The sequence below is a fragment of the Ornithodoros turicata genome, chromosome 1 (genome assembly GCF_037126465.1).
Source record: "Ornithodoros turicata isolate Travis chromosome 1, ASM3712646v1, whole genome shotgun sequence".
Taxonomy (NCBI): Eukaryota; Metazoa; Arthropoda; class Arachnida; order Ixodida; family Argasidae; genus Ornithodoros; species Ornithodoros turicata.
The window spans coordinates 162,183,840-162,244,787 of NC_088201.1; the positions used below are offsets into that span (position 1 = coordinate 162,183,840).

At 43.9% G+C, this 60,948-nt stretch overlaps 3 protein-coding genes across 3 annotated transcripts; 1 reads left to right on the forward strand and 2 right to left on the reverse strand.

Annotated features, from left to right (window-relative positions):
• The first annotated feature begins 13,069 nt into the window (after positions 1-13,069).
• LOC135388556 (TNF receptor-associated factor 4-like) lies at positions 13,070-13,891 on the forward strand. Its single transcript, XM_064618177.1, has one exon. The coding sequence runs from the start codon at positions 13,070-13,072 to the stop codon at positions 13,889-13,891; it is 822 nt and encodes a 273-aa protein (XP_064474247.1).
• Positions 13,892-24,066: 10,175 nt separating this feature from the next.
• On the reverse strand, positions 24,067-24,888 carry LOC135388564 (TNF receptor-associated factor 4-like). The gene has a single exon (XM_064618187.1). It carries the CDS (start codon positions 24,886-24,888, stop codon positions 24,067-24,069), a length of 822 nt encoding a protein of 273 aa, XP_064474257.1.
• Positions 24,889-28,813: 3,925 nt separating this feature from the next.
• On the reverse strand, positions 28,814-44,497 carry LOC135388574 (uncharacterized). Its single transcript, XM_064618197.1, has 12 exons — positions 44,387-44,497; positions 41,781-41,978; positions 41,541-41,711; positions 41,359-41,481; positions 38,205-38,285; positions 37,315-37,416; positions 36,589-36,693; positions 35,400-35,468; positions 35,087-35,179; positions 34,165-34,376; positions 32,558-32,717; positions 28,814-28,932 (listed from the first exon to the last, which is right to left on the reverse strand). Exons 1-12 carry the CDS (start codon positions 44,397-44,399, stop codon positions 28,814-28,816), a joined length of 1,446 nt encoding a protein of 481 aa, XP_064474267.1. The 5' UTR covers positions 44,400-44,497.
• Positions 44,498-60,948: the final 16,451 nt, after the last annotated feature.

Sequence of the window (60,948 nt, forward strand, 5' to 3'; positions counted from 1 at the left end):
TGAGGGTTTATGAAATACAATCAGGAAAAAAATGGCATGATGATTACCCTGCTATGTCCATCAGGAAAAAATTTGAATAGGGGCGATCATTCCCTTCTGCTGCTTTGCATTCACATTTGCATCCTACCGCTTTGCATTCTGCTGTCTGTTTGCATTCCTAATCATTGCTTGTGATAGAGACGCTTTGAGCTGGGCTACATGTATTTGTTGTGAACTGCACTTCCCTGGAAGGATGTCCTGCTGCTTTTTTCCAAAACTGTGTGACCAGTCTTGCCTCATGTGATAATACATGATGTCCCATTTAAAGTCTTTGTGGAGCAGTGGAGTTACCCTTCAGAGCATGCTGACACCGTGGCCAACGGTTCCTTGTTATTCTTTGCATTGCCTTTACGTTTCTCTGCACTTTCAACCACAGGAGTCCTGGGTTGCCTCTCTTAAAACAAAATTTAAGAACGAGCGTCGCAAGTTGCCGAGTGACCAAAGGCTTGTAGAAAACAGGGCCAAATATGGAGGACAGAAGCGAAAGAGGTCTGAAGAGTGTGCGGAAGAGACGCTGACAAGGCGTAAACAACACAGGCTAAGCACAGCTGTATGTACATTGTGCCGCTACCTTACTATGTTTCAACCAGTCCTGGGCAGTAACTAAGCAGAGTTGTTACTTAAGGGTTAAGTTACTTTTCAAAAGTAACTAAGTTACATCTACAGATAGCCTCAAAAGTAATTAAGTGACGCAGTTACTCTCCCCAAAAATACTCTGTTATAGTTACAGATGCGTCTGAAAAGTATCTGAGTATGGCTACAGTTATTTTTTGAAATTCTCCCCATAAACCATACTTCTCTCCTTGTTTCATCACAATTGTCTCTCCTCAAATGTGTTTTACAAATTAAGGGAGGTTGTGCAGCCTAAAGCCTGAACTGATTCGGATTGGGTGCCTATGGTGTGGTCGTCAGCGAGTCATTCGCACCATCTTGTCTGTGGTGTTGTCGGCACAGCCATTACTTCGTCATTTACAAAAAACTAAAAAGAACAGTAACAAGTTGCTTACAAAAGCAATTAAGTTATAGCTATAAGTATGTGTTGGAAATTTTATCTAATTTTCACTCAAGGTACACAAAAGTATCTAAGTACAAGTGTTCAGTTACTTTTACTCAGTAACTTAACAACCCCGTGACTAAGTTACCTTTAAGCTGTAACTGTAACTTGGAAGTCGGTCAGTTATTGGCGGCGCTAGACTACTTGAAAAAGGTATGGGGGTTCCCATAGGCGCGCGAGGGATGATGCATCGCCTTAAGAGACGAGATGACTCATGTCTGAGTAAATAGTGTCGCTGCCCTGAATGGGGTCCTGTCTTCTGTGGTTAGGGACAAGAAAGGATCACGTTGACAGAGATTTTCTAGTCTGTTTCATTATATGAAAGTGTGTTGTGGTGATGCGTGACGTGGAAATAACTGTAATGTTTTTACAATTTTATCACCCTTTCGTTGTCAGAGCTTCTTTCACAACAAGTAACAAAGATAACTAAGTTACTTTTGCTTGGTGACTAATGCTAATAGTTACTGTTTTTGAAACAGTAGCTGTAACTAGCTAGTGACTATTTTTGGCAGATCAGCTGCAAATGTAACTCAGTTACTTTTTGGAAGTAACTTACGCAAGACTGATTTCGATTCCTTCCGTGTATGTAGCAGAGCGTGTTTTGGTTACTTGCAGTATACTGCAGCTGTGATTGATGGTGAAGACAGTTGTAGCACTCGAGAGCACGAGAACTGGCTTATGAAGGAATGCAAGAGCGATGCCCCAGATGAAGACCTAATTGATCTAAGGATGAGCCTGACCATGGAACAACGAACTGCTGACATTATAAGGCTCCCTGTGTCAGTCACAAAGCGCACATATCCATACCTGATGGATTCAGCTAGGGTATGCTAGTTCTTGTTTAGATGCTGTAGGTGCTATATTGGTCAAATTCCTTGTCATTCAGTTCTTCAAGGAGTTCGAGAGACGCCATGGTCAACATCCCCTGCAAGGGACTGCTGTTGTTTTGCAACAAGTTCGGGCTCTTGTATTGAGACAGAAGATAAAGTGCAATGAAAAGGTTCGAGAGCTTCTACTTGCTGCCACAGAAAGAGGAGATGTTGGCTGCAGACGTCAAAAACGTAGGTTATTTTATGTCTCATACAGCCACATTTCTTCTACGTGCATACAGTGCGTCCCAAGATAAGTTGACCAGAACACTTCACAAGGAGAGCAATAAACGAGGTGCCTTCTTTTCGCTTGCAGCTCCTGCGCTAGATCCTAACTGGGTTATTTGGGTGCTACACTTTCTTGTTGTAAAGAAAGGCATTACTTATAAAATTCCTTTCAGCAGGAAAGTGCAGCACCTGATAACCCGTCTCACGTGGAGTCCAAGGTAGTGCAAGCGTAAAGAATGCACCTACAGAAACCTGAGGCTATATTTGTGGTACTTGAGTTACAAAGACAGCCTCCGATTTCCGCTTATCTTCGGACGCCTGTAGATAGCATTGCATGTATAATATGCTAACTCACATATTCTACATTTTGTTTTGGGCCGAGGAGGCTAGCAATTCGGTGGCGGGTACGCATTGCTTACGCACGCTGTCCCCGGAGGGTACGTTAAGCCGTGTGCCCTGTGTGTGAGATTTCACACGCATTAAGGAACCCTCTAGTGGTTAAATTTAATCCACAGACCGACCACAGTGGCGTCCCTCATGATTGTACTTGTCTCGCGACGTAAACCTTGAATTATAAAACATTGCAATTTGTTCTGGTGATTGTTTGAGGGTTTCCATTCTGATGTTCCTACACTCCTTTTGCATATCACAATTACATGTAATATAAAAGCTGTTGGACAGATCCCCAAGTAATGCTGCTGTATTTTCAGATCGGATGGACACTCAAACTCTGCAAATTCTAAGTGAATGTGTCAAGGAGGCAGACTCACCAGGGCACATGTTTGTCAGAGATGTAAGTACATGTGATTCCACTTCAAACAATGGGGCACTTCATAGGGGATTTATCAAGAGATTGTCGGGCGTTTTCATGGGAAATCAGGCGGAATGAACCAATCACCCTGTTCGCTTTTTTCTAAGTCCTGATGCACGTGAAAGCTTGGATCTTGGGATGTGCTGTGCTTTGGTGGCGGGATACGTGCACATTCTTAATGAAAAATGTTATTAAAACAACTAATTTCTGTGCAGCTGTTCCTTGCAACCTTTCGATATCGTAGCTTGGCAACCATGAAATGCAAGCAGTTGATATTTCTTGCACAATGTGAGCTGCAATAACTGGTTGTTTGAACTTATATTTGGGTACGGCATGTCACAAATGGGGTCAAATTGTGATGGAAAAAATGAATAGTTTATTTTTAAAAATCGTGAGCTTCTCATGACTCACCATGCTTCCATTACACTGACAGGAATTATTTCATGTGGTTCTCTCTCTACATGAGCGACAAGTGGTCTTGGAAGCACAAAAAAAAAAAAGGTTGGATTTACGTGACTGCTCTGAATTAATTTCATTTAAGTTGCTGATTTGAGCTTTACCTCTTAGACTGATTTGCAATCTGGTACGACGACTAAGAATGTAGTTCAGCTTCAGCAGCCTAAGGCCACTAGAATAACCGGAATACTTATTTTCATTCAGTATTCGACTTGTTCTTTGGCAATTTATTTTTCACTTTTTCTTTGTTGTTTGATTGTTTGCCATATTCAATTCGCTGCTCGACATGGCCAGAAACATTCAGCTCCACAGAGTGCTCTAATAAACATAACTTGTAATTTATTATCGATTTGGAACCTCCTGAACCCGGTGTTACTACTTGCATGTGGATATCCCGATTGCGCAAGTCCCTGAGTAGGTTTGAACCAATTGGTAACGGTTCAAACTGTTATTTTACCTGCGCTGAACCGATAATCATTAACTGAACACAAAAAAATCAACGGTTCTGGCCCCTGCTTTCCAGTACATAGATGTGGGGTTTACAGACAGTTCACAAAGTTGTTCCTCTTGCTCACGTTTGCAGATCTTTGTTGTTTTCACTGTGAAATGGTCTTTCTGGTACCAAATATGCTGAGGTTTTTTGTATGGTGTAGGCACCCACCAGATGTCTATAGAGGCATGATACGTCAAAAATGTGCAACCTTGGGGACTCATTTCTTATATTCGCACACTCACCATGCTGTTGGTATTGCTCACAGTCATTGCTTGTGATTGCAGTCAAAACTAGAGCACCGCAATGGGCTGGGCTAAAATTGGCAGATACGGGCAAGTCGGGTTCAATATTGCCGGGCCTGGACCTGGCTCGGGTTTCGCATCAAATGGTTGCCATCTCGGCATCATGATAAACGCACCTGATCATCCCAGAATTCAGGAGTGTTTGAGAGTGATTACCTTAGCCGACTGCCAGGAGTCCTTTAAAACAGTCACTGCGACAACATAAAATTGCCCAAATGCATTTTTCATTTTCTTTTTTTAAGCTCCTCACAAAGAGAGCGAGAAAAGGAAACCAGGGGCCATTGTTTTGACACTTCATGGCGAGCAGGTGCCACTCTTGACGTAGCTTCCGTATGTAACCCAAGTTGTAGAAGAGCAGCCCTGGGTTTACCTTTATCTTTCTGTTTCTGAAGTGCTGTGTTCCCAGCTTTCTTTGTGTGTGTGTATTACAATACGGATGTCGTTAGAGATGAGCACAGAAGCTTTTTGCATTCTGGTCGGGTAAGACCTGCAAAGCATACATTTTTATTGGAGGGCACAGTCTGAGTTCTCGCCTGAATACGTCCAATACTTAGAGGACAGAGAGGGTAGCATAAGCGGAGGCAAGCTGGTGGAGTTGTGTCATTGTGTGTGTTTGAAATAGCCCAGACTCATGCTTTTTCCACCGTGGTGCCTGATATTCCCCTCCCTAGCAAAATTTGAAAAATTTGATTTTAACACGATTTTTCGTGACAACTGACTTCATAAACTTCTTTCTGTGTCATAGCATATAACGGCAATGAATAAGAATTTGGAAAAAACTTGGGAAAAACTACGGAAGAGGAAAAAAATTTTCTGTGTGGTCAAGAGTACACGTGCTTTCCTGTGACCATTGGCATTCTGCATGGTGGCTTCACAGCAACACTCTGAAGCATAAGGTGAAGGCCATGTTAAGGCACGGGTATTGCCTGACTTGCGTTTACAGTTTTATCTGATTTCTTGATGATGCACACATGGCGGAGGCGCTAATCTGGCTCAAATGCCATAATGCTGTGGTGTAATACCACTGGGATTGTATTATTTCACTTTAACATGTTATTCTGAAGGAGGTCTTAATAAGCAACCACTGGCCATTTTCATAAAACTTTTGATTACATACTCTCTCATTCTCCAGGCAAAATGCACAGCGAAAGCTATTGAGAATGAGAAAGTACTCAGAGGTTTATGAATATGGCCCCAGGCTTACCATTTTTTTGCAAAGCTATTACAGTTCATGTGAAGTTACCTTGCACAGTAAAGCTAAGAAAGCTAGCGGCCTTAAGCATGATACCTCCATGTAGGGGAACAGTGAGGTGTTCAATAGCTGAAAAATAGTGCAAATGTAACTGCATCATGTTTTTTTTTTTTTTTTTTTAAATAAGCATCTGGGATCCATAGTACATCACAGTTCCTGGAGGCACTTGGGCATATCCTGGACATGGGGTGCAATTAATTTCAGCTGCTTGTATTTCATGGTTGCCAAGCTCTGACTTCGGAAAGTTTCGAGGAATTGCAGCATAGAAACTAGTTGTTTGTAAGAAGCATCTTTACGGGATGAGTAGGAAAAAATTTGACCATATTCAACTGCCAGTGCTTCCCAAGATCTGGGCTTTCACATATTCCAGAAAAAAAAATGAAGACATGCCTGATGTCACGTACAACACGATCCCCACCGCTATTAGTAATGTCCCTATCACACATAGTTTCTCCAGGACCAGCCTCTTCAAGTGTATCCCACGATCGTTTTCACCGGAAGTAGCATCGAGGATGCACAGCACATGTTTCTTCATGTGGACAAAATTCCACTTTTTCGAATCATTGACCTGGAAGAGGGACTAGCAGCACTGCTTTCAGCTTACTGGAACTTCCAGATCATGTACAACCCAAAGACATACAATGTATTGTGCACTCTTGAGAGGCTCTGCCTCAAACTTTCAGAGTCAAAAGCCAGATCCCCAGTGATCAGGTTTTTTAACTGCTACAATGTAGAGTTGGCCTCAACATGTGAAAGACATGTTGAAACGTTACTCCCTTAAGTGCCCTTTAACACGCGTTCCTGTGACCACTGTTTCCGTAGACATAAGCTCTGTCTACACACTGTATTGGGACTGTATGTTTCAGTAACGCTTGCTTTCCCACAAAACCTCTTTTAGTGTATTTGAGAACGGAAGACGTAGGAAGCATCCAAAATTTAGAGGTTTATTACGAGCTTTCAGCCATACACTGGCCTTCTTCAGGTGCATTGTGCATATGTTACAAAACAATGTATAGCACCAACATGGGTGAGGGCAGAAAGGAAGAGGGTGAGAGAGTACATAGTGATGAACTGCTTGACACATTTGATGGCACAAAAAATATTCGAAAAAGGGGGGAAGTAACAACCAGGAAAGAAAAGCGAGGAAGAAAAAAATGTGCGTGGCATTGAGACCTGTTGGAGAGATTAAAACCTATGTGAATGGGAGTGCAGATGTTTTTTCCCAGAAAACAGTCGCAGCAGTTGAACAAACATCCGCAGTCTCATTCACATAGGTTTTAGTCTCTTCAATGGGTCTCAATGCCACACGCATTTTTGTTTTCCTTCTTTTCTTTCCCGGTTGTTACTTCCCCCTTTTTTGAATATTTTTTGTACCATCAAATGTGTCAAGCAGTTCATCACTATGTACTCCCTCACCTTCTTCTTTTCTGCCCTCACCCATGTTGGTGCTATATATTGTTTTGTAACATGTGCGCAATGTACCTGAAGAAGTGCAGTCTCTGATTGAAAGCTCGTTATAAATCTCGAAATTTTGGATGCTTCCTACATCTTCCATTCTCAAGCATACCTTTATGACTTCGTCATTTTTCATTGATTTCTTCGTCTACATTAGTGTATTTGCTTAGAATGCTTTGGCCTTCTGTGAAAAGTGCTTAGTTTTTATAATTTTTAACACTTACAAGTCACGTGAGCTATGGTGTGCATGGGCAGCAGTCGAGCTGGCAAAAAAAGAGGGACACAGAATAGTTGTTTGTTAGCTCTGGAAACTACTGTTCCTCTACTAAATTAATTCCTTTGTGAACTCTTGGAAACTTCAGTTCCCCCTTTTTTGTTTTGTCATTAGTGATGTTTCTCTTTGCAAGCAAGTTGCCGCTGTGCTGCTCTCATCGCAGGTTTTTGTAACCGTTGCCTCCACATGTTTCTCTTTGCAAGCAAGTTGCCGCTGTGCTGCTCTCATAGCAGGTTTTTGTAACCGTTACCTCCACAGAAACAAAAAAGCTGGCTGTGTTTTTTGCTATTCTGTCTCAGAAATTTGATAACCTTTTTTTGGAGTGGGGTTGACATGCAGTTCCCTCAGGCCTTAACTTGACCTTTGCTTGACTTTTTGATGCAAGCCTCCTTTTGTATACAGCCTTTTGTACCTTTTTGTAGAAATAAACACCTGGAACTCCCATACTGTTTATTGCCTCTTGTTCACTACTATAGCCTTATGATGACGTGTGGAGTGACATTGTTCGGTTGAAAGTGCAGGGTGAGTATTATACCTTCATCTGTGGCATGGAGTATGAGTATATGTATGAGTATGGAGTGGCATGAGTATATACAGGGTGTCTTTGTTTAGCCACAACAGAGTGCTTCACAAAGAGTGATAAAAGAAAAATGAGTGCTGCTTTTCTGCTTTTTGAATAAGAAAAATAAGGTGCTACTGATTATGTAGCACCTGTTTCTTACTCAAGTCTCAGAAAAGTAGCGCTAATTTTTCCTTTATCGCTTTCTTTGTGAAGCGCTCTGTTGTGGCTAACCAAAGCCCCTTGTATATGCAGCCGCAGGGATGCGCTGCAGCATTCAATTACACCTTTTTGAAAGGTGTAAAACATGCAAAACACCCATTTCAAACAGTGTCAGAACGGAATTAAAAAGGGTGTTTTATGTTACAAACACCCTTTGTAAAGGTGTTTATTGCACAATACACCTTCTTGAAAGGGTGTTACAGTTGATGCGGTGTAAAAAAGGGTGCCAGCCATAGGACAAAAAGGTGTAAGCGGTTTATACCCAAAAAGGTGTTTTTGAATTTACTTTGTAGGAGGCTCCGTTGCAACGTTATGGGTCTTTTCAGCGCTGTGTGGAGCAGGGGAGGCGACTTGGGATCTTTTGATCACCTCACTGAAAGATGCCTTGGTGTGCAGGGCGCCCTTGCGTGGGCGAGCCTTCGCCGTGGTGGTAGTTTCATGACGTGGGGCAGGATCTTTCTGCTTTCTTTTGAAGCACGGAAGATTATACGGGCCTCACGTATAGGGACACGACTGTTGACGCCGTAGCGATGGGCCGCTGTTTCTAACTGCTTTACGGGGCAGGCATTGTCGAGCGTGGAATGTGCCTTACCACAGTTCTGACATTTCAGTGACGGCGCCACCTGTGGAAGCCACAGTGCAAGCCAGCAAGTACATATACAAAGGAAAAATACCTAATGCTCTATGGCTTCACGTTGAGCATATGTTAACAATTTGATCGTGCACTCCAAGCCGAGTACAGCTGTTTCGTCCTACTTGGGAGTCGTCAGCCCGGCATAGGGAAGTGACACGATCTTGGGTCGGCTCTGACAGTGCGTCTCGGCGAGACGTCAATGTTCCACGGTGACGGCGCCATCTGTGGAGGCCGCAGTGCAAGCCAGCAAGTAGGTACAGGGTGTCCCAGAAAACGTGCCATTGAATTATGATAAAAAACTACGCCACCTAGAACGATGCGGTCAACGGCATTTGTTCTTACTAGGTTTTTGCCACCTCCTGATGTGAATGTCGTGTAACGTAAGTTGAACTGTGTAAATTTTTGCCAACTGAAGTCGGAAATTTGCCACGTAAAGGTCACTTTTTACCCCACCAATGTGAAGAGCGTGTTTAATTTACTCAAATTAATGATAATTTACAGGGATATTCAGGACGCATTCTAACCGCCCTGTCCCCCCCCCTGCTTCCTGCTGTCCTCTCTCCATCTGTCCACATCTGTACGCCGCTCATAGTCACAGTTGCTTCGCGGCGCTAACACGCAATTAAAAATAATAAAACATAACTGCACCACAAGCACGCTGAAGGCCAACCATTGTACAGAATGTTACATATATCATTTATGCCTTTTTGTGACAATTATCGTAACTCCATAATTGTCACAAAAATTAAGTGGCGATTTACGGTAAATGCGAGAGAAATGCGTTAAGCGCCTTTTCCCGTTTAAGTCCGACTTCCGGGTGTTCGCTGACGGTCTATACTCCCGGTCCAACTCAACTTTTGGTAGTCCACTTCAGGTCTAACCTGACTTCCGGTTGTCCACTTCCCGTCTATACTTGACTTCCGGTATCCACTTCCGGTCCAACTCTACTTCCGGTTGTCAACTTTCGGTCTAACCTTACTTCCGACTGTTAGTCTAAACACGACTTCCGGTTGCCCACTCCCGGTCTAACTTGACTGCCGGTTGTCCACTTCCCGTCTATACTTAACTTCTGGTATACACTTCCGGTCTAACCTGACTTCTAGTAGTCCACTTCCCATCTATAGTTGACTTTCAGTATCCATTCCCGTGAAAACTCAACTTCCGGTTGTACACTTCCCGTCTATGCTTGACTTCCAGTGTTCAGTGGTGGCCTAAACCGACTTCCAGTTGTGCACTTCTGGTGTAACTTGACTTGCGGTTGTCCACTTCCCGTCTGTATACTAGACTTCCGATATGCACTTCTGGTCCAACTCAACTTCCGGTTCTCCGCTTCCGATCCAACCTGACTTCCTGCTGTCCACCTCCGGTCTATACTTGACTTGCTGTTCGACACTTTCAATTACCATGTGTAACTCCATTTAATGAACCTTTAATTAACCTCAATTACTTTCAATTACCCTGTAATTACCGAATGTAGGCGGAGTTTATCCGAGATAATTTTGAATTTCATTTAATTGCCTTGAATTACATTTGCTTGCGTCAATTACTCTCAATTCCCCTCTAATTGATGTTACTTACCTTTAATCACATTTAATTACCACCGGTAACCTGTAGTTCCCTTCGGTAACCTTTAATCTCATTTAATCTTTTTCTGAATTACATATATCTTACATTCATTGCCTTTAAACTCAACTTTCTTTTCTTTAATTGCCTTTAATTACTTCTAATTACCTTAAATTACTCCTACCTCTTTCTCTTAATTACCCTTGACTACCTCAATTTCAAATCATTTACCTCCATTTAGATTTACCCTCTTATATCCCCCTACGTGTCCACTTATACCTCTGCCTCGTTGAGGCTTCGCCATCTCACACACGGATCACACACACACACACTTTGGGTTTTCCGAAGACTTTCCAGACGAATGTCGGCACAGTTCCCCCTGAAGTCGGCCCAGGACGCATACTAACCCCCCTGTCCCCCACTCCTTCCTGCTGTCCTCTCTCCATCTGTCCACGTCTGTACGCCACTCATAGCCACACACACACACTTACATACAGCTTTTTCCAGCTTGACATTCCTAATGCTAACGTACTACAAAAGGCATACGCCTCCCATTTGCAAGAGATCAGGGATAGAACGATGCCATTCATGATAATGGTTTGCTAGCTGCGTGCTATGCGGCGAAGTCCAGTTTTAAGAATGGACGATGCTCCTTCGAAACGGTGCGTTTTCCGGAATAGGCAGGGTGCGGCTTCTATTAATGCTCACAAAATGTTTTTAGCCAAATGCCAGTCGGATCTGATCGCTTCCTATCCTCATCTTTTGGCGTCAGCGTCACCTCATGTAATCCTAATGCTGGGTCACAGTCGTGACACCGCCCGCATTTGTGAGGCCGACTACGCACGCACCACCACAAAATGCTTTCAGCACCATATCTTCTCAGTCACAAGAATGTGTTTTACGTAAGTGCAGATCATTGTCGTAGCCACGGGGGGGGGGGGGGGGGGTTCGAGCCCCCCCCTACCTGCCACGACCCGACCCACGCAAATCGTGCAAATCCGCGGCGTTCAGTTCATGGCGTCTATCTAAGCGGCACTCGTCAATGGTTTTCAAACTGAGCTTTTCAAAGTACTTACAATCTCGTGACACCACCTCATTGGACATGACAGCCTATATATGTAATCGTATTGTGAACATCCAAATAAATTACTTTAGTTCTTTTTTTTTCTTTTTTTCTCACCCACATTTTGCGGTGTGGACAAGTATACATCCGTTGTCGCACCCAGGATCAGTGGGGGGGGGCGAGTTTTCCCCTTTGGTAGCGCGTCCGCGCTCATCATAATTTGTTAATCTATCGTGGAATGATAGAGCAAAGTCTTTTCCTCGTCTGTAAAGATAAAAATGTGCCAGCGATGTGCTCGAACGACTGAAAGCATTTCAATTCGGGAAAGGTCATTTTCCAGTTATGTGTCCACCGCGAGGTTCCTCGTATTTACTCGGAAATTTGCCAAGTAAAGGTAACTTTTTTACTCCATTAATATGAAGAGCGTGCCGAGTTCACTCAAATTCATGATAATTCACAGTGATATTCACGAGCTATCCCATCGGAAAAAATAGTCGAATATCATGCTTTTCGGAGCACCGGACCATAGCGCGCGATGACTTTTTGAGCGCAATCGCTCGCAGTGCGACGAAAGGAGGTTCCGAAGCCAGCCCACACAGTGATAGTAGAAAAAGTAACAGTTCCTAAAATTGGGAGAGGGAAAGCATTATCCCAGCGAAAGTCAGACGTGATAAGCCGTGCCTGTTTTATCTCTTTCTGCGATGTCGGGGAGGGCTGGGTTTCTAACCTCCTTTCGTCGGACTGACAAAGATTGCGCTGAAAAATTCATCGTGCGCTATTCTGTGCGACCTCCGTAGAGCATGATGTTCGGCTATTTTTTCCGATGGGATAGCTCCTGAACATCCCTGTCAATTATCATTAATTTGACTAAATTAGACACGCTCTTCGCATTGGTGGGGTAAAAAAGTGACCTTTACTAGGCAAATTTCCGACTTAAGCTCGAAAAAATTTACATCATTAAACTTACGTTACACAACATTCACATGAGGAGGTGGCAAAAACCCAGTAAGAACAAATGCCATTGACCGCATGACTCTAGGTTGTGTAGTTTTTTTTATTATAATTCAATGACACGTTTTCTGGGACACCCCTGTATAAGCAAATGCAGTGCTCCGTATGCGCTGTTACGTTCGAAAAAAAAAACGACAAGGAAAGTCGCTACGTAACAATTGGCTGACGAAGATGGTGAGCAACTGTCCGGCCTCAGCGCTTCAACGGTGATTAATTTTCGGGGATCCGAAAAAAACTCTACCATGCAGTGTAGCCCAGCACCACGACGTCCAATTATATCATCAGAAAGCTTCCTGTCCTTTTTTTTTTTTGCGTTCTCCTTCTTCCAACAAGGCTCCTTGTACTTGTCATAGCAACAATCAAAGACTCCCAAGCAGCACAATGTACTGAAAGTCGAGTGCAATAGGGGTGGACGCTACGTGTTTTATCAATATTCTTTGGTTTCAGGAGTCTGTTTAAGGCCTTCCACCTAACTGTCCACCCCTATTGCACTCGACTTCAAGTACATTGTGCTGCTTGGGCTAGTACACTACACACATATCCCACAACTTAAGCGACCGTTGCTACTGATACGACGCCACTCCATTTCCTGGAAGCCCTTATCCCCATACCGCACTTAAGCTATGCGTCATCACAGATTAGAGCACGCTACGTAACTGCCGTCATAGTCGCCTCATAGGAAAGCCGATATCTTCATTACGTGCAGTAAAGTTCATCGTTCAAGCTGTTCTCGCCCCTGCAGCGTCTGCATCCCATCGCACTCGGAGGAACATCTCGTCCCAACATGCCTGCCGTCCGTTTTTATCCCCCGCCGTCGCTGGACTCGTTCGGAATGTGTGAGTATTGTGGGGCATCCTCCATGTACGTCTGGAAAGCAACCACCTGTGAGCATTACGTATGCAAGAAGTGCTTACTGAACAAGGAACCTTCGCAAGCGCCTCCATGTTCCCGCTGCAACGGAAGCAGCCTCTTGCTCTGTCCTGGTTCAATATTTGGCTGCAAGTATCAGACGGCCATCCCTCATAACTGTGTGGACCACCTTCGCACCTGCCCTCGACGCCCGACGCCGTGTCCCAACGAGTGTTCTTCCATTGTCTCCAAGACCGACCTGCCAAAACACTTGACCGATGAGTGTCCCAGGCGTACGCAGGAGTGCCGTTTCTGCCACGGAAACTATTTCGTCTCCGAGATTGGGAGTCACTTTAAGGACTGTCAGGATTATCCGGTCACATGTCAGTACTGCAACCAAGAGAACATTAGACGCGGCAGCTTAGAGGAACATGGCGCCGGTTGCCGCAAAACACCGAAACTTTGCAAGATGGCCGCTTTGGGGTGCACATTCAAGGCAGGTGATGACGAAATGGAACCTCACTTGACGCTCGAGAAACACGCGATGTGCATGCATGAGATGAAGGTGCAAATAAACAGCCTGGAAACGGAAATCCGCCAGGTGCGTGAGGAGTGCAGTCGTGAGAAACAAGAACGACAAAAGGAAGACGAGAAACACAAGAACGAACTCAAAATTCGAGACGAGGAGCTCCGGAAGCTTCGGAAGGACTTTGAAGCATTGCTGCGACATTTTGGCCCGAGCAGCGATAATGCGTGAGAGGAACTTTTCTTGACGGCATACTGATAAATTGCGCCGCTGAAGCTCCACATCGCTTTTTCTGATCCCCCCCCTTCTTTTTATATAACCAATCGAGTACGTAACCGTGCGACAGGTATAAAAATATACCTCCGTGGAATACTAGTGTATTATAACCAAGTGGTTAAATGCGGAATACTTTTCTAGTACTTCCGAAAATGATCCTCGCTTTCGGTTGGGATACCATCGTCAATTGCCTGCGCAGAATTTCTTGGAGTGTTTCCTGCAAGACCCTGCATAGTACAGGACCCGTGGATTGCGTTTGGGACAATATTTTCTATCGTGACTCCCAACGGGTATACTGTCCACGTTCGTAAAACTTTTTTTCCATTGTGTTGCTACCTCTGTGCTTTGAATTAGAATACGATGTGATGTACAATATATTATCGGATCATAATACTTCACATATGAACATCTATTACTTTATGATACGAAAAGTCCTGTAGGACAAGTACTGCAATAAAGTTACATGTTTGACAGCCAAGCTTATATCTCTCAAGAAAACATTTGCACCACAAAACGTGCAGGACCTCATGAATATTTCAGCTTCACTTTTTGAAACAATAGCTTACGATATTCTGAAAGCCCATACGAACTGCGTCTGTGACCACCCTTGATTTTCAGAAAGCGGTCTTCTAAATAATCGTAAATTAACCATTCCGAAACAGATATGTGGCCGCCGTTTTTATGACCGTATAGCACTTTTAGAATGAACTTCACCACATAGAACGCTCCTAGCCCACCATCACCCAGAATGATGTCGTTATCTGCTCTAATTTGTTGAAAACTGGAGGCGTCTGCCCTTTTTTGTGACACGGTGAAGTTCATCCCGAAGAGTTCGGTTCAGGCGGTCTACACCGTTGACGTAAGGGATATCGAAGTTCTTTCAAGACACCCCTCAGACGGTATATACCGCTGGATAATTCCAGTTTAAAACGACCAAGGTCCGCCTATTACATTTTTTTATTTCAGTAACAAAAAATAATGTTGTAAACGCCCTTGAGTGAAGACGAAAGCAGGTACCCGGAGCTTCCTACGATCAACCAGTCCACAGATGGAGAGGGGGTAAGGTGGCGCCTTCTTCGCAACGTGATATTTTCTCGCGACTTTGCAGCCTTACTGATGCCATTCCATTTGCGTCACAGCCCTCATCGGGAGCACACGTTAAGTCTGGGCACTCTAGTATACCTGTACGGAGTGAAAACAGTGTCACTTTAAAGGGTCGCTGAAGAAAAAAACGCCAAACTCAGAAGATATGACAAAAATTGCATATTTTTTAGCGCTCATAGCTCCTGGACGGCAGGTCAGATATCCGCAAAATGAAGTACGCTTTTCATATGCAATCTTTCCTCTATCGTTCAGTATATGGAAAACCATTAAAAAAACGTTTCGTTGACGAAAGAGATGTCAGTGAAGTTAGGCGAGAGCTGAAAATTGACGATGTTTGGTATGGCATACCCCAGCCGCTGCAACACTTATTCCTATAATTTTGCGGTCACTGAAAGGCCAGCGTATCCCATAAATCCAGCTGCAAAAATATGTTGCACTGTTCTAGTAGGGTTTACGCAGCGATTTTTTTTTCTGTGCCCATGTCTCGCCGTTGCAGCCTTGCACTCCGACTCCATTTTCGAGTGGCACGCCGTCGCGCGTTTCCCATTTCACAGGGCCTTCGGTCTCCGTAATGTTGCACTGATTTCGGCCGCTGGCACTTATTTGTGGACATGTCCACGTCTGCATTCATATTTACGTGCAAACCTTTCAGATGCCGTTGCGAGACGCACAGATGACGTCTGTCTATTATGCCGCTGCGTAGTTTCATTTTAAATCGCACAACGAATGAAAGTCGTATTTTTTAATTTGCCCAGAAAAAATATATGTTAGAGGACAGCTCAAACGAAGCAAATCGCACCACGTGCGAGGCTCGTGCGTGGGGTAGTTTCCGAGAGGAAGAGGAGGAAAGTCTGAGGCTGCTTGAGCGCGCTTTCTTCTGGACCGACTTTGACGGGATCTAGCACCTCTGATTTTATGCCTAGGAAGTGGAGATTTTTCGTGATTACAGGCTGCACCATAGACACTGTCGACAGCCACCCACAGAACTCTGAGCGCCACAGATTTTCTGTTAAAAAATGCCAGACTTGGCGTAAACGTTCAAAAAGGTCAAACTTTGTATTTGCTTCATGACGGAACGTCTGAGGACATCGAGCTTAGTGCCATTCGATAGGACGTCGAAAGACCTTTCGTGCTGTATAAAGTTCATTTTTCTGAGTCTAGTGCTTTGTGTGTTATTAGCTTGAGAATCGCACATCGTAGGGGAAAATTGCCAATGTAGCATCTCAATTTTCTCAAAAATGCCATCTTCGATTTCCTTGATTATTTTTGAAAAGGTGGCGTCATGTCTCTACTTTAGACCCCAAGTGAGACAATCTTTTATTTTTACCCCAGAGACGCGCAGCGATTTTTTTTGGTCAGGCATGGTCCAGGAGACTGCAGCCTTGCGCGCCCCATCCACGAGCACGCGACCTTCAACCTCTTCTTTGCTACAGGTCTCCCGCTGACGTAGTAATCAATGACCACACTGCGTGAGCTTGTTGTAGTGTCCCCAGAGCATCACTTTACATTTACCCTATGGTCTCCCAGTTCCGTCAGGCTCATTCAAACTGTGGGAGAGTACATGAGTTGCCTGTGCGCCCTTGACGAGAAGCCCAAGTTTTCGAACATACCGACAAAGTAGTGAGAAGAAACGAAGTGCTTCGTAAAGATCTTTATCCAGTGGTAACATCGTAGCTTTTGTTTAAGGTGGCCACGAGTCCCCCAGGCAGTGTGAAAGTCAGATCCTTTTCATTGATAAAAGAACGTTGTGGAAGTTTCGCAAAACGTAAAATGTGCCCATTGCGAGACCCCTGCAGGTGATGGATGCAACCAAAGAATCAGCGGTGCTAGATCCCGTCAAAGTCGGTCCAGAAGAAAGCGCGCTCAAGCAGCCTCAGACTTTCCTCCTCTCCCACGCGGAAACTACTCCACGCACGAGCGTCGCACGTGGCGCAATTTGCGTCGTTTGACCTGTCATCTAACATATATTTTTTCTAGGCGAATTAAAAAATACGACTTTCACACGTTGTTCGATTTAAAATGAAACAACCCCGCTGCGACTGAGAGTGGAGTACTGACTGACAATTTGTAGCTGAGTATGAGCAACAACTTTTGAAACAGTTTTGTTAATAGTGCACAGGGTGAGCGCTAAAAAAATGTTGTACTCGGAAGTGCTAACAAGTGGCTCATTGCTGGAGGTGCCGTCTTTATTGCACCCGCAAGAAGTAACAAAAAACTGTCATTAGCTTAACTTACATTACATTAACTTACGTAAAGCATTAACCTACATTACATAGGTAGCATATGCATCCCCTGAGCCCCTATATTATTTGGTCAATTACACAGGATTTGGTCAATAAGAGGAAGCTTGCACCAAGCCAGACAGGCGAACACTTGTCGGTAGAATGCGCCCCTCATTATTTTTTTTATTAATATATGTCACAAATAGATGTCACGATAATTTCCATCGCAGAAAGGCATGGTACCTATGCAATGTAGGCTGACAGTTTTTGTTACTTCTTTTTGCGGCTGTAATGAACACGGCACCTCCAGCAATCAGCCGCTGGTAGCGCTTCCCAGTACAAAATTTAATAAAAAAATTAACACCTTGTGCAGTATTGACAAAAGTTGTTGCTATACTCGGCTACTCCTGTCAGTACTCCAATCTCAGTTTCTGCGGAATAAGAGACAGACGCGATCTGTTGGTGTCGCAACGGCATATAAAATGGTTGCTCGTAATTAAGAATGCCGACGTGGACATGTCCACAAACAAGTGCCTGCAGCGGGAATCAATGCAACATCAGGAAGACCGAAGGCAAGTGCAATTCAAAACGCGCGATGGCGTGCCACTCGAAAGTGGAATCTGAGTGCAAGGCCACAATGACGAAACCTGGGCACAGAGAAAAATTCGCTGCGTTCACCCTACTAAAATAGTGCAACATATTTTTGCTGCTGGATTTAGGGGATACGTTGGCCTTTATGTAGCCGCAAAATTATTAGAATAAGTATTGCAGCAGCTGAGGTATGCCATACCAAACATCGGCAATTTTCTGCTCACACCTAACTTTACTAACATCTCTTTGGGAAACGAAACAGATTAGAATGATTTTCTATATATATTGAACGATAGAAGAAAGATTGCGCATTAAAAGCATACTTCATTTACGAATATCTGACCTGCCGACGACGAGCTATGAGCGCCAAAAAATTTACAATTTTTGTCATATCTGCTGACTTTTGCATTTTTTCTTCAGCGGTCCTTTAAAGTGACACTGTTTTCACTCCGTACAGGTATACTAGAGTGCCCAGACTGACATGTGTTACCTGACATGACAGACTGACATGTGTTACCTGTTAATGACAGTTTTTTGTTACTTCTTCTTGCGGCTGCAATAAAGACGGCCCCTTCAGCAATGAGCCACTTGTTAGCACTTCCCAGTACAACATTTTTTTAGCGCACACTCTGTGCAGTATTAACAAAACTGTTTCAAAAGTTGTTGCTTATACTCAGCTACAAATTGTCAGTCAGTACTCCACTCTCAGTCGCAGCGGCATAATAGACAGACGTCATCTGTGAGTCTCGCAACGGCATCTGAAAGGTTTGCACGTAAATATGAATGCAGACGAGGACATGTCCAGAAATAAGTGCCAGCGGCGGAAATCAGTGCAACATTAGGGAGACCGAAGGCCCTGTGAAATGGGAAACGCGCGATGGCGCGCCACTCGAAAATGAAGTTGGAGTGCAAGGCTGCAACGGCGATACATGGGCACAGAAAAAAATTCGCTGCGTACATCCTACTAAAATAATGCAACATATTTTTGCAGCTGGATTTAGGGGATGCGTTGGCCTTTCAAGGAGTACAAAGGGCCATCCAAAGAAATTTCAGATTAAGACGTTGGATGAAAGTGTATGTGTCATTTTACCGAACAGCGCGAAAGGTTTTGATGTGTGCAATTTGTTTCCCAGAAAAAAACTCACATAAACATAGCTCCGCGCGTTCACCCTTAACTCGCTACTCCGGGTGAAACGAGGATGAGGGGGTGATGATGACGCGATAGGGGGGGGGGGCTCGTTCTGATTCGCTGGTCAATGGGGGTCAGCGCCCTGTCCCTTTGCCGGCGTAAACCAGTTTTGACAGTTCCTTTGGAGAATCGGGGATGGAAGGAGCGGCCGCAGCAATGGACGACTTCGAGGTCCCGCCGGAGTACCGGCATCTAATGCCTCTTTCCCCTTGGGAAATTCGCACACTGCGGCGGTGTGCGGCACAAAAACACGGCCGTACGGCGATACCCCTGTGATGCCGGCACAGGTTCAGTTTGCCGGCGTCCGCGACAGCAGCCGCCGCTACGAAGCGAAAACGCCGAGACAGCGCGGCCGAGTGGTAAGTCGACGTGAGACATACGTGCATTTTATACTGGCTTATATGTAATTTCTCATCTCCGTCACAGGTGCACATGCGGTTCGTGCCGCTCAATGGACACGGGACGCGAAGACGTCTGCTGTCGGGACGTGCCGGCAGCAATGCAAAAAATGCCCGTGGGGTGCGTCGCAACAGCCGCAGAATTTCAGGCGTCGTGTCTCACAGAAATTGTGGTGCAATTAGCACTGCAGATGCTTGAAAACCAGGGAGTTCTCAGGAACACCCCACTGCATGAGTAAGTTCTCAATGTAAAGTAGGTTGCTCATCTTGTCATTATGGTACGATACTTATGTTGTGCTGCTGTCAGCATCGCTTTCGCTTGTTTAGATGCATAAAGTCAGATCAAATTTCCCTCAAAACATAACGCCACGAATTATATGAAGGTTCATAGATATTTCGCTGGTAGTTTGAGTGCAAGAGACTATTGACTTCTATTTTTTATTGTTGCTCCTAAAGCCTACTTTGGCTTTGTTACACTATCAACAAACAAAATGTACCGTCATAAGGTATGTTTAACATCAAGCACATTAGAATAAATTCAACTCCAGGTGATAGTGCAGGTGATGCCTTGCTGGAAGGCTGCAATGTAAGGGATGTTATGCTAGAGAAAAGTGGAAAACAAAATTAGCAGTTTCCAATATTTGCCCGAGGGAGGAAATGTCATTGAGTTACCTTTGAGTAAAGTTTGCTCTTTGCTCCTCATCGGTGGCTGTATGCATTTCTCCAGGCAATGAAATGCTGTTCCTTAGTTGCAGTGACACCTGATGAAATCTGGTATTGATAATCATAAGTCTAGGGACCTATAGTTGCACTGCGAAGGGGAAGCGTAACAAGCAACGTGGTTGAAAAGTGCCTACCCCAAAATAATTTGACACAAATTTGGTACTGATGCCTTGCTGGAATTCTGGGGCTCTTACGCTTGAGGAAAGTGGAAAACAAAATTAGCAGTTTCCAATATTTGCCTGAGGGAGGAAATGTCATTGAGTTACCTTTGAGTAAAGTTTGCTCTTTGCTCCTCATCGGTGGCTGTATGCCTTTCTCCAGGCAATGAAATGCTGTTCCTTAGTTGCAGTGACACCTGATGAAATCTGGTATTGATAATCATAAGTCTAGGGACCTATAGTTGCACTGCGAAGGGGAAGCGTAACAAGCAACGTCGTTGAAAAGTGCCTACCCCAAAATAATTTGACACAAATTTGGTACTGATGCCTTGCTGGAATTCTGGGGCTCTTACGCTTGAGGAAAGTGGAAAACAAAATTAGCAGTTTCCAATATTTGCCTGAGGGAGGAAATGTCATTGAGTTACCTTTGAGTAAAGTTTGCTCTTTGCTCCTCATCGGTGGCTGTATGCCTTTCTCCAGGCAATGAAATGCTGTTCCTTAGTTGCAGTGACACCTGATGAAATCTGGTATTGATAATCATAAGTCTAGGGACCTATACTTGCACTGCGAAGGGGAAGCGTAACAAGCAACGTGGTTGAAAAGTGCCTACCCCAAAATAATTTGACACAAATTTGGTACTGATGCCTTGCTGGAATTCTGGGGCTCTTACGCTCGAGGAAAGTGGAAAACAAAATTAGCAGTTTCCAATATTTGCCTGAGGGAGGAAATGTCATTGAGTTACCTTTGAGTAAAGTTTGCTCTTTGCTCCTCATCGGTGGCTGTATGCCTTTCTCCAGGCAATGAAATGCTGTTCCTTAGTTGCAGTGACACCTGATGAAATCTGGTATTGATAATCATAAGTCTAGGGACATATAGTTGCACTGCGAAGGGGAAGCGTAACAAGGAACGTGGTTGAAAAGTGCCTACCCCAAAATAATTTGACACAAATTTGGTACTGATGCCTTGCTGGAATTCTGGGGCTCTTACGCTCGAGGAAAGTGGAAAACAAAATTAGCAGTTTCCAATATTTGCCTGAGGGAGGAAATGTCATTGAGTTACCTTTGAGTAAAGTTTGCTCTTTGCTCCTCATCGGTGGCTGTATTTATTCTTTGAGTTGTCACTATGCAGTCTTTTTCTTGAGTTTGTTCTTGAAGAATGAGTGTGTCAGCATGAAGTACAATTTCCCTCTTCACTGAGTATCCGACTACCAAAGCAATCACTCACCTTACATGTCTTATCTCAAATTGTGCTGCTTCTTGTGTGATCGTCAAACACTTTCCTTGCTATAAAGGAAACAAATTTGTTGTTCACCTAATGATATGGCTATACTATGGCTATATACCTAATGATATGGATTAGTGATAGCGATAAATGAATCATGTGTTTCGTAGAACAAGGCACCGTGAATTTTAGGAAATCATGACCGAGCCAGAGTAATGCTTCTTCAGAGCCCCGAACATCTGAGTAGCAGACAGCATTTCTCTGTACCAATCAGCGAGCGCCCCCCCCCCCCCCTACAACGTCAGCGGGAGGTCCCCGGCAGATCATTTGCTGGTTCTGCTCCCCACCACCGTTGCGCATGGTCGCTTTTTGCGGTGTACTTTAAACTCAATTTCTGAGATAATTATGACTCTATGGTGTGAATTACTTCTCATGGTGCATCTTACTGGTCTACTAAACAGTTTTATAGGAAGAAAACCGGGTGTTAAAAATTACTTCTGTGCTACTTTCAGTGACCGCAAAATTATTGGAATAAGTATTGCAGCGTCTGGGGTATGCCATACCAAACATCGTCAATTTTCAGCTCTCGCCTAACTTCACTGACATCACTTTCGGCAACGAAACGGGTTTGAATGGTTTTCCATATACTGAACGATAGAGGGAAGATTGCATATGAAAAGCGTACTTCATTTACGGATATCTGACCTGCCGTCCAGGAGCTATGAGCGCTAAAAAATGTGCAATTTTTGTCATATCTTCTGAGTTTGGCGTTTTTTCTTCAGCGACCCTTTAAAGTGACACTGTTTCCACTCCGTACAGGTATACTAGAGTGCCCAGACTTTACGTGTGCTCCCGATGAGGACTGTGACGCGAATGGAATGGCATCAGTAAGGGTGCAAAGTCGCGAGAAAATATCACGTTGCGAAGAAGGCGCCACCTTACCACCTCTCCATCTGTGGTCTGGTTGATCGTAGGAAGCTCCGGGTACCTGCTTTCGTCTTCACTCAAGGTCGTTTACAACATAGATTTTTTTCACTGAAATCAAAAAATGTAATCGGCGGACCTTGGTCGATTTAAAATGGAATTACCCAGCGGTATATACCGTCTGAGGGGTGTCTTGAAAGAACTTTGGTATCCCTTACGTCAACGGTGTAGACCGCCTGAACCGAACTCTTCGGAATGAACTTCACCGTGTCACAAAAAAGGGCGTACGCCTCCAGTTTTCAACAAATTAGAGCAGATAACGATATCATTCTGGGTGATGGTGGGCTAGGAGCGTTCTTTGTGGTGAAGTTCATTTTAAGAGTGCTATACGATCATAAAAACGGCGGCCGCATATCTGTTTCGGAATGGTTAATTTACCGCTTCCGCCGAAGACTGCTTTCTGAAAATCAAGGGTGGTCACTGACGCAGTTCGTATGGGCTTTCAGAATATCGTAAGCTATTGTTTCAAAAAGTGAAGCTGACATTTAATATAACGGGTCATTCCTGGTTCATTCCTTGGTTCACTGTCCGGATCTTCTGTCATTAATTTAATAATAATAATTTATATAACGTCCAGGCTAAGGCACTAAGATACCCCCTGTTTCTTGAGTTCGGATGTGCAGCGATCAGAGTTTTTTAGCACGTGTTATGACTTATTCCAAGTACGTTCATCGACATCATAACATCGATATATATATTTTTTAATTTGCAGACAGGTCGCATCTGCCATTAGGACTGTAATGCTACAGTCGTGCATGTAACACTTGATTGATGTGAATTTGATGTTTTCTTCTTTTAACGCGGTGCGACATTATTCACACCATGGTTGTTGATGGGCGCCATCAATATAAAAATTTATGTTCATTGAATTATCATTAGTGAAAATGACGCTATAGCTAATGTATTTAATAAATACTTTGGTGATATCGCAGAGTACGCGAAATGTGACAATTTCGATCGCCACCTCACAAAATGAGTAGGATAACTGTACTAGAAATATTCATGAGGTCCTGCACGTTTTGTGGTGCAAATGTTTTCTTGAGAGATATAAGCTTGGCTGTCAAACATGTAACTTTATTGCAGTACTTGTCCTACAAGACTTTTCGTATCATAAAGTAATATGTACATCACATCGTATTGTAATTCAAAGCACAAAGGTAGCAACACAATGGAAAAAAAAGTTGTACTAACGTGGACAGTATAACCGCTGGGAGTCACGATAGAAAATATTGTCCCAAACACAATCGACGGGTCCTATACTATGCAGGGGCCTTACAGGAAACACTCCAAGCAATTCTGCGCAGGCAATTGACGATGGTATTCCAAACGTAAGCGAGAATCGTTTTCGGAAGTACTGGAAAAGTATTCCGCATTTAACCACTTGGTTATAATACACTAGTATTCCACGGAGGTATATTTTTATACCTGTCGCACGGTTACGTACTCGATTGGTTATATAAAAAGAAGGGGGGGGATCAGAAAAAGCGATGTGGAGCTTCAGCGGCGCAATTTATCAGTATGCCGTCAAGAAAAGTTCCTCTCACGCATTATCACAGCTCGGGCCAAAATGTCGCAGCAATGCTTCAAAGTCCTTCCGAAGCTTCCGGAGCTCCTCGTCTCGAATTTTGAGTTCGTTCTTGTGTTTCTCCTCTTCCTTTTGTCGTTCTTGTTTCTCACGACTGCACTGGTCACGCACCTGGCAGATTTCCGCTTCCAGGCTGTTCATTTGCACCTTCATCTCATGCATGCACATCGCGTGTTTCTCGAGCGTCAAGTGATGTTCCATTTCGTCATCACCTGCCTTGAATGTGCACCCCAAAGCGGCCATCTTGCAAAGTTTCGGTGTTTTGCGGCAACCGGCGCCATGTTCCTCTAAGCTGCCGCGTCTAATGTTCTCTTGGTTGCAGTACTGACATGTGACCGGATAATCCTGACAGTCCTTAAAGTGACTCCCAATCTCGGAGACGAAATAGTTCCCGTGACAGAAACGGCACTCCTGCGTACGCCTGGGACACTCATCGGTCAAGTGTTTTGGCAGGTCGGTGTTGGAGACAATGGAAGAACACTCGTTGGGACACGGAGTCGGGCGTCGAGGGCAGGTGCGAAGGTGGTCCACACAGTTATGAGGGATGGCCGTCTGATACTTGCAGCCAAATATTGAACCAGGACAGAGCAAGAGGCTGCTTCCGTTGCATCGGGGACATCGAGGCGCTTGCGAAGGTTCCTTGTTCAGTAAGCACTTCTTGCATACGGAATGCTCACAGGTGGTTGCTTTCCAGACGTACATGGAGGATGCCCCACAATACTCGCACATTCCGAACGAGTCCAGCGACGGCGGGGGATAAAAACGGACGGCAGGCATGTTGGGACGAGATGTTCCTCCGAGTGCGATGGGATGCAAACGCTGCAGGGGCGAGAACAGCTCGAACGATGAACTTTACTGCACGTAATGAAGATATCGGCTTTCCTATGAGGCGACTATGACGGGAGTTACGTAGCGTGCTCTAATCTGTGATGACGCATAGCTTAAGTGCGGTATGGCGATAAGGGCTTCCAGGAAATGGAGTGGCGTCGTATCAGTAGCAACGGTCGCTTAAGTTGTGGGATATGTGTGTAGTGTACTAGCCCAAGCAGCACAATGTACTGAAAGTCGAGTGCAATAGGGGTGGACGGTTAGGTGGAAGGCCTTAAACAGACTCCTGAAACCAAAGAATATTGATAAAACAAGTAGCGTCCACCCCTATTGCACTCGACTTTCAGTACATTGTGCTGCTTTGGAGTCTTTGATTGTTGCTATGACAAGTACAAGGAGCCTTGTTGGAAGAAGGAGAACGCCAAAAAAAAAGGACAGGAAGCTTTCTGATGATATAATTGGACGTCGTGGTGCTGCGCTACAGTGCACGGTAGAGTTTTTTTCGGATCCCCGAAAATTAATCACCGTTGAAGCGCTGAGGCCGGACAGTTGCTCACCGTCTTCGTCAGCCAGTTGTTACGTAGCGACTTTCCTTGTCGTTTTTTCCTAACGTATCAGCACATACGGAGCACTGCATTTGCTTATATGTACATAAAAGAAAAACATCAGGGGCCCTATTCTCATCAAACTAATCGACGTCGATTTCCGCGTTCTCACCTACGTTCGGCACCAAAGTGAAAAAGGCGCAAAAAATGACTGACTCCCGGAAGATATACCTCACTATTTTGGTCGTGTATTAGTGTCCACAGATGAACATTCAATGTTGTCGCATTGTCATTGTGTTTGTCGTTACAAGTATCTTTAGAAGTTCGCACACGTGAAATGAATCCGACTTGTTTTTTTTTGTTTTTTTTTTTTTGTTGTTGTTATTGGTGTATGTGGAAACTGAGTTGCAGTGTAGAAACAAGTGAAGGTGTCTATTTTCCAACACGAGACACAAAGCGCACGTGTTGACAAGGAAGCTGAGGAACCCAGGAAGGGAAGTGCCAGGGACTATGACAAGGGGACGCATTCCCTCCTAAGCCTTCATCTCTGCGTTGCACATATTTTACTTGTGCTGCTTGTGTCGTTTGCTTGCTGTCCCCGACTTCTCATACTTTATGGTCCGAAACAGTCATTTCGAAGCAACAAATTCATGAGAAATAGGATACCTATTGAGATTAGCCAGGACCCTCAGTTCCACTCTCCGCCTGTACCGGCACGACCGGTACAACATATCCCGTTCGTAATAAACGATACGAGGAACCTCGCGGTGGACACATAACTGGAAAATGACCTTTGCCGAATTGAAATGCTTTCAGTCGTTCGAGCACATCGCTGGCACATTTTGATCTTTACAGACGAAGAGAAGACTTTGCCCTATCATTCCACGATAGGTTAACAGATTATGATGAGCGCGGACGCGCTACCAAAGGCATGCTGAAACAGCGCGCTCATTTTCTTCTTATTTTGCTTTCGTCACTGATCGTCCTCTCCCATTTCGGAGCCAATCAAATCTGACTTACCTCCTGAAAAGAAAATCTGTCTTGGGGCTTTAAAGGGGCACTAAAGTGCTGAAATATCTCTTGGCGATATAAAAGATTCCGTCAACCTAAGAATCATGCAAAAGGAACCAGATTCACCCGTTGCGCTTTTTGGAAGTAAAACGTGAATGAAGGTGCCGATTTCGAGGTTCCTCTTTCCTCCGTCCGAATTGGCGCAACCCCAAGAACACACTGTCATCCCAGGGCTATCCTACGACTGTCAGACGGGGACAGGAATGGCATCCCTGGGATGTAAAAATCTGATCCTTAAAGTATCATAATACTGCCACTTTGGCATATGGGATGACGTCCCCGAGGCTGTCCCTCGCTCATCATCAGGGACCAATTTAGGACAGTTTAAGTACACATCGAGGAGAAAGCTTTCCCTCACTCCCCTGCTTGGCATGCACACCCACCCACCCAGCGCTTACAGGGGTTACATCAAACTGCAATGACACCAAAGTTATGGCAGCATTTTTATTCTTCCGGTGATAAAAACTGTTGAGGCACTCTTCACACTCGAATATTGTTTGGCAGACAGTCCTTATAAAATGACTTAGCACTGTGTCAAAAGTATCAAATAGCACCATACAAAGGTCCATGACAAATATTAAAGTACAGGGGAATTGCAGATAAATGTCACATTTTGACATTTTGGCCCGTTGCAAGCTACATGCTCATTGGAGGAAGCCCCTACGTCCCACATTTACATGTGAGAAAAACCTAAAAGCACTCAACTGGTGCGTATGAAATTGTAGCCATACAGAACTTCATTCTCCGTGCATTTCCTATGGCATCTACAGATGTGAGCATAACCATCCGTAAAGAGTGGTCTTAAGTGACCGCTTAAGAGCGCCACCGATGTACAGATCCTAATCCCAGGTAGAATATGTGCACCCTCTAGGTGAAAAATGTAGTGCTCCAAGTAGCTGGCTGCCGCTGCGCACAACTATTCACAGACTGCAAAGTTTACATCTGTATGGGCTATAGGAAAAACACACAGTGTAGTTTGGACAGATGTAATGACCCACACCCAAGAACAAGGCGTTTTCTGTGGGTTTCTGTGTCACTCTGAGACGTCAGAACCTCTTCCGTTAGGAGTTACCTTCTTGCAGGCGTCTGATAATCACCCCATACAACCAAATAAATTGTAACCCCAAAACTTTCTAGGTAACACACATCACCATATAAAAGCATAGCATATAAAAGCAAAGGACTCCAAAAGCCGGGAGACGACATAACTGGTCAAAAAAGTAGAGAACTCCGACTTAACATAACAAAATAACAAGTTTTACTCAGACGTTTTGTCCGTCATGCGACGGACATCATCAGTGCCAAACTGAATGTGAGAGGTCATACAACCGATCGGTATTTAAGGAGATGTGAGTATTATTCGGGAAGGAGGCCACGGTTTTTGTTACACACTTAGGGGTCACCACGTATATGCCATGACTCTAGAAGCTTCCTGGGACCCCATCTTTGTTAGCTCGCAAACAAAGATGGGGACCCAGGAAGCTTCTAGAGTCGTGGCACATACGCGGTGACCCCTCGGTTTGTAACAAAAACCGTAGCCCCCTTCCCAAACAATACTCACATCTCCTTAAATAGCGACCGGTTGTATAATCCCTCATTCAGTTTGGCACTGATGATGTCCGTCGCATGACGGACGAAACGTCTGAGTAAAACGTGTTATTTTGTTATGTTAAGTCAGAGTTCTCTACATTTTTGTTTAGCATATAAAAGGAAAAGTTGCTGCAATGCCAAAAACTGGCAAGTTTGTTGCACTCGTACACATGCAAGAAGTTTTAGAGTACACACTAAGGACTTCGAAGGCATCAACGTCTGTAGATTGAACAGTGACTAGGTTAGTGACTAGTCTATCATGCACCAAAAAGCTGTGCACAGTAGGAATAAATTGAACATAAAAGTTCTGCACTCATGAACTTGATATGTGAACGGTGCTGCTATCACGTGTTAAACTGGAGCTCAACTGGAGCTTTTGTGGGGCATAAAGCTTCTCCCACTGTGGAGAAGTCACTGCAAGGTTACAAGCTTCTACAGGGTTAATTACTGATATTACGATACTCAGTATTTGTATATACAAAAATACAAAAATACATGTACATACAAAAATCTACAATGCAGCATCATGTGTTGCAGGTATGTTGGCACTACTGCAAAGTGGCAGTGTGATACAGGGGCACGCACTTTTTGTACTCAATATTTCACTGCACTCAAACAGTCTAACACGTCACAGGGCTTTTTTTCCTCTGTTTCCTCTCAAGCATGAACTATGGTGCAACATTCTTCTTTGCTGCCTTCTTGATCATTCTTTCATGTCGCAACCATGTCTGCACTGCCTTTTCAGTCTCAGCGATGGTGCCAGTGTCGCTCATTTTGTTGATAGCACCTGCATAGATAAGTGCAAACATCAGAAAAATCAGAAAAGCCGCACTATATGCACCATTGTGAACAAACATTTTGACATTTCAAAGATTAGTGCTGTGTCCGTGTAAGCACTTTCTCATATGACTAAGACTCTCTATCAGTTGTACTGGTAAGTCAAAAGCAACATTGTCCACAGATGCACAAAACGTTATTCGCTTTCAAGCCAAAGAGCTTCGCTTCAAGTCTCCTGAACCCGAAGAACTTTTGCTCGAATTCACTTGCGAGATCACCAGCCTGCTGTGAAGGCACCAATATAACAAATCTGCCATGTAGGGCTTGCTCAGAAGTTTTGGCACGAATGTGCTTATAATATCAATCATCTGAAAATCAGATTCAAAGGCAAGAGTCGTCAGTGAAGGTGATGAAAGCAACAGAGACAGGCAGAGAACGTCAGACTTTAATGGTATCTCTGTTACTTCCATCATATTCGCTGTTGTCATGTGCACCAACTGGCCCCGCTCGTCTTTTATTTAGAGAGTTATCGGCTCTTACAAGTTGGTGGACAATTTTCTGTCACCAAATAACACAAGATAAACTGTACGAGTACAAAGCCCAATGATAATGCCATGACCACTGATAAAGCTTGGACAGAATACTTTTTTCTTTGGTCTTGGGGGCCACGCAGGCCACTGCAACCCTATTCTACAGTATCTACGCAGGGTGTTCCATGAGTGGATGTCAGTGAATTCCTAACAATAGGTTTCACTTCAGAAAATTATGACACTTTGAATATACTTGTACGGACTTTAGCCATAGATTTGAGCCTTTTTGCATTTCAATGATGCATACTTGAGCTAATTTTGTTCTTTAAGCTTGCGTATTAGCCAAGCACAAGTAGCATCTTTCTGCATAATACGGAAGCCTATTGCCATAGCTAAGGCCCCTGGTTTTCTGCTGCGGCAAATTCAAAATTCCGCTATTTTCCACGCCAAGCACGCAACTGCTGCTTCAAATGTTTTCTGGGATAATGTGGAACAAAAAAAATATTTTTATAAAATTACAGGTTCAAAGCACTGTTGTGGCTGCATATTACATACACGATATCTTGTGTTCTCCTCTGAGAAAGAGTGCCGTCTGTCTCCCGCAATCATTTTATACCTGCTGAAAGATCTTTCGGCATCTACAGAGTTTATAGGAACTTTATAGGAAGATTATAGGAAGGAGTTCACAATACACGCCCGTGGAAGTTACATCTTTAGGACACCCTTTTTGTTTCTGGGCAGAAGGCATTATTTAAGAGTCTGTAAGGGCAAACTCCCAAACATCGAATCAAAATCCTCCACTGCTACCGTTAAACTGCACACAGGAGGGACGCCGCCCCTTCCTCAGACGGTGTATGTACTTGAAACTTGGGCTTCAGTGAAATTCAGTGTCAAACCAAGGATTCTGCGATATTTCACGGAACCAAGGACAACCCGGGACCTTAGCCATAGCACATCATTCTAATCAAGATCACAGGGTTTTACACAACATTGCTACAGAAATTTTACAGCCAAAAATCAAATCTGTCACTGGGCTATTCTTGGTGAAATTTGCATTTGCAGAACTCTTGCAGTGATGGAAGTGCCTGAAAGCATTCTGGCACAGGAAAAAAAAGTCTGTGTGCCTCGGTCAGCATTGACGACGTGGAATGTACGCTTTCCATGTTAATCTCAGTTATTTTCTGACCAGTTATCTTAGTTTCTTCAGTTATTTCCACGTTAATTTCTACTCAATTTAGAGCCGCGAGCCTAGCGTTGTGAGCCTAGCTACTTCCAATAATCCAGTGCAGAGTGGGCATGAACTGTGTCCACATATGCATTGTCTTTGGTTGTCGAAGAGCCTAGCGATCCTCAAAGTTAGCGCAGTGATCGTGAACAACAGGTGTATACAGTCTCTTTAGGGACGTGCAAAGCTACCCTTAGGAATCAAAAAGTGGTCATCATGTGGAGATCCTCTCATACATGTCAGCTTGGATATAGATGAATATAGCAAAGTGCAAGCTAGCTGTTGTATACTTAATGTTGGCACGCGTCTCCGAGCTGGGGGGAAACACAAAAGATAATACAAAAGGATCAGCGCGATTGTTGGAGCATCACACGACAGTGCATATGGGTCGCGAGGCTGCTTGGCTAGGCTTTGGCGCAAAAGCAGCAGAAACACCCTTTACGACGCAGGATGGCACAGAACCCCTGATTGGCGCAGTTTGGCGTAAATGGTGCAGCACTTCCATAACTGCTCTTGGTTCTGCCTTTATCGCAGTGAAGTTAATAGAGCAACATGCTTTTATTCTAATCGAGGGTCTTGTTGTGCAACCCATCATTATATGAGCTGGTGACTGATGACAGACACATTGATAAAGACAAAAGGTGTAATTGTGGCATGGTTTGTTACCTTCTTGCACAGTAGGGAGGGCATTTGAACGGAGCTAAGAATTCCACGAACGTAAATGCCAGTGATGGATTTGGGGTGGTCAAATTTTTGTAGAAATCTTTTAAAGAACCCAGTGACCTTGACTGAATTAGTAAGCTGTACCGATTGTTTTCTGATTTGATTGAGAAAGATGCCACCTTGCTTAGCTAATTTGCCAGTCCAATTAAAAATTAATCCGTGGCATGAATGTAGGGGCAGAATACGCTACGACAGTACATCCCCCTGCATGAGAGAAAGAAAAGGTTGGAGAACGCAAGGTGGACAAAGCGTCTGAAGCGGCAATAAGGGGGATTTGTAGATGGGCCGCAACACTGTGGTGAAAAAGATGAAGCAACATCACAGGATGAAGGACATCACATGCAGTTGTTGTGGTACTTTATTCCACAGTGACCCAACGAGACTATTCTATGTCATGAAGGGAAAGAGAAAAGCTGAGGGGCTGCGTGAAAGGCTGACCTACTTGCATGACATATTATTTAAACTGTTTGTGGGTGGCTCTCCTACTTTGTCATAGGTGTTTGGTCATGTGTGTTAATGAGAAGACAAACAAACATGTGTCCCACACCACCCACAGGTAACTCGAAAAGGGATCTAGCTTGTACGGTCCACCTCCTTAAAGAATGGATAGAAACTCACGGAGAGGATTAGTGTATAGTGGTCAGGTGTGGTGAGATGTTGCCAGTAATGATGGCATTGACTTTTGGGGGAACATACACTATTGTGGTAGGTCCTATAGAAAGCTTCCTGAATGCACAAATGCTTTTAAGTTGGGTTTAGGTGTCTTCCTGGAGGTGAACCGAACCATTATGCCTGGATCCGAACCCGAACTGGCAAAAATTCTGTTTGATGCTTTGCTTTCATCCAATAAAATGTTGACTGTAAATCATGTATCAGCTCCCTCCCTCCTCTATGACACCACACTCTACAGGGTCGCATGCTGGTGTTATCTCAGAATAAATTTGTGGTGTCACAACGCCAACGGGAGATGTCACAAATGCAAACAGCCTCAATCTGGCAAAAGTCAGTTATGAGTGTATTCCAAGTAGCTAATAGTTTTCTGAAGTAAAACCTATATTTACGAATTTAATAACACTATCTCATCAACAAATGTGGTGAGGTGCAGTGCACCAGCTCTAAGACAAGAAATCATTTCTGATGTTTAAAAACATACTCACTGCACATGATACTGCAGCATTCCAGTGAACAGAACTTCTTCTTCCCACCGATGCCAGTCCAATTAAATTGTTGGGCTACTTCGTCCGAGAGAAGTGCATATAAGACTCGTCTTGCCTTGTCCCCGCAGTTGGTGCCACCAAGCTTCATCATGTACTTTTGCTGCATACAGAGCATGTCAAATATGTTACTATTCCAAACCTCACAGATTATTCAGCAAAGCAGACATGCAGAGCAGGTGCTGCATACTGTCACAGAAAAAGAAAGGACCAATTCCAACTCCAAGTCAGATACAAGCAAGCAACCTTGTCTTTTCTCTTTCACTCTGATAACAGTATTCATACAACTTGTTGTTGCCAGGTAATTCCACACCAGATGACGAATAGCTAAGGCCACTGATTTTCTGCTGCAGCAAATTTAAAGTTCAACACAACTGACTTGTAAATTCCACGATTTTTCGCAGCCATCGAAACAGAAAACTATTTTTTTTCTTGGATAATGATGGAAGGGAAAATATTTTTAAAATTAATTATTCAAAACACCGTTGCAGCTTGCATTACATGATATTTTGTGTTCTCCTCTGACAGAAAATGCTGCTTGTGTGTCATAGCTGACAATCATTTTATGCTTGCCAAAAGATTGTTCCGCATCTACAGAGTTTATAGGAATCGACAAATACTTGATCGCAATAGATGCTAAATTCGAAGCAAGCTCCCTCATTCTGCTCCAAAACAAAATGCACAATTTCAGAAAATCCCAGGGAGCTTAGCGCCGATTTGAGCAATGGGAACTTGTGGAGGAGAACAAGATCTCCAAACCGTTTCGGTTCGTCGCTTTCGGCCGATTGTACACAAGGAGTCAAGGCCAGCGAAAACGAAATGTGAAGGACAGTTCTTCCTTCCTCATTCCAGTAATCTCCAAGGATGCAACGCATGCACAAGGAGGAATGGGATTTTCTGAGCTCGTCTGTTATGTCAAAGGCTTGAGGAGGGGGGCTGATGTGCTTAATAATATAATCTCCTTTAAACATGGCATTGAAGACCTTGTGGGAAGCAATTTACTGGCCCTCAGCTAACATCAGAAGACTTGCAACCCTTTTGCCGAATACCATGGAAAACCGGGGGCCTTACGAGTGGCCCTTCACGACCACCTACAAATTGCGTCACAAAAATCATGAGTATGCCGTGAATAAGCATTCCCCAATGTTAAGCTCAAACATATTGGTCCATTTTTGATTTAATCATTAGATTCTATGGCAAAAATTAGCATTCAGGTAAAAGTATTTATTCTGCACAGTGCTTTTAGCAGAACAAGGTTGTTGGGTTTCTCACAAATTTTGAGTTGGTAGGATTCAGTTTAACTTTGGGGAGTGATAGCCCAGCCATAACTACAGCCGTATTCATAGCCCAAAGTACTCATGATAATATTTGTAACCCAGTTTGTAGAGCGGAGCCATTTCACCGCCTGACGTGAAAGATTCTGCTAGACTGAACAACGGACTAAATGTAGCACGCTGAACACATTACAAATGTTGAAAGTTTCATAAATTTCCATGGTCAAAGTTGTTAGGCATCCTAAACAAGGATGGATAAGAAAAGACTGGACGTACCAGCTGGCGTTTTTTGGCATCTGACTTCTGCACTTCTTCATCAAATTGGAGAAAACTTTCCACATTGGTGAACGGCCCAGGGAAAACCATTTCGTCTTCTTGTGTACCTTTCGAAGTTTTCAGCCATGAAACGATCAAGTCAAGCTGATTAGAGTGCTCCAGTTGGCGAAGGCTCATGATGTTAATCGTACGAAGGATCTTCTTCTCGAATTCTACAAAAAGAGTGGTAAACTTACAAATGTTGTTACAAAACAGGAACAAAGCATTATGCCACATGCATTGTTTGGTGGCATTTCAACATGCAATTTGTTCAGGCTGGGCGCGGAGAAAATTTCTACTGGTTTGTCTCACCGTGCCATTTCGACAAAGGTATCTACATACTTAGCCCTGTCACACTTCCTATTTATCCATGCTTTGTATACAGTCAGTCACTTATTGGTACATAACACAAGAATTCTACAGACAAAACTTGTTGCCAACATTAAGCTCCCCGTTGGGGCAAAATGTATTTTCATGGGTGAACCAAGTCAAACAAAATCTATCAACCAAAGTGCATGAAGTATTTAAGGAATTATATGGTGCCTTGTGACTTTGCAGACTCAGTACATGCGCACACACACACAATAATGGGGGCACCACATAAATGCAATCAAGACAGAGAGAACCTGAGTTATGAGCTGCTAAGTGTCGTCAAGCTCTCAATGCATACTTTTGCTTTCTACTACTTTTCACTGCGCACTTCACTACAACAAAAAATTGCCGAATGCCACAACCCTTCCTGCTTCTCATACTTGGGAGAAGTCTCACATCCAGTATCAGCTACTTTTAGCACCACAGACACAGCAGCGGCACTCCAAGTTTCAAGCCTGTCAGTGGCATTTTAGTGTGCTGATGTGCTAAAGGAAGGTTCCGATATACTAACCTGACCCGCATGCAGATTTCTTTGGAGACACACGGACAGCTGTGTGAGAAGGTCTACGGCCCGAACGTTCAGGAACCAATGATGTACAGGAACCTGCAAACGTTCACAAAATGGGAGCCACACCAATGTAGTCACACAACACGTGCAAGCTGTGTCATACCGATGCTCACAAAAACTGGCGCTGAAACCTTGCTAAGCGAACACTTCACTCATGGCGTAGAAGTCACGTCACACAGACATCAACATTTCTTAGACCAAACGTTGCTGCACATTCAACATTTCAAAAACATAAGCAATTAAGTAGGGTACACACCGTCGATGATCTGCGCTCCTGTTGCTGATTCAATGTGCTCGAACCTCAGAGACCTCTCATCTTCACCACCTACGTAAACAATGCCTGCAGCTTTCATAAATGCAATGCAAACAAACTCAGGGAAAAGAGGTGCTGACGTCAGGAATCGCACCTGGGTCTTCTGATCTCCGGTCAGATATGCTAACTGCTGCACCACACCAGCACGCCGTTTCCCTTGAGCCATTGGGTGCCTCAAATACGGAGGGGGGACGGACAACCAACCACGCTATTCCCATTCTCTCTTACATCTTTCTCGCTCACTCTCTCATTCAGACACGAGGCAGGGCGATTTGTAAAGGACGTAAACAACGAGATTCCGATTCCTGGCGTCAGCACCTCTCCCCCCCCCCCCCCCCGAGTTGTTTGCATTCGTTAATTTCTGGGCGTTTGAGGCTTACTTGTCTGTTCGTCGTTAATTGTTGGTGTGCCTCGGTCAAATCTCGTTGTTTACAGCTTTCACAACATGTTTTTTTTTCTAAATACAACTGCCACACCCTGGTAAGTGCTCTTAGCAAAACCGCCGTGTCACCAAAACAACACAGACCCAAATTGTATTAAATAAATTTTCTTCTTACTTCACCACCAAACACTGAGAGTAGGCATCAGACACAAAGCAATAACGAAAATAATGATGAGTAAGATTCGGTACCTTTCTGGTTGGTACCTTGTGTGCCAATAGAAACTCGTACGAAATCGGGTCTAGAAATATTGCCATTGGTAATGTGACAGGTATATTTTCAGGGCAATGTCCTATGCTCTTCCAGTACCACTGTCCATGCGATTTCAGTATCACTGCGGTGGAATTTCAAGAATAACGCAAAACCGTATTAATTGTACAAAAATGAGATGTTGATGACTTCGACCAAAGTGGCTTCTTTCAAAAGCAGCCTAATAATGATGGATATTTATTGGGCTTCACCCAAATTATAGTAAGACCATTGGGGGCAAATTTCGGAAAAAGCCGAAAACGTCATGTTGTACATTATAACTACTGTTTCCTTAATTAAAAATTAGAAACCACACAAGTTTTTAGAAACCACCCATTTTTGCCAAAAACAGTTGGCATTCTTGCCTAAAATGCAAGACACTGTTTGTCCATCGCTATGCTGATGTCAAAGCCAGCAAAACAGCAATAACCAAATCCACTCACGGTCACTGCTGAAATGGGCAGAGCCTCTACCACGTGTTGGTTGCTCAAGTGCATGTAACACAGACTGCTGTGCTGGCAACTCAGGGAGCACTTCAGTTTCATCACCTGCATCAAACGTGCGTACATGTACATAAGCAGTACGACAGATGGGTGGTCAAAATACTGCAAAAACCTCACTGAACGTTACATAGTTCAAGCTACACTTAATTCGTTCAAACTTGCAGGAAAATGAATGAATTTGCACCGGCTGCAGGGTATTTTGTAGCCCTGTTTACAAGCACTGATGCTTGCTCCCATACTGCAACGTGTCTACACCTTGCAGCACATATTTTAAAACTTTTCAACAAGACCTTCAGTTTTGAATTATATCTGCTAGCATATTTATCGCATATTATCTAAGCATCAGACAGTGTAGTACATACAAGTGCTTGCAGGCAAACCAATCTGCAATGTTATCAATATAGGTATGCTGTGCACCATTTCCAACTGAATAGAAACAACCTGCCACTCATGAGAACTGATGCAGATGTTACTCTGTAACCTACTCCTACCAAAGCCAAACACCTGACTTTTACACACTCAATTTGACGAAATGTGCTTCCCAGTCGCAGCTAAAAACCCTATTGTGATAATGGCTTCATCTGTTTTTACTATGTCTTTTCGGAACAGCGTTTGGAACTTTTTGTCTCCGACTCACACAAGAAAGAATAATAATGCTACACTCACGGTGCACGAACACATGTTGTTTCTTCCAACTTTGGAAACTAAGGCTTTCTTCCAGTGCTGGCTGTGATCTTGTATTCGTGTGACATGCCTGGTGCTTGGAGGCTGGAAACAAATCATCACAGGATTTTGTTGAGCTTTCATATTCAGAAGCAGCCAAGATAAAGCATAACGCATGTCAGTATCATATCTAACTGTACATTGAGAAAGAATATACAATGATACTTTACTTGCAAATGTGTGTACTAATGCCATAGCTGAGTTGCATGACTTGTTATTTACAATACAACAAGATGATTTCCAATCGTCCTGTGAGAAACACTTGTGAAGGCTTCTTCGAGTACAGGCTATCAAGACCACAGGCATTCTCCTAACTTTCCTGACATATATCACTTCACGCAAGCAACTAGCAATGTTGGATGGTACCAGCCTTCATTTGTATAACATGCAGCTGTATGCTACAGATGTGTTGTGGCTCAGATATGCAATATAGATAATGGACAACCAATTGTCAGTAACGCTCGCCATATGCTGTTGTGCACGTGTTTCGAGTGTGGCAAAACAACCTATTGAATCCAGTATTAGAAGGGATAAACTTGCACAAAACCTCACACAGCTTTCAATATATGTATCATAACATATCTCTAGGTCTATCTCAGAAGAAGGTCCATTTGCTACACAAACAGAACTGGGTTGCAATTTTGCGCATGCTTGGTTGGTGTCCCCTTTGTGAGCTCTCAAACAGAAGAAATCGAGAAAAAGAAATAAACACAAGCAGGGAGATAGACATACATACCGCATAGGTGCTTCAGTGAGAGGCGCTGCAACTTAGTTACGGTGTATCACTTTAACTAGTTTGCATGCATTTAACACTAACACTTGTGTATACTTACAACATGGGAATGAGGAGGAGAGACCAGCTTTAGGACTGGTGAGATGCAGTGGTTGTTGGCTGTAAACATCACGTGCACGAGCTACAACAGAACATATTTTGAGATACTCTAACCATCTTCACTCAAGTACGACAGACGAATAATTTCCATTTGACTAGTAAGCATGACAAGCACTGAATTTGACATGATATATCTGGGGCTGACAGCAGATGTGCTCTGTAACACAGCCGAACAGCTATCCGCAGAACCAATAATCTTCTGTAGTGTGTCTACCAAATTCTAGTATTTGGATTCCTCAACTTTTCCAGGTCTTCACCAACCATTTAAAGGAGTACAGAGGGCCATCCAAAAAAACTTCAGATTAAGACATCTGATGAAAGTGTGTGTGTCATTATACCGAATAGCGCGAAAGGTTTTGATGTGTGCAATTTGTTTCCCAGAAAAAAAACTCACATAAACATAGCTCCGCGCCTTTACCCTTAACTCGCCACTCCAGCTATAACGAGGATGAGGAGGTATGATGCCACGTCACCGATGACGGCATAAGGAGACTCGTTCTGGTTTGCCGGTCAGTTGGGGTCAGCGCCTTGTCCCTTTGCCGCCGTAAACCTGTTTTGCCAGTTTTCCCGGAGAATTGGGGAGAGAAGGAGCGGCCGAAGCATTACCGAGCAAGGAGAAAGGCTTTATCAGAACCCCGAACAGCCGAGTAGCAGACGACAGCGGAGTAGCAGACAACATTTCTCTACGCCAATCAGCGAGCGGTTCTAGGCAGATCACAGGCTGGTACTGCTCTTCACCACCGTAGCGCACGGTCGCTTTTTGCAGCGTATGTATTTCAGATTCAATTTCTGCGATAATTATGACTCCGTGGTGTAAATTACTTCGCATGGTGCATCTTACTGGTCTACTTAACAGTTTTATAGGAAGAAAACTGTGTGTTAAAAATGACTTCTGTGCTACTTTAAAGCCCATTTCCTCACCAAAAAGAGAACTTAGTGCCTGCTCCTACATTTTGATAAGGTCACTCATAAGCAGACCGCGGAATTAAATGCCCTCAAGACCCACTAAATACGCATACAATCATGCAGCAAAAAAATGGAAAAACATGCAAGTAAACATGCATCAAAAAATGATGAAACATGCATAAAACATGCAGGTAAAGTGACAAAGCAAGCATTATGAATGCAGCAAATGTGGCAAAAAATTAAGAAACATGTAACATGCGCATGGTTTATTTTCATGCGTGTTGTACAGGACTTCAGGGTGCATTCCACATTTACAACATCAACAATGACTAAAATGTCAAATGTTACACCACGATGGACCACTTGTAGTTCTGGTGACAGTAGACCACAATATACTGCTCCACATCTGGTCGCACCAGTGCGACCAGCGCTTCCATTTCTTTCTTTCTATTTCTATTCTATTTCATTCTATAGAGCCCTAAGTTTTCGAGCCTGAAGCTTTGACACCTCTCTGTAAGCATAGGTTTGTATGCTGAAAAGGTCCTCTCAACAACATTGCTTTGGTGACCAAAGTAATAAATGCTTGGGTTCTCTTGCACCTAATCCCCTGGGGATTCACCTGCCAATGTGAATAGGAATCATTTTCTGATGAAGGGGTTGAGCTATTGACAAGCAAGGCTAAGAATGGGACCAGCCTATTGTACCAGATAGCCAGATGAATTCCCCAATTCCCCAAGCAGAATTCCCCAAAACATAAAGCAAAAAGGGGGTTAAGTTCCACTGAGCTGAAAATCTGATCACAACGAGAAGTGTGCTTGATACAGCTTGACGAGGAAGAAATGTACTTTTATTACTCAGTAGCAAATACTGCAAAAAAAGTATTTTAAATACTTTAAAAATACCTGTGGCAAAAAGTATTGAGTAGAGTACATACTCAAGATACGTACAAGTCTGAGTCAACTCCAATGCTGATTTCGCATGGTCTGTAGCGAACGCAGCCTTCTGTGCGTCTTCGCGTGCCCGGCGTCCGAGAAGGTCGTGGCAGCCTGACGCGCGCTGCTAAAAACCACATTTATGCACAAACATGCAGTATTATTACAAACGTGCACTAACGTCCAAACATGCATTTTCATACATTTTACAAACATCACAAATGCATTCATATGGCCTCAACACATGCAGATATATTGTGTCTGAAGCTCTCCGAGCCCGGGAAAGACATGCAGGACATGTAAATCCGCGGTCTGCTTATAAGACAGATAAAACAACATGCGCGCAAGCAAGCTGGTGGATGAAATTCATTATGAGAAAAGCCGGAGCTTGTGTTACCAGTCTTTGTGTGTGCCGAAGCTCTGGCTTTCCTCATCACGCATCAAACATACAATTTATTGCGTTCAAACGAACAGAATAAAACCACATCAGGTGAATAGTGGCAGTTGAAAAACTGCTACAAACATAGGTTTCTGCAGACTATTGAAAGGAATCAATTTTTTGTGTACTGAGGATACCTCGTGCTGTGCTTCATTTATGACCATTGTCTCTTGTTTTCAAGATCAATTATTAATGAGGTGTCCGTAATTTTCTGCCTCTGAGCCTCTCCTATTGGAAAACTGTGTTGTGGCAACATTGTTGTGACTTGGTCGCTCAACTGTACTGGCGATATGCTATAGATCATCACAGTATTTGCCTGCGGTTTTCCCTGCTTTCAGTTGCGTTTTTGGAAACTTTTAAAACAATCCCCTGGCCTTTCCAATCGCATCGAAATTCCATGATAATTCCCCTTTTTCCAAGTCAGCTGACACTCTGCTTCTGACAGGTGGGAAAGGGGACACTGAAGCATTGCAAATTTTTTTTCGAGACTACGGGCCATGCATGTTTTCAAATACGTACAACTGAATGACAGACTAGCCACTAGAAGACCCGTCACCTGACCATTTATCCGATTTAGCGTAGGCTGAGTGTTCGCTTTGCGTTTCACAACTGCAATGACGATACTGCAATGATATACCTTTTTGTGGTTGACATCCTGTTCAGCTGCGTTAAAGAATTTGTTTTCTGTTCATTATGTGTTGCCGGGTTCATAAAAAGCACAAGTGGTACAAGCTCTGCTATCACCCAGCAGTTTTCTGTTACTATATTGAGATGGATCAGATCAAAAATTGCTCAAAACAACAAAACGGTTAGCTTACATTTCTCCCTGACCCGGGGAGGAAGAGGAGGAGTGGGTGGCAACGAATCTTCATCCTCAGAAGGAATTATTAAAGGGCGTGGCCTTGTTTGCACAGGTTCCACAGCAACAGTGTTTAGAATGGCTGTTGCAAAAGAACAAAACGATGAAAATAAAATAATTTCATCTTGAAGAGTTTCTTACACTTCGGTTCCGTCCGATATGGGGGGGTAACAGGTGGAGAACAATCATCTTCTTCGTCAGCGTACACCCTCCTTACTCTTTTCCTTTTTCCTCGTCCATACTCTCTGTCAGCATTCAAGTCTGAAGTGCTTGCTGCAAGCGGCAGCATTTCTCGCGCTTCTTCGTAAGTTTCTATTGGGTGAGTCAAACGGCAACATCAGCAATTAGACAGATGGTGGTGCAGTCACTCCAACAACATACCATAAGTCTCCAGTGAGTTACAATCGAGGAACTGCCAGTCCAAACTGGGGACCTTGTTTTTTCGAACATAAAGGCCAATTTTCCTTTCTTCCTTTTCTGGAGGCCAGTAGCAAGATGTTCCAACTACCCAAGAGGATGGCACGACTGCCACTTGATTCTCCTCATTCGGAAACTTCACAATCGTATAACATGTTGGAACTATTGGAGCAATTTGCACTTGGTTAATGGATGAGGTATGTACAGATGAGATGACCCTCATGCCACAAAGAAGCTATGTAACATATAATTCACAATTGCATGATCACTAGGCGTTGATGACAAAACATGCGGAGGACAAAGTGCTAAGTTGATTCCCGTTAAGGCACACAACTTACTGGAGGGAAGCAACACTAAAATTATCAATAAATAACACAGATCCTTTCAATAGATGATTCATCATTCTTAGAGAAAAGTGGGACTAATGAATTTTTACAGTGCATTATTTTCAACAGTGTGTGGCAGTGGAAATGCGACATAGCAGTCACACCTATAGGGCAAAAGCATACACTTCATTTCAACAAACGACAACGGCCAGCAATGCACACGTGAAGGGCGTGACACAACATGAATGCCGACAAGAGAGGAAGCACACGGAAAAACATAAAGGTCCTGAGTTGATCTAAACTTCTTCCCTATTATATATGGCTCCTGTGCTGACGCACTGCGGGCTGCACCAGTGATTCTGATGAAGCTGCCATCAGACAGACGGCATGTGCTGTCACTTGCATTATTCTGCAATTGGAAGCGTCCTGGCACTGTCACACGTTTGTAAAGCGGAGGCATACAACCTACAGGAACTGTTGCACCTCTAACCTCAAGTGATAAGCTCACATCACTTGCAACAGGAAGCCTTTCGGGGGCAGTGCACCTTTGCTCCATGATTCTGTTGTGCAGCTGCTCGAGCGGCCGTTCAGGTTTACGCAAATACCTTTTTATGACCTGCATAAAGTTATCAAAGGGAAAAGCACTGAAACGGTCAAGAGGCCCGTAGTTTCTAACATCTGCAGCCAAGTGAGCAAGACCATGGACATTGTGTGACACTGTTTCGAGCCCGTATATCTGGGCATGCTTTTTCACAAAGTGATGCAGGAGCTTTTCAGCATAGTCCAAATGAACCTGGGAGAGAGTAGGGCTAACTAGTATTGAAATCGCTACATGAAGCTCCAGGAAATTCTTGTACTGTGCTCGAGGGAGGGAAGTTGCTAATGAAAGTGGGCCGGTATAGAGAAGGAACATTCGGAACTCTGTAGCTTTCCATATATCGAGCTCTGACATTGGCTTGGGCTTTCGTGAGAAACCAACTGGTACGAATGAAGCCAGTGACACATGTTTTGCAGATACAGTTTCTCGTAGAGTGGGGCTCAGTCGGTGTTCTCTACTTCCTTTGAACCACATAGAAAGCAGTTTTTTCTGGACGCCAAGACACACCAAATGCATGTAGTCCAACGTTACCTGTTGTACCGTATCAATAGGAAGCTGCTCGAGTACAGATGTCCCTGTGTGATGCTCCTCTTGTAGCTGACTGCGAAAGCTCTGATTAGACCGCAGTGGTGCATCAGTTCCCAGGAAGCACACCCTGTCCCTGACATAGTCTGCTTCTATAGTGCACTTTGTGCAACTATAATATCCAGAAAGGCCCTTCACTGAAAGTATGTATGACTTTGCTGGTGCATCACACACGAATGCGGATATCAATACTCTGATTTTCCTCCCTTCTATTTCCAATACAGTACTGTACAGCTCGCAGTACTCTGCCACAAATGGACCTAGGAATGTACTTGCACACAACGCCTTTGACTTTCCATAGAATACACCAACTGGAAAGGGTGCCATCCTACTATCAGTGTTCATGACTTTGCATAAAATAGGCCAGAACTGGTCCTTGGTCCCCTTTGTCAAGGGGAGCCGATCTACATTAACATTCAAATAGATCACATCTGGCACATTTTCCACTCCGCCAAGTACATACTAAAGTCCAGACTTCAATCCAAAGTGGCAATATCTGCCTTCGCCCATGTCCACTATATTGTTCTGTCTTGGGGTGTGCAGCAAAGAGCGAGCACTGCTGGGAAGATCCGCGTGACAGGGATGCGATTTTAGTAATTTCAGTAATGTTCTAATGTGTCTGTGCGATACTCCAGATAGTGCCCATGTCTTCAACTGTGCAAGCATTACCGGAACTTCAGCACTTTCAGCGCGATTTGCCAGCACCTCAGGGGTTGGACTCAAAGCCCCCTCCGAGGCCGTCGAAACTGGGGGCGAGATGTCACATGGCGAAGTATTCCCGCCCTCCGTTTGGGACACACTTACTGATGTTTCGGGTTCGTGTCGGGAAGCGTTCACTTCATTACTTTGATCACGCTGCTGAGAGTCTTCTGTCTGAACGCTTTCAGACACAGCGGAAGATATCAGCTGCGAACTTCGATCAAATTCCCTTTGAACATGCCGATAAAATGTTCTTTTGGGTGCTTTCGGCATGCGTCTTAATTTTCAGGGACGCAGTCAAATGCACAGACGCAGGGACGCTTTCGAAACCATGCAAGTAGAAAACATATCACAAGCCTTACTTGCGTGAGACATTCTGGTCGAGCCAACACGGAGGTGGCACTTGAAAATCACGATTAAGGCAGACGTTTGATTACACAGAAACGGCGAACAACGACAGCGAGCAAACACGAACCAACCGCCACATACATTCCCGACTTTGCATTGCACCAGTGTTGCCAGGTCACTTAGGCGGAAATCCAGGAGGTCGGCATCAGAAAATTCAGTAGAATTCAGTAGGTATACTAAGAGCAAGGGTGAAGCGCTCCATGGCGACCTAACTAGTGGGCCATATGATCAATAGACACGAACTATCACAACATATAGGCGATAGAATAAGCAAAATATACATGTTATTTAGTGTATACAGTAAAAACGTGCTTGCCGTGCTTACACGGTCATTCGATCACATACTCTCGCTCATACATATGTATGTTCAGTTTCTACTAAGTCACAGTGAAGTTATAGCAGTTCTTGTCTCCTATCAGTCGCTCCGTGTGTAGCAGTCCAGTGATAGTTTCTGTCGAAAGCTGTTTCGTTTTCATGAGACTGACCTCAGAAAACATCCACACACGCGCTCGAATGCGGCAAGCAGAGGGGGATTACAACGAAACTTACTAATGACGGAAACATAAGCTCGTCGGAACTTGTCACGTTTGCTATGTTACCGGGTGTCCTGTGGAATACGCATACTTCTGCAATGTCTTTGCTATAAATTGTTTTACTTGGGCAGCCGCTCGCTTTTTTTAAGGGTGACTGCTTGCAGATGCCAGATAACGCGTAGACCCCTTACTGTGTCAAAACGAACGACGTGATTTTCTCGGTCGTACGCGGACTACGATGCAACCAGGCAGTGTAAAAGCAAACGTAAATTAGAGTTCGCTATGTAAAACCACGCTTCAGGCAAAAAATTCAGTAGACTTAAGCACATTTTGTTCTTTTTTCAGTATTTCAGTAGACCAACTCGAAGTCCAGTAGATCTACTGAAATTTCAGTAGACCTGGCAACACTGCATTGCACATGCTTACCGGATCCGGAAACTGTAGACTGGTAGAAAATCGCAAGAAACCTTAACGCTTAACGAGCGGGTATGGCACAATACTTGTTCTCTAGTTTCTTTTTTTTTTTGTAGCATTTCATGATAAAATATATATTGTTCTTTTTTGTTGAAAACACAAGGCCGCAAGGTGCATTGAGAGTGGATATGAAACGCATAATCCAATCCGAACCGAAGTCACTAGCTGTTAGCGTCATGGCGGTGCTTGGTGCCTGTGCTCGTATCTGCACTACGCCTACGCACTGTACGCACCCGTAGATCCCTGGTTCAAGTGGCAGGAATATGCTGCAGCATGTTCATGTCACCTGTGCATGTGCTGTGTCCTGTGCACCTTTACATTTGTTACATGACATATTTGCTACATTTTACATGACCAATATGTATGCTGAAATCTAATTCTACTAATATGGAGTTACATTTTTTCTGTCTGTCACAGACTTTGTTCCACAAAGCATGACAGCATTAAAGGGAGAGTCTGGGACAATCCAAAATTAATATAACTTTGGTACATTCTTCAGAAATAATAAGCAAGGTTGGTTTGGCAGTCGGGCACTCATTAGTTTCCGAAAGAGCTTATATGTAAGCGGAAACTCCTGATGGCTCATTCTCCAGCCTTCTGTGTGATGTCAAAGGCACTCGCGTGCGGGTCTTTGGCTGTGTTTCGGACATGCGCTTGGTAACTTACGCGTGCGACCTGGATGCAAGTCATCTACTTCCTCAATTTCGTTGTAAAGTACTCGCCAAGGGAACCTAGAGAAAGGCGTACATGAGGAACACTGGTGACGTGAAGTCTAGTGTTGCTGGAGGGCAAGTCCAGCAACATTGGGCTTCACCTCACCAGTATTCTCCATCTGCTCTTCTCGGTCCGTGAAGAAGCGGCACATGACTTGAAGGAAATTCTTTTTCTAATTGTCTGTGCCACCCACGGATGTGATGATTATGTCCACGGAAACGTACGGTATGGATTGATGCCACACTGTTACTTCAGCACGTTTTTGGTGTGGAGTCTCTCTTCAAAGTGTGCATGTATTTCATGAAGTATACTGAAGTGCTTCACTTATACGAGACGAGTAGAAAATCCTGAGCTGGCTGTACTTATTTTCATGTGTGTACACCATTTTGTACTGATGGGCTTTGATGATGGCCATTTAGAGGCTTTCCACAAATTCACATTGAGATCCTGCACAAAAATTTATTTAACAATAGTTGAATTAGCCTGCCTGCATATGTAGCAAATGCAAAGGTGCACCTACAGTACATAAATATTTAAGAAAGCAGGAAATGAATCTGAATACAGGGAATACATGTGGTTATTTTCACAGTGACATTTACAGCCTGCAGAGTACCACTCGAGAAGAAAAAAATGCAATTCTCTAAAAAGAAAACTTGTCGAATGCCTGCTTGTGTTATATGTCAGCTCCCATATCTAGAGCACACATAATATTGTGTATTTGCGCTTACTGAAAACTGTGATAGCAGCTTGTTTACCATTTAGAAGACTGTCATCTTGAGAACTGCTAGCACAGAGTGGGGCACTTCTCTAGACTGCATTTAGGATACTTCAGAGAACACGTGTCACTAAAGGGGTGTGAATATACACAGGAGAAAATGAAGTGGACAGCACAGGATTATGCCATTAATAAGATAAATGCAGAGCTGTCGTCTTTCATGACTATGGCATAGAGTTACCTGTTAGTCACTATTAAAAACACATTTTTAGCTGTGGTGATTACTGTACTTTGTGTATATAACATGCACCTACATCATGCAGATCCCAGTTCTTTACTTCTGAGCAGGAACTAGGCCCTGTATTGCTCAGCCATGCACGACAAGTACAACCTATTACCTATTATTTATAATTGTCATGTATTATCATACTTTATGTACCAGCATGGTAGAGAAGGGTGCACTTGAAGAACATAAAAAAAAAGAAAGGTGTCACAGAGCTTGCTCACTTTGAGTATTTCATTTTTTTGCTATTATGAATGTGATAAAAGCTATAAAAGAACTTTATGTCCCATGAGGTGACCCAAAAGATGGGCACAGGATGTCATCAAATGACTCTGCACGGACTATCCACAGATGATGTCTCAAGCACGTCCTGAGGACAGCTACAGAAGGATGAGGACATGGTGACACTTTGGGGACGTCCTGAGGACTGTGTGTGTTCTTGGGGTATTATCACGTGCCACGTGACCTTCTGACGCCATCCGCTCAAACGTTGCCTGCCTGCGTACTGCTGATGAGGCCCAAGAAGGCCGAAACAGCTGTCCAGTACTGGTGTGGCAACGTTTGACTTACAAACATATGCTATACGTGCAGCCAAAGAGCTCCTGCTATTTTTTTCCTCTTATACACTTGACTGTCTTTGCAGTGGGTTTTCAGAGGTGTCTTACGACACCCTGACGGGAGGCATCACGTGCCGCGTGGCCTTCTTACGCCATCCGCTCAACCGTTGCCTGCTTGCGTACTGCTGAAGATGCCCAAGAAGGTCATGGAAGTCGTCGCAAGTGGTTTTGTTTGCCCTGGGGACAGCGCTCGTCTCGTCAACGCCGCTGGGGTGCCTGCGATCATGGCTACGGTGAGCATGTCGTGGTCTGGCCTCCCTAAGGCCTATGCCTTTAATTTATCTGCTCCGGTAGACACCCCAATAGATATGATTGTGCGCAAAGTGCGTGAAGTAACCGTGCCAAAGGCGGTGCACTCGATGCAACACCGAGGACGGGATAAGTTCCAAGTTGTAGTACGCAATGAGGTTGCGCGAATGAAGTTGAGCGAAATAGAGAGTTTCGAAGTCGATGGCGGGGTTGTCCAAGTTGAACCAGTCGGGCCTTGTGTGATTTTCATCACTATAATGTTGTTGCCCGCCTACGTGGGAGACGAATACCTGGTACGGGCGTTGGCGCCTTTTGGGAAGGTGTTGGACATCTCTCATCTGTGTTATAAGGACGACCCAGACCTTTGGACTGGAAACATCCTTGTAAAGTTCGAGGCAAAGAAAATGCCGCCCAACTTTTTAAGCGTGTTGGGGCATAGTGTGATGCTCAATTATAGGGGCATGAAAAAAGTGTGCGGACGATGCAAGAAGGTCACTTTCGTTACGCATGCAAAACTCCCAGGTGCACACGTTGTGCGGTCTTCGGACACGTGACCCAAGGTTGCACCTTGCCGTGTCGACGGTACAATGGAAATCACGCTACGGTGGATTGCATGGGCAGAAAGCTCTATTCTGATGCGCTGCAGAAACGAGGGGCGGTGCCCGAAGATCGGACTGATGGTGACGCCCACGTCATTGTCCACATGGCTGAGAGCGTACTCGCTGAAGAACTTTTCAACAAAGGCGACGATGTCGCTGGTGAAAACATGAAAGAAGACGCGAGCCACGTAACGCAGCAACGCAAGAGCCAGTCGGAGGAGGAGTTGGAGGGATTGGAAGAGTCAGCGGAAGCGCCTGACGCATCTTGCCTGCCGCCTCTTGTAATTGATGAGGAAGCACAGAAGACGTCCGCCAGTGAAGATGAAATGGATGAAGAGAACGAAGACCTGCAGGACCTAACCCGGTGTGCTGATGGGAAACGTGCACGACCCACCACAAGCAGCGATAGCCCCTGCGAAACAAGCACAGACAGTCACACAAGGCCCACTCCAGGAAAAAAGCAAGAACAGTGAAGTCCCAAGATGTTTTACAAGGTGGAAACACCACCGAGGAATTTTACTAATTCTTTGGTGTGCGAGTTTGGGACACCTGTGTCAAGGTAAAGTGTTTCTTTTGCCTAGTATTCGGTTTTCCAAAGACTCAAAATGATGGACTCCAGTAAGAACAAAGAACTTTTCATTAGACGCCATATTCTTCTTTGTTCGGAAGTTACGGTGTTAACTTTCATTCCTTGAATGTTCACGGGTTTCGTAATCTTGTCAAGCAAGTTGAGGTGATAAGCTTTGCACGCGCGTTATCGGTTGATATCTTATGCCTGCAAGAAACACACCCAGGCAGCACAATGTACTGAAAGTCAAGTGCAATAGGGGTGGAGGGGTAGGTGGAAGGCCTTGAACAGACTCGTGAAACTAAATAAAGTTGATAAGACACATACCGTCCACCCCCATTGCACTCGACTTTCAGTACATCGTGCTGCTTGGGCACTTCTTTTGTAAAGCAGAAGTAGTACAATTTGAAAAACATTTTAACGTGAGGTCCTTTTGTAGTTTTGGCAGCACCCGATCTTGCGGTGTAGCATGTATCTTTTTACGGCCAGACCGCATTCAGGAATATTTTTGCACTTATGATGCCGTCGGTAGAGTAGTAGCTATGGACCTGAAAATAAACGGATTTAAATTGCGAATGTTAAACATTTATGCACCAGCTGACAAATGTAGATTGAACGAATTTTTTTTCCAGCCTGGATTCTTTCCTACTAGTCCCGTATCCCGTTATATTATGTGGGGATATGAATTGTGTACTTGATGCAAGACAGGACTGTATAGGCAGGTCGCCTTCCCGAAGAGGATACCGGGAAACAAAGTCTTTGAAGAACTTAATTGTTCAGCGGGATCTAGTGGATATGTGGCGCGAATTTTACCCATCACGTGTTCAAGTAACGTGGAGGAACACAAGAGGGATGGGATCCAGGCTGGATCGGTGTTACGCGACTCGCTCCCTCGCACAAAGAGTTGTGAGATGCGAGATTCGGAAGCTGCCAAATGTGGGCTTTTACATTTCCGACCATGATGCTTTGTTTTTCACTGTCGAATTCCCAAGACAGGAAAGCCGTACCTGTCGGCCATGGCGTATGGATGTGTCCTTTGTGGCAGACAGCGAGGTTGTAGCCGACGTAAATAGACACATTGCTGAATTTGTTCGGCAGAAGCAAGCTGGATCCGAAACCTGGGAAGAACTTAAAGGAAGTGTTCGTTCACTTTTTATTGAGTGGGGGAAACGCAAAGCCCGTGAACAAACGGAGCAATTACGGGACCTAGCAGAAGGGATACACATCGTACGCCGTGGAGCCCCTGTGACAGCAAGGATGAAAGAATATGTAGACACACTCACCACCACACGATTGGCTCTCTTGCGAGAGTCTTCACTTGTAACCAGATGTCTCTACAACCGTCGTAAACAGCTGGGGGGTCCAGAAATGCTTAGATATTTCCATTGCACTAAGTTTAAAACAGACTCGAACAAAGGAGTCACAGGTTTCATGCAGGCTGATGGTACGGTGTCGTATGAGCCATTAGTGGTACGCACAGGTTTCTTTAATTTTTACAAGCAGAATGCAGAGGCTCTGCCAGGTTCGTGTGACTTGTCTAGTCCTATTTTTCGTAACCTTCCCAAAGTGCGAGTGGAGGAATGCGAATCCCTTAAAAAAGGGATTACTGTTGAAGAATTAGACATGGCAATGGCCAAAGCGAGACGTAGAAAGTCCCCTGGACCAGATGGCCTCCCAGTCGAATTTTACCATACATTTTGGCTAATCATCCGAGGGTTTTTTCATAATGTAGTGAGTGTGTCGTTGCAGAGAGGCACTCTCCCGTGTTCCTTTGGGAAGGGAGCAATTGTTTTGATCCCTAAACAAGGTGGTGATTCTTTACGGCCAGATAGTTGGCGGCCCATCACACTTTTAAATAGTGATTATAAATTGCTTACCTCGGTTCTTGAAGAACGGGTTAAAGATGTCTTAGAGATAATTATTCACCCAGCACAAACATGTAGTGTTCCGGGACGGAGTATGTATTCTTCACTTGGGGGGATTCGTGACATCTTGGAGTATATTAAGGAGCGACCAATATCTGGAGGGATCCTTCAATTAGATCAAAGGAAAGCTTTTGACTATGTGAGTCGCAACTATCTTTTTGATGTGCTTTATGAATATGGTTTCCCAGTGCCATTCATTGAATATATACGTCTTTTTTATCACAACCATATGAGTTCTGCAGTAGTGCTTGGACAGGAATTGCCAGCATTCGCTGTGGAACATATGCTAAGACAAGGGTTTTCCTTGTCTCCACTTTTGTTTTGTATTGCTTTAGATCCATTCGTTCGGGCAGTACAGTCAAGTAAGAAGGTAACGGGGCTTCCGTTACTTACAGGAGATACGTTGAAAGTATTGTCATATGCAGATGTGTGACAGTATTTGTACGGGATGAGACATCTTTTTTACATGTTTTTAAAATAGTCAATGAATATGCAAATGTATCTGGTGCACATTTGAATATCGCAAAATGTAAGCTGTTACGTTTGAGACAATTTCGGGCGCCGCAAAATGTACCCTTAACTGTGTGTCAGCAGTTGACAATACTAGGTGTAACTTTCAGTGATACTGGTCCTGTCCTGGCCAATTGGGTCCAATTGTATAGAGAACTCAAAGATGATGTGGAGATGGCTGAGAAGTTTGATTTTTGTGTAGTTGAACGGGTCTTTCTAGTCAGGTCTGTGTTTTCAGGCAAACTGTGGCATCTAGCTCGCATAGCGTGGCCCTCAAAGAGAGTCATGAGACGCATAAATTCCTTAATGCATAGTTTTATTTGGGGGAAAAAGACCGAACTTGTTCCAAGGATAGTGCTGCAGCCGCCCCAAAAGTCAGGTGGTTGTGGGGTACCGAACTTTGAGCTCACTTGTAAAGTATTAAATTTGAGGACAGTCATGAAAATACTCTCTGGAACGTCGTCACCAGAGCAAGCTCTGCTATGGTATCTTTTCGGTACAGCTCGGAGCATGTTCAAAGACATCTGCCCGCTGAGAGGTGGGCCAACGGTGGAAACCCCAAGTGCGTTTCACAATACACTGATCTCCTTCTGCAAATACATAAAGGAACAATGCCCAGAGTTTGATATCACCAGTACACGCCCATCGTTTTACGGCTTTAGAATTTCAGAGCAAAGGCTTGAAAGACGACATTCGGCCACAGTTAGAACTGTGAGGTGGGCAACTGTACAGCAGCAGTATGTGCCTGTGGCACTGATAGACTTGATGTGGCGACATGCGTGGGGTGTTTTGCCCACACGAGACAGGATATCAGCTTGGGGTATTACCCCACTTTCACGGTGTGCCTGGTGCACCAATGTAGAGACAAACACTCATTTGTTGCTTGAGTGTATTATGAGCAAGAGGTTTTGGGGAGCAGTAAGAAAGCAGACAAACATAATATGTCCGCTTACCTGTAAATCTCGAGGAGGTCCACGAAGAACATGTCTAAGGGTTCTTGTAACGGCCGTGGGCTTCAGTATTCTTTGGAGAACTCGGTCTTACTGCATAAAGAAAGGAAAGATTCGGTTCCAGTGCTATGGATGGTTGCACAACTTCGTGTGCAAATGCAGACTTTGTTATCAACAGAACTCAGATGCCATAGGTTGCAAGGTTTTTACGCGAGATGGGGGCAGCACCCAGGCATGATGGTGTCAGGGAATAACGTTTTTCTAAAAAACTATGTGTATCGAATGATAGCACAAGTAAACAAGAAGCCTTTGTTTTGGTATAGAATCTCTCAGGAATGTTTAATGTTTCCTTTCTGTCACTCTGACAAGAATGGTGTAAATAGTGCACATATGTAAATACACTCATTCTACCCAGAAACACGCAAAGTCCCTCGGATGTCCTGGCGTTCCCATCAGGTCCTAAAAATAAAAATGTCCCGCTGAAACTTTGTGGGGATATCCCACGCATGTTTCAGCAGTACGAAACTCGGAATATCCCATAGGCGTCTAGGCGGGATAATTTTTGTCCTTCGTCATTTGACTTCCTGAGCAGGTGAAATTTCGGAACTGTGGTTACCAATAATATCGCATAAGTGTGTATCTGATCGTCTGAAATTACGCTGTGTCTGAAGCAGGAAAAAAAAAAAAAAAGACATATATCTGCAATTAGACACGCTTACTGAAAAAGGCCACTGTACATACAGGGCCTCCCAAAACGTTGTACTGTACTTTATTATCCTTTAATTATACTGCACAACGCTGCTAAAAACTTGCCACCAGATAAATGTGAATGACCCCATGACGAGCGCTGCCGGGCACTGCGGTCAGGACCTACGCGCTAGGCGCAATCTATATCCTGGTTTATTAAATTTGGGACATGCAATATTTTCTGTATTCCTCGCAATGTCGCCTGCGACATAAATTTGAAACGGTGCCTAAATCGCTACTTTTTACATTGAAAACGCAAGTCCGCGACCTCATTTCTTCGACGATTTGCAAATCACCACGATGTGTCAGGATGTGTGTGCATCTGCGTGGTCATAAAACAATGTTCACTCGTCGCTTCCACCACTAAAAAACAAACGCGTATGACGCGCGCACACGCATCCGAATCCAGCAATACACTGCCGCCCGCTGGCGCCGTCATAAAAGAAGTAGGAAGTCAGCAACCATGGTCGATCCCCCGAGCGGTCAACGCAGGGCACTAAAGGCCGATCCAATCCAATCCGTTATTTGTTTTGTGGCGTTCGTTGTGGTGGCATTGTTTTGGTAGGCGTCACCATTCCCCAAGTCGGCTTCACCTAGCGCACGAGTGCATTAGGTGAAGCCCACATTACGAAACTACCATGGTGGTTAGACTGTACGTAAGTTTCCGTCATGAATGGCGAAATGTAGCAATTTGGTATCAGGTGAAGCCCACTTTACGGAGCCGCTTGTGTTACTTTGTGTCGTTTTCTCCCCTTATCTTTTGTAACATTATGTGCACGTTTATTTCGCACGATTTCTTTCTCTTTTTTGTTTTTATTTCGTACCTTCCTTTTTGTCTTTTTTTCTTGCCTTTTTGTACTACCACAAAGAATTCCCTGGCGGGGGGGGAGGGGGGCGGAGGAACTTACAACTCATAGGCAAAAGACTAGCATGAGGGCAATCGAAAGCTCGAATATGCAGACGGTCCGCTGATGAGGTTTAAATCATTATAATGATAACTGGGGGGTGGAGGGGGATATATTTATTAAGAAAAAAAAAAGACGGAAAGATTAGCTCAACCGGGGAAAAGAAGGAAAGGTTAGCCGGGTATTGTTCTTGACTACCTAGCTGCGAGTGAAGAGCCGCGGGCCCCGCCTGGCCCCCTTCCCTCGTACTCCCATGGTCTGTACTAACCTCTCCTTTGCATTTCCTTGTTGTGTTGTGGGGTCGTATACCCGATAACGGAGTGGCACTTTCAACTTGACAGTAATGAATTTATAGCGTGTAATGTGGTGGAACTTGCGCATATGGTGTGGGTTATCAAAGAAAGCATTTATTTACTTCGTCAACGCGACCTCGTCTCCGTGGGGTCAACGTCGCCCAGCTATAGTCCACCGGTGACATCTCGCTGTGAAGGTCGTCAAGGGAAGGAGCATGTGAGCGCTGGGTTCGGCTCCATGGTCGCAGCGACTAACAACGACAATAAAAAAGAAAAGCAAACAACAGATGGGACATGGGCATGTACGTCATGGTTGCCGGTCAGGTGCGATACTGGATCACGCGGGGCTGGTCGTTCTGTTCGTCCGTCTGTATGTTCCAGCCTCAGGACACACCCCACGGAGCAGATTGTGTAGCTTCGTATCGTTGTCTCCCCTTCGTATTCATTGTAAAAGTATGGGCATCCCTGTGACTTTTTTTTTCAGCCTAAGGCATAGAATTCCCGAAGGGAGGGGGGAGGGACAAAAACGTACAACCAATAGACCCAAGACAATAGCATGAGGACAATCAAATGCTCTGACATGCAGACGGTCCTCTGATAATGTCCAAATTATTAGACGATATCCGAGTATAATTCTTGACCTCCTGCGAGCCTGTGATAAGTCGGTTGTCACCAGCATCAAGGTCAACGCGGCGCAAAGAAAGGTAAAACAAGAGGCGGGAACACTTGCTCCTCTCCCCGTAAATACCCTGCGCTTTTCTTTGCGACAATCAAGTAGGCGGGGCTAAAGCCCAATTTTTACTGATCTTTTAGACTATTTCTGTTGCTATACAGTGCATAGTTTCGGTTGGGTGTGCGGTTATCAGTGGAGGACTTCATATTTCTGTGAAAAAAAAAAGTGAGGTTCGCTTGGCAGTTTTCAAAGTTTAATTGAAAAACTAAATTTCCCGCAATTAAAAATTGTCCAACACCTTTCTCAATCGTCGCAAAAGTTTCAAGAAGGTAATTGCCGAAAGCCCGACAATCCTTAGAATATTTTATCACCTTAGGTGAAACACCCTAAATAGAGATCTTGGATGGTACGTTCGACGACTCGTGAGGCATACCTGGCTGTTTTGCCTTAGTCATTGCTAGAACAATCGACAAAGCCTGTAAAGTGCAGATGTAATAATAATTTGCAAATCATTGTACTTTTGACAAATCACAAAATCATTGCATACTTTCGACAAGAACAAACAAGAAAAATGAGGGAACACGCTACCGCTCACTTACTTCTATAAATTTATCTTACCGCATTTACTGAAAGCATCAACAAGTATTTCAGTTTCTGGTGCTCTAATGTCAATTTCTTTTCCGCCTCAAGGTAATCAAGAACGCGAGATTGCCTTCCCTATCCGCGCTACAACCTCCACCGTTTATCGGATTACTTGAACGACTCATATTAATGAGCATGTCAATGGTTTCCATTTTTATATTTGTCGCCCTCAATCTAGAACTCAATACACGGTAGTGCTCTCTTCTAGGTTAGGTTAGGTTAGACGTTAGGGTACGTTAGTCATACGCTGGGTGTTAATGCCCGTCACGGGACACACAAACTTCATGTTGTGGTTAACTCTTGCGTACTGAAGATGCATGTGTGTCCCGTTGAGCTCGCGCAGGTGGCTTATGCACCTGTAGTCCTGTCATTCGTCTGTCGCTGCTTTCGTGCCCGGTGCGACGCTCTGCCGAATGATGAAGCCGAAATGCAAGATGAAAATGCACAAGTAAAGTTAAAAAGGAAAGAGCAAAATAAATAATAAAGAAGAAAAGAAAGCGTGCCAAAAAATGCACATTTTTTACAAAGAATACCAAGAGGAGAAAATGACACGGAGCAACATTAGCTGCTCCGTAAAGTGGGCTTCACCTGACATCAAATTGTTACATTTCGCCATTTCTGGCGGAAACGTACGTACAGTCTAGCCATACTGGTAGTTTTGTAAAGTGGGCTTCACCTAATGCACCCGTGCGCTAGGTGAAGCCGACTTGCGGAATGGTGACGCCTACCAAAACAATGCCGTTGTGGTGACTGTTTATGGTGTTCATGCGTGTACGTAAATGCAGAATAATCTGAGTTTCATAATGGGTGAGTGAAAAGTATGACTTTGGTAATGAGTCAGAAAGGATTGTTTACGAATGTTTGTATTTGTGTTGTGAAATAGAAAGTTGTGCTGTTTCGTTTGTGCTTACGTGCATGCGTTCGTGTAGTGCGGATCCCATTGTGTTTTGTGTTGACAAAATGAAAAGATCGACGGCATTTTCCACTGACGTGTGAAAGCAGCTGTTCAACGCGCTCCTTCGTCAGCTTGCTCGACATCTTCTACTCGGCTAGCAGTACTGTGCCAACAGTGAGCAGGGTGAAGATACTGATACATTATATCAAGTTGCGAGTGCGCTCTCAACTATTTCAGAACATACCCAGGACGCACAGGACAGAGTAATTATAGCTTTTCCGCTACTTCTAACAGTGCGATCAAGAGACATAGCATCTTCAGGTATGACTTGCTTAGTTCTGTGTCTCAAAAGGAAATGCTAGCCTGACTAAGGCTGACAAATTTCCACATTGTGTGTTCCTCAAATGAATCACAAAATTTTCGACATCAAAGCATTTAACTGTACTTATACAATGCCATTAATTTCGTTATCTCCCAACACTGACGTTACCGAGGTTTGTTTCTAGGGTAATTTCGTTTAATAGGCAGGCTGGTTCGGGCGTAGCCTGCTCTATTGCCTAAAGAAGTGATTAGTCTGTTCAGCTTCTCTCTATACTTATTTGTTGTCGATAAAAGTGTGAGATGGACTGAGGCTGATGGGTTTCCTCACTTTCACCGCAGAATTTTCTGGTTAAGAACCGAAGCTTTTAACATTTGAGGATACCAGAAAGGCAAGTTGGTGTTCGAACTTCGTGATAATAGACTTGAGCGAGGAGCAAATTTGACTTTGGACATTTCTCTAACAGAAGTTCATTTCTCCGGGCTGCGGCGACTGGTATGAAAAAAAAAATTGCTCTTCGGGGTCCCATATTTACGTGAAAAGATTAGTGACTTGGCCTGCTAATCAGTTTCACCTGAGAAACTGAGAATTTTACGAGCGCTCATGAAGGACAAAGTAGCAACCTCCTTCAGCTCGCAGTGAGGCAAGGGGAAGATGAAGTTCTGCGACCTGTTATGCTGTGATGTAAGTTCTTGTAAGATTCCATAAGTTCTTATGCAATCCTAGTCATTTTTGTGAACTCCCTCGTCATGTTTTACTGCGATGTGTCTAAGTTGGACTTGAACAGTGATATGCTAAGTTTTAACTACAGTGCTGGCTACAAGTACAGTACTAGTCCGTCCCACTCTGCTATAAAGAATGCATGTGCAGCTATAGTGCTGAACAATTTATTGTCAGTAATAAGCATTTTCCCACACCCTTGCATTCATGCTGCAGTAAGTATTAAACTATGTGCTTGCATATTCTGTATATCTGGCTTGTCACCTGTGTTTCTGAAGCCAAGTCACGTTTTTAATTATAGGCACTTTTATGTCAAACCGGCTGCTCAAGGACGTGACCCGCAGTGAAGCAGAGCATCACATAAAGTCCTGGCTGGGGCACGCCAAAGAACCTCATGACAGGACGTCGACACAAGATAAGGGCTCGGAGTACTACACAGAACAGTGGCGACAGCTGGGCCAATCCGTGCGAAACTATCCAGACCTAGCTTTGACTCTAGATTTCACGAGAGAAAAAAAAAGTGCGTTCTCTGAGAGTGTGGTAGATACACATTTCTTTCCTCTGTATATTTGGCTGCAGACTGAGGGCTATGCAGGTGTTGCCTTCAAAATGAAAAGTCTTATGCCAATGTCATCTCCATGCAATACACATCGACAATATTAATGGGTTTTCCATGTCTAATGTTGGACAAAAAGATTTCAGCACATGAAACAGAAGGTGGGATTATGTTAAAGTTTATTCTGTGTAGAGAGCTCGGGAGCAGATCATAATTGTGACAAATAGTTAATAACTTTTGGTGAGCGTAATAAGCTTGATTGTGAATAATAATAATACATAAAGACAACTCGAATATTCTTCGAGTTGTCTTTGTGTTCGTGTGTATTGGAAGGGGACGACAATAGAGCCAGATATAACTTTGCAACATAGAAGGCCGCACATACAGGGCGTTTCACCTATCGTGATAAATTCTAACTGTAGACGTACACGCCGTATAGGATTGTGGGACCTTTGGCAATTACCCTCTGGCAACTTTTGCCGACACTTAGGGAGGCTTTGGACAATTTTTAACTGATGGAAATTTATGTTTTCAATCAAATTTGGAAAATTCCCAAGCACACCCCTATTTTTTAACAGAAATATGAAGTGCTCTCCGGATGACCGCAGACCCAACAAGACCTATGCGCAGTATTAACAGAAACGGTCGAAAGAAGTAAAAGTGCTGCTTTAGTCCTGCCGACTTGATTGTTGCAAAAAAGCGAGCAGATAAGGTGCGAGGAAGATGTATCCCCGCCTCTTGTTTTACCTTTCTTTTCCCTGGTTTGACCTTGATGCAGGTGATGACCGTCACAAAGAAAAAAAAAAATCAAGGTGGGAACACTTCTTCCTCTTCCTGGACATTTTGCGTACGCATTTTTGCAACAATAAAGCAGGCGGGGCTATAGCAGCACTTTTGCTAAGTCTTTTCAACTATTTCAGTCACTATACTGTGCATAGTTTTTGTTGGGTCTGCGGGTATTCGTAGACGACTTGATGTTTCTGTTAAAGAAAGTAAGGATCGCTTGGCAATTTTCAAAGTTTTTCATTGAAAAGATCTCTGAATTAAAAATTGTCCAAAGCTTTCCAGAATGGCAGCAAAAGATTCCAGAAGGTAATTGGAGAAAGGTGGTTCCTCAAAAAGGTTACAATCCTACGTCCAGGTACGTTGCCAGTTAGAATCGTTTATCACTTTAGGTGAAGCACCCTGTATGCATATGTTCATAAAAAAAATAATAAAAAAACACCAGGAATTTTCCTTGCATATGTGACCCCTCAGAGACTGCACTTGTTTCAAGCAAACTCCAAAGAGGGCAAGTTACACCTCTGCTTAGTTTCCGTGACCTGATTACTAGTCATCATGGTGCGTTTATTTCATTCATGAGCATGTTGTGTTATCCTGAATAGGCTCAGAATGTTTGAAAATCCCTGCTATATTTTACAGCTGCCATTGCAGCACTTGTACAGTGTTATCTTGAACACCCAAACTGGGCTCCTTACATTTCATCTTGGCCGAGGCCAACTGTAGACTACAGAATAATGTCGTGTGAAGTGCCGTATAGATGACGTTATTCATTTTATTCATTTATGTATTTTGTAAAGACTGCACTTGGCTCGCATTGTCATATCGGACTCCTGATACATGTTTCTTGTTCGGGTTGTTTGTTACGAGACCACGCTGTCCAGAAGGGAGTAAATAAGGTTCTCTTTGAAGTGATTGGTATTTTTGTGCATATTATTGTAGTCAAATAATGTTCATCGGATCAGTTAAAGAAGACTCAAATATCTGTATCAGGGATTGTGAAAAATGGTTTTGCTCAGATGACAAAGATGGAAGGCAGTTTTGAAGGTTCGTAGTACAACTTACCTCGACCGAAATGACAAATTTGTACATGAATCTGATGTGTACTGCACGGAATTGGGTTTGTGGTGTTTGCTCATTTTTGCTAGGAGGTGCTTCGAACCAATTATGCGATGACGGCGTTTCCTAGGTGCTACAGCGCATTAATGCGATGACATTATTTACTCATTTATGCTGAATGGTGCTTCAGCCCATTGATGTAGTGACGTTAAATAACAGCACCAAGGTGATGATCCTTTAGTTCCATATGTCATGTGTACATTTACAGAGCCTTTTCTAGATAGAGGGATGCCATTTTCGGTCCAAGTAAGCATATCGACTATTTGTTTAGCGTTATGAATATTTGTAACTGCTGGCGCAAGAATCGTTCAGCTTTTCCCTGTTATACAAGACAAAGTGTGGTCTGACCCTGTAAGCCTTCCAGCCCCTATTAATTACAAAGCACCCCTTGTGGGCTTAATGACTGAGAACACAGTTTCTGCTAGTCACTGCTAAATGCAGACTACAAATTGATTTCACCTCTCAGCAGGTTCAGATGTTGATGTGATGTAATTTCTAGAGCTTTTATGCGTTCATGCATTGAGCACTTCTCTGCTTTGTTATAATTCAAGTCAAAGGTCATTTTCTTTTTATGCATATTGTGTAATATTTAACATTGTGTAGGTATACATCACTTGAATTTCCTTGAAATAAAGAAGCCATGAGAGGTTTGAAACTGCTCTTCTCACGTGAAAATTATTTGCTGCAGCTAGTGTTAAAGCATATCGGATACCGTGAGGGTACGGTATGG

Excerpts from the sequence above, each read along its gene's own strand:
- LOC135388564 (XM_064618187.1), bottom strand. The coding sequence starts at position 24,888 with ATGCCTGCCGTCCGTTTTTATCCCCCGCCGTCGCTGGACTCGTTCGGA.
- LOC135388556 (XM_064618177.1), top strand. The coding sequence starts at position 13,070 with ATGCCTGCCGTCCGTTTTTATCCCCCGCCGTCGCTGGACTCGTTCGGA.
- LOC135388574 (XM_064618197.1), bottom strand. Across the intron at positions 38,286-41,358 it reads TCCCCGGGTCAGGGAGAAAT|CTCGTGCACGTGATGTTTAC; the intron begins GTAAGCTAACCG and ends GTTCTGTTGTAG. Across the intron at positions 35,469-36,588 it reads TGCCCATTTCAGCAGTGACC|GTGGTGAAGATGAGAGGTCT; the intron begins GTGAGTGGATTT and ends TTGTTTACGTAG.